Below are 64,376 nucleotides of genomic sequence, written 5' to 3'. Positions count from 1 at the left end.
GTGAGCGGTCTTTTGCTGGGGGGGCAGTGGCGGTGACCTGGGGAGAGATGTCTTCAGCTTGACTTGTTCCGGAATTGACGTCAAACACCAGGGCCGTAACTAGGTGTGTGCTGATGGTGCCTTGCCCACAGCGCAAATGCACTGAAGGCGCACCATCAGCAGCACATCCCCAGTACGGCCGTTGTCAGCAGTCAGTCAGTAGTGAAAGTTCCGCCGCTGGTCTCCCTCCTCTGCAAGCAGTGGGAGCACTGTTGTATTCACAATCAGGCAGCACACACCTTCTGCGTGTTCCAGCGCCGCCATCCCTGAGTACTGCCAGCGCCGTCATAAAGTCCCGCCGCCACTGTCCCTGACTCCCGCTGCCGCCATCTGACAGTAGTTATTAAGTACACTCCGTGTGAGCGTCCCGCTGGTGGCGCCGGATGTCTCCTCTGTGAAGGAGTGCGGAGTGTAGGCGCAGCTTGCAGGTCCCAGACCGGAGGAGAGTGACTGAGCCGTCCGGATGGTGGATCCTGCTGAGGAGGAGAGTGACTGAGCTGTCCGGATGGTGGATCGCGCTGTCCTCCCCAGGCAAGTAACACACACACACATGTAAAAAGGGGGACACTGTCTGCCATAATGTGTAAAAAGGGGGACACTGTCTGCCATAATGTGTAAAAAGGGGGACACTGTCTGCCGTAATGTGTAATAAGGAGACGCTGTCTGCCGTAATGTGTAAAAAGGGGGACTGTCTGCCGTAATGTGTAAAAAGGGGGACACTGTCTGCCGTAATGTGTAATAAGGGGATGCTGTCTGCCGTAATGTGTAAAAAGGGGGACTGGCTGCCTTAATTTGTAAAAAGGGGGATGCTGTCTGCTGTAATGTGTAAAAAGAGAGGCGCTGGCTGCCGTAATGTGTAAAAAGGGGGACGCTGTCTGCCGTAATGTGTAATAAGGGGGACGCTGTCTGCCGTAATGTGTAAAAAGGGGGACTGGCTGCTGTAATGTGTAAAAAGGGGGATGCTATCTGCCGTAATGTGTAAAAAAGGGATGCTGTCTGCCATAATGTGTAAAAAGAGGGACTGCCTGCCGTAACGTGTTAAAGGGGCTCTACCTGGTGTAGTGGCACTACTGTGCAGCATAATTTGAATAATGGAGACTACTGTGCACCGCACAATGAATTGGTATTATTTTGTGGTCACGCCCTTTCCCCGTGAAGCCACGCCCCTATATAGTTTTGGCGCACCTATGGCGCGCACTGCCTCTGTCTTGGGAGGGCGCCAACGCCATTTCTTGCACACAGCGCTAAAATGCCTAGTTACAGCACTGTCAGACACCCGCCCTGCAAACGCATGGACACGCCTGCGTTGGACTCACCACTCACTGAAAACGGTGAGTTCCCGCACCAGAACGCCTTCCTGCTGTCAATCTTCATGCGATCGCTGCTGCGATCGCTTTCTTCTGTGTTCTTGTCGTCGCCTGCACATTGCGTCCGCCACCTATGCGCCTTTCCGACCCGTTCGCACAGCTACGAAAACGAACAGCGTACGAATGGGTCGGAATGACCCCCATAAGGTATAAGAACTAACTGTGGACCTGTACCCCCTCCAGCAGTGTATTTCGACCATAGACACACTCGATACTCACATTGAGCACTTGACCACACCCCCTCACACAATTGGTCACACCCACTGAAACTTGGCCACACCCACTCCACTTCTAACGCCACCCCTTCTTGACACACAACCACTTATGGTGCCCCCCCTGTAATTTTTTTCTGGATCCGCCCCTGCTTCTCTTCATTTGAAGATGTTTCCCTTCTAGACTTTGTTTAAACCCTTGGTATAGTTGAAATTTCTATCAAGTTCCCCCTTTTCCTTCTCCTCTCCAAACTATACATATTGAGACTAGAATAGATATATGTAAATCCCTAGTAATCCTAGCAATACATTTTAACAATAGAGATTACTAACTACAGTATATGTATTGGTGATCCTAGCGCAAATAAGAAAAGCAGGAGCCATCCAAATTTAGTTAAATTACACCAGGTACGACTCTCTGCAGGTCAACTGAGACTATGTGGATTGGGTTAATGGCGTAAAAAAATAATCCTAAATTATGAAGAGCAACACAACAATACATTGTATGTTACTGGAAAAAAATGCAGCCAACAAAAAGAAAACACTAAAGAACTATTTATTCTTATTTATTTTTTACAACAAGTTATTTACATAGAGCACACATATTCCGCAATACTTTACAGAGAATATTTGGCCATTCACATAACTCCATGCACCAGCGGAGGTTACAATTTATGTGTCCTACAAGTCAATTGTTACCACTAAGCCTCCACTCCAATGACTTAAGATCCACTCTCATGGATGTTGCTTACCAATGGTTTCTGGCATTATTCTACTACATAAAGTCTCACATCTTTATTCTCTTCCATACACACAGTGGCGGATCTTGCCACGGGCAAGCAGGACTTTTGCCCGGGGCGCCGCCTTCCGGAGGGCGCTGGCGCCATCCAGAGGGCGCCGCACCGTGGCAAGATCCGCCACTGCTGCCCTTGTCCGCGTCCGCCTCCGCTGCCCGCTGCCGTCCCCGTCCCCATCCCCGTCCCCGTCCGCCTCTTGAAAGGAACTAGACGCTATGCGTCTAGTTTCCCTTCCTGGAGAGTAACTTTGCTGAGCGGTGCGCGATGACGTCATCGTGCACCGCACAGCAAAGGTCCTCTCTACGAAGGGAACTAGACGCATAGCGTCTAGTTTCCCTTCGTGGAGAGGACCTTTTGCTGTGCGGTGTGCGATGACGTCATCGCGCACCGCTCAGCATTCAAGCGGCGCTTTTAATGTACAGGGGGCGTAATTGACCACGCCCCCTGTATTAGACCACGCCCCATTTCCTGCCCGGGGCGCAGAGCGCCCCTGAACCGGCCCTGCATACACAGCACCGTTTGCTCATGGTGACACTGCTCAATAGTTAGGAATCAATTTAGGCTGGATCTCCATACCTAATCCTTTTTGATTCTCAGGTCTTCTTTCGGCTTTCTGTCTTGCATACATGTGCTAAACCATACATGTGCTAAACCAATGTTTTGGACCTTTCATATCTTTCCTATTCTTCACCTTGGCCTGTTTACTGTTTTCTATTTCAAACTACTGCCCACCTTTGACAATAACGAGATTTATGGTAAGAACTTACCATTGTTAAATCTCTTTCTGTGAGGTACACTGGGCTCCACAGGGAATGACATAAGGGGTTGATCCGAGGCACCAACAAGCTAAAAGCTTTGACTGTTCCCAGAGTGCATAGTGCCACCTCCTCTATTACCCTGCCTCCGTGCACAGGAGCTCAGTTTTTTTTAAGCAGTCCAATGCAGTAGCAGGTAAAAGAGATGACAACCATTAGTAGCCACATACACCACATTCTCACGACAGGAGAAAGTGTCAGCGGCTAATGCCATACCAACCCAAAGAAGATTAGTGCATCAGGGTGGGTGCCCTGTGGAGCCCAGTGTACCTCGCAGAAAGAGATTTAACAACGGTAAGTTCTTACCATAAATCTCATTTTCTGCTGCGGGGTACACTGGGCTCCACAGGGAAAGACATTGGGGATGTCTTAAAGCAGTTCCCCATGGGAGGGGATGTACTGTAGCAGGCACAAGAACCCGGTGTCAAAAGGAAGCATCCTGGGAGGCAGAAGTATCGAAGGCATAGAACCTTATGAACGTGTTCACTGAGGACCACGTAGCCACCTTGCACAATTGTTCAAAGGTCGCACCACGGTGGGCAGCCCAAGAAGGTCCAACAGACCAAGTAGAATGGGCTTTGATGGTAGCAGCAGCTGGAAGACAAGCCTGTACATAAGCATGTGCAATCACCATTCTAATCCATCTGGTCAGGGTCTGCTTGTGAGCAGGCCAGCCATGTTTGTGAAAGCCAAACAGTACAAAGAGAGAATCAGACTTCCGAAGGGATGCAGTTCTCCTCAGATAGATACGGAGAGCCCGTACCACATCCAAAGACCGCTCTTTGGAAGATAAGTCAGGAGAGGCAAAGTCCGGAACCACAATCTCCTGATTAAGGTGGAAATAAGACACCACCTTATGTTAGTACCCAAGATGTGTTCTAAAAACCGCCCGGTCACTGTGAAAAATCAGATATGGGGACCTACAAAACAGGGCACCCAGATCTGACACCAATCTAACAGAGGCAATAGCCAGCAGATACAATACCTTAAGATGAAGCCACTTAAGGTCTACAGATTCAAGGGGCTCAAACGGAGACTCTTGCAATGCCTCCCGAACCACCGACAAGTCCCAAGGAGCCACATAAGGAGGTTGAATCCGCAACACACCCTAAGTGAATGTATGAACATCAGGTAAAGTCACAATTTTTCTCTGGAACCAAACCGTCAAGGTAGAAAAATGAAACTTGATGGAGGCCAGATGAAGGCCCAATTCCAGGCGCTGTTGTAGAAAGGCCAGAAGTTTGGCCATACTAAACTTGTAAGCATCATGATTGTTAGTAGCGCACCAAGCAAAGTAAAAATTCCAAACCCTATTATAAATCCGAGCAGAAGACGGTTTCCGGGCCTTCAACATAGTTTGAATGACTGCCTCAGAAAATCCTTTGGTCCTCAAGACGGAAGCTTCAAGAGCCACGCCGCCAAAGCCAGCTGGACCAGATCCTGGTAGACACAAGGGCCCTGGATGAGGAGGTCTGGTCATTGTGGAAGCAGAAGAGGACGCTCTAATGATAGACCCTGAAGGTCTGAGAACCAGTGCCGTCTGGGCCATGCTGTAGTTTTCAGAAGTAGGATTCCTCCTTCTTGCTTGAATTTCCTTATTACTCTGGGCAGGAGTGACACCGGAGGGAACATGTAGGGCAACCAAAAGTTCCATGGAATTGCCAGTGCATCCATGAACACTGCTTGAGGATTCCTTGTCATTGCTCTGAAGACTGGAACCTTGTGATTGTGTTGAGACGCCATCAGGTCCACATCTGGGAGGCCCCACTTGTCCACTAGGAGTTGAAATACTTCTGGGTGGAGGCTCCACTCTCTGGCATGTATGTTCTGATGACTGAGGAAGTCCACTTCCCAGTTTACGCCCCCCGGAATGAACACTGACAATATTGCTGGCAGATGACATTCTGCACACTGAAGAATTCTTGATACTTATCCCATTGCCATGCGGCTGCAAGTGCCACCTTGATCATTTATAAGCAAAAAATGGATTTCCGAAGTGCGCAACAAATGTTACTCTAGGCAGCCGTCACACATCACTGAGGGAACACCACATCCCACCATACAGAATACAAATACAAAAGAGATGGATGTGTGCAAAGGCGCCCTTGTAACAGAGATGCTTGAACACAGGTTTTTTGATAAAAACACAGTACTTTAATACATAAAGTGATAGACCACGGACGCTTTTGATCTGCATTGCCTGACTCCCTACTCTACCTTCAAATGGAATAAGCTTTTTTGCGGTGGTGCTACACAAATTCCACCGGGATCGGATTGCCTTTTTCCAAAAAGGCTCTCTGCCCACCGCAAACCCTATCAAGGGTGAGATACATTGGGATTGGCATTTTATTGTATATATGTGTTATTTTGTGGTCTATCACTTTATGTATTAAAGTACTGTGTTTTTATAAAAAAACCTGTTTTCAAGCATCTCTGTTACAAGGGTGCCTTGATAATTTATGTACGCCACCGTGGTGGCGTTGTCCGATTGTACTTGAACAGGTCTGTTCTGTATTAAATGCTGGGCCAAGTTCAGAGCATTGAACACCGCCCGCAGTTCCAGAATGTTTATCGGGAAGAGAGACTCCTCCTTGGTCCACTGACCTTGAAGGGAGTGTTGCTCCAACACCACGCCCCAACCTCCCAGACTGGCATCTTTCATCAGAAGGACCCAGTTGGAGTACCAGAAGGGACGACCCCTGCTCAATCGTTGGTCCTGAAGCCACCAGCTCAGTGACAGATGGACCTCCGGAGACAAGGTGATCATGTGAGACCTGATCTGGTGAGGCAGGTCATCCCACTTGGCAAGAATCAATTTCTGTAGAGGGCGGGAATGGAATTGAGCGTACTCTGCCATGTTGAAAGCCAACACCATGAGACTTATCACTTGCATTGCCGAATGTATCAACACTTGCAGATGAGATAGAATGCATCGAATCCTGTCCTGCAGTTTCAGGAGCTTCTCCTGAGACAAGAACAACTGCTGGTTGCGAGTGTCTAACAACACCCCCAGGTGCACCATGCTCTGAGCAGGGACCAGGGAAGATTTCTTCCAGTTGATGAGTCACCCATGGGCTTGAAGAAACTGGAGCATCAGACCCAGATGGCGTAGGAGAATCTCTGGGGAATTCGCCAGGATCAACAAGTCGTCCAGATACGGCAGGATCCTGACCCCTTGACGGCGGAGTACAGCCGTCATTACTGCCATGACCTTGGTGAAGACTTGCAGAGCCGTGGTCAAACCAAAAGGTAACGCCCAGAATTGGTAATGGAGGTTGCTAACCGCAAACCTCAGGTACTGCTGATACGACATTGCAATGGGAAAATGCTGGTAAGCATCCTGTATGTCCAGGGAGACTCTATAATGCCCGGGTTCCAAGGCCAGAACAATGGAGCGAAGAGTTTCCATATGAAACTTGGAGACCCTCACAAATTTGTTCAAGGACTTGAGGTTGAGAATGGGCCGAGAGGACCCATTCGGTTTCGGGACTAGGAACAGCGGTCAATAGTACCCCTTGCCTTTCTGAGCCAGAGGCACCTGTGCTACCACTCCTGTGTCCAGGAGGGACTGTACCACCGAATGAAGAGTTTTTGCTTTCACCTGATCCGAAGGGACGTCTGTCAAGCAAAATCTATGAGAGGGACGATTCTTGAAGGATATGGCGTAACCTCAAGTGATGACTTCCCGTACCCAGGAATCGGAAGTGGTCTTCAACCATTCCTGGGTAAACCCTAGAAGTCGGCCCCACACCCAGGGATCCCCCAGAGGGAGGCCCACCCCATCATGCAGCAGGCTTGTCAGTTTTGGAAGCAGGCTGATGGGCAGCCCAGGTCCATTTAGGTTTGGGCTTAGTGGGTTTGGCAGTGTGAGCCTGTTTCGGGTACGCCTGACCCTTTACTTTCCCTGAAGGATGAAAGGAGCGAAAGGTACTCTTAGCCTTCAGTACCAAAGGAGGAGTACTAGGTAGACAAGCTGTTTTAGCAGAGGCTAAGTCAGCCACTATCTTATTGAGGTCTTCTCCAAAAAGAATGTCTCCCTTAAAAGGGAGCACCTCCATGGTTTTCTTAGAGTCCAGATCTACAGACCAGGACCGCAACCAGAGAATCCGGCGAGACAAAATGGACATAGTAGAATCCATCGACACCAGAAATACCTGCATCAGAAGCAGCCTCCTTAATTTAATGAGAAGCTGTGACAATATATGATAGACATTGTCTAGCATGATCAGAAACGTTGGAAGGCAGCTCAGCTTCCAACTCCTTAGACCATGCTTCAATAGCCTCTGCAACCCAAGCTGTTGCAATGGTGGGCCAATGCGCAGCACCTGCTATGGTGTAAATTGCCTTTAAATAACCCTCCACATGCTTTCTTTCAGAGACGTGATGGTAGTAACAGGCAGACCTGAGGATACCACCAGCCGCGCCACATTTGCAAATCCAGTGTCAGGGGTGTCTCCCAATTTTTATTTAGCTCCGCCGCGAGGGGATAGCGAGCTAGCATCTTCTTGTGAGGCGTGATTTTCTTTCCTGGATTTTCCCAGGATTCCTGACGTATGTCAACTAAATGGTCAGAGTGAGGTAAATTTTGTTTAACCACTTTCTGACATTTAAATCTGTCTGGTTTCTTAGGGGCAGTATCAGGCTCTGGGTCATCAGTAATTTGAAGAATTATCCTGATAGCCTCCAACAAGTCAGGAACATCCACCTGTGAAACAGATTCCCCATCAGAAGTATCTGCAACAGTATCTGCGTGATCAGTGTACACGCCATCCTCCTCAGACAAGGTGTCTGCTTAGAGGACCCCTTGGTCTTAGGCAGATGAGGGGGAGATTTCTGTTTAGTCAGTGATTGGTTCAATTGCTGTAACTGAGTGGACAGTTGATCTACCCATGGCGGATTAACCGCAGGGACCATAAGCGGTTGAACCAGCACAGGAGGTCCCATAGGGGGCGTAAGTCTAGTTACCAGCGTATTCAATAACATGGAGAAAGTAGCCCCTGGTGGGTCGTTATGAACCTCCGTTGCTACGGACCGTAGCAACGGAGGTTCATAACGACCCACCAGGGGCTACTTTCTGGGGAAGGGGGTAGGGAACCCCCAGAACCTGAACCCTCTGCTGCTATGTTTTCCTCTAATGTGTCTGCAGCGTCACCACCATGCAATGTAGGATCAGCCCCAGCTCCTTCGCCTCTTGTAGCTGACATGTCTGAAAGCTCAATTCAAGGCAACCCAGTACAATATCAGCCGCACAACACCTCACAAGAACCCCCTGTGCAGTGTATTAGTGTATTAGCACAAACAGAGTTCCAGAGGTATATGATGACTAAAAATCATAGAGAAAAATACACAATAAGTATATCTTGTGAAACACCTATATTAAGTAATAATCCTGACGCACTTAGCCCCCTCAGGTTACAGAATATAGGGATAGCAATCTGAGTGAGATACACGAAATGGAGGTCACACAGCAGCTATATGCACACACACATAGTCACATTGTACAATGCAGAAATTATGACATGCAATAAAACTGCACTGGACTAGCAATACAGAGTAATACTAAGTATAGCTATACACTCAATAGATATAACAATGCACAGTAAAGACTGGATGTATATCACAGGGTACTTGTACTACATAACCCTGACTAAATGCACTTTTTCCTAACTAACACTGTCAACAGACATGTAGAATACTTAAGTGTCCTGTAAAATGCACAGCGCTGACATGCAGGCGGCTTTACAGAGGATGATTTGCCCAAACAGTCCCAGGATCAGCTCAGCTTGTCCTAATGGTGCCCGAATGCTGACAGGGAGTGAGGGAGAGAGAGATATGCAGCTCCAGGGCAGGAACATTTTCTCTAAATGGTGCCCTGGGGCTGGGGGAGGGGCTACAGGTCAGAGCCTTATCCCCTTGCTGGACTTCACCACTGGGTACTGTGGGCCTTAGTAACGTAGTATCTAAGGTTAAAAAAAGAAAATTGTCCGTCAAGTTCACCTATTTGTGGTCTCCTATGCAGGATTATTTGGTCTAAAATTTTGACTGATGCTGATGTCATCCATTGCGTTTTATCCCTCCTTTTATAGTAACTATAGTTTGTGACTATGCACCATAACCCTGGATATCCTTATCCATTAGGAATTTAACTAACCCATTCTTAAAGGTGTTGACTGAGTCTGCCATTACAACTCCCTCAGGCAGGGAATTTCAAACACGTATTGTCCTTACCGTGAAAAAGCCCTTACGCCATATTGTGCGGAATCTCCTCTCCTCTAACCTGAGCGAGTGTCCACGAGTCCTCTGTGTTGATCTAACCAAAAACAGGTCCCACGCAAGCTCTGTGTATTGTCCCCTTATATATTTGTAGATGTTGATCATGACTTTCCTCGTATTCTAGCATCTCCATGCCCTTACTTAGTTTGGTCGCCCACCTCTGAACCTTTTCTAGCTCCAGGATATCATTTTTGTAGTATGGTGTCCAGAATTGCACATAGTATTCAAGGTGTGGCCTCACTAGTGATTTATATAACGGGATTATAACACCCTCGTCCCATGCATCAATTCCCCATTTTATGCATGCTAATATCTTGTTTGCCTGCTTTGCTGCCATCCTACTTTGGGTACTGCTGCTTAGTTTGCTATCTATGAGAACACCTAAGTCCTTTTCCAGTACAGCAAATAGATTTTTGAGAGAAAATGGTGGTCTAGTAGGGTACCTGTAGTGACACAGTGTCCATGCCAGCGCGCGGCCCACCTCCCACCGGTCGCACCAGATCGCAGCTTACAGCGGGTCCCACCTGGGGGACCCACTTACCACCTCCCTGAATGCAGCCACGTGATCCTGGAGAGCTGTGGTGGTGTGTGTGCCTGACTGAAGAAAGCCGAATCCTCTGCTGTAAGTACCCGGCAACCAGGGCATGGGAGTATACTGCGCCGCTGGGGGAGGTGATGAAGCGGCAGCAGGAGATGTCTGACTGACTTCTAACACTCACCGTGTCTCTGCTGCAGCCCTTAAAGTCTTCATTTTTTACTTAAAAAAACTCTTCTGAGGGCTACTGGAGCAGCCCACTTGTTGTATGCCTGCACTGCATGACACCAACTACAAAACTGAGCTCCTGTGCACGGAGGCAGGGTTATAGAGGAGGTGGTGCTATGCATTCTGGGAACAGTCAAAGCTTTTAGCCTGTTGGTGCCTCGGATCAAGATCCTACTCTACACCCCTAATGTCATTCCCTGTGGAGCCAGTGTACCCTGCAGCAGAAAGACAGTTTTCTAAGCCCTTCTTTGTATCCCTGCCTGTCTTTGACCATGGCCATTTTAATTACCATTGTCCTGACCACTGCCTGTCTTTGACCACAACCATTATACTGAACTTTTCTTCTGATCACTGCTTGTGTTGGCCTCAGCAACACTCCCTGTCCATTGATTTTGTACTTAGACTATATCCATCATATTTCAGGAGCTTCCTAACAATCTTTCACGTTCTATCATAATATGTCTATTTGACTACTCCAGAATATCCAGTCATGACAAGCTCCTACTATTCCATGCTTACAATTATGAGAACATCTAAAGACCTTCAGGAGAAAGATGGCTTGCTACAGGTGCAGATGTTGTCATACTCGATTCTAGTGGTCTTAACATCCAAATATGTACTGCTATAACATTATACTGTAATAGTAAATACACTATCATAATTTGACAGCATGATCAATGTTGATATATACAGTATTACATATTTATTGATCTTACTTCCATTTAAAGCTGTTGATCTTATCTTAATCTTTAATTTTCATTATGAGTAGTTGACTGTTTTGATCTGGTCTGAACAATATGATGAAACATTTAGGAAGGAACATACAGATCACCAGAGCCCAACTAGAAGCCAAGATGGCAAATATTTCCATGGCCACTGTGTATTTTCCCTGAGAACTGAGGGATGCCGGGATAAAGGACACCCAGACACTGAGGAAGGCCAGCATGCTGAAGGTAATAAACTGAGCCTCATTAAATCTGTCTGGCAGATTTCGACCCAGGAAGGCAACAATGAAACTAATGGTGGCCAGCAGGAACAGATATCCCAGCATGGTCCAGAAGGCAATGGTGGAGCCCTCATTACACTCAGCAATTATGTTTTCATGTTTAGATTCAGTATTATATTGTGGAAATGGAGAAGCTAGGGACAACCAAGTGATGCACAAGATGAGTTGTAACAGGAAACAGGTAAAAATAATCATGTAGGACACTTGGGGCCGCATCCAGTTCCTCAGATTGCTGCCTGGCTAGGGGCAATAAAAGCAAGCACCACCAGGATAGTCTTAGCCAAAATGCTTGAGACACACAAAGTGAAGGCCAGGCCAAACAGTACCTGACGCAGGAGACACGTCTGATGGTGGGGGTAACCTATAAATACTAAAGAGCACAGGAAGCAGAGACATAGGGACATCAGTAGAAGACAACTTAGAGAGTAATTATTGGCTTTCACTACAGGCGTAAGTCTATGCAGGATGAAAAGCCTCAAAATAAGAACAGGAATAAGTGAGGATATTACGCTGATTGTAGCTAAAGTTCCTCCTAATGCATCTTCATAGGAAAGAAACTCCATTGACTTTTGAAGACATCTGGACTTCTCAAAATTTGGCCACTGATCCCAAGAACACCTGATACAGTTTATTGAATCTGCAAGATAGAAAATACATGGTGTTGTTACACGTCTAAATGTCAATAATGTGCTTCAAGATGTTGAAATGAAACAGGGAGAATTAATTTATCAAATTGTTTTTCTACCCGTTCTGAAACTTAGAAATAAGTCAAATTGCACAATATTTTTATTGCCCATTGTTAATTTATTTTGCTTCAATGCAAAAATATTAATTGATACTTTTAATCAATCTAATTGAGCTACTATAGAGTCTTTTAAATTAAATTATTAAACCTGTGGAGGCTGTGAGTCCTTTTAGGGGTATTGTGAGCTCTTTACCTGCTCATATTTTAACTTTGTCATGCCATACATATCCTTACTTATCAGGATACATACTGTGCAGTATGCAAGCTATTTGAGAAGATGTGCTCACCTTAATATTATTCCAAAAGGAATTGTGAGAGATTAAAATACAGTTAGTGTTTATTTAAGAAGACAAACAATGATATTTCCAAATACAAGTGATCAATCCTACGTACAGTATCTTATTTGAAGCTCTGAGTATATTTTTGGAAATATTCTAAGCCATGTTTCTCTGAGGTCTACCTCACTAATTTTGTCAAACAAGCCATTGTGTCCCACATATCAATTATGGGATCTGGTCTCTAGGTCGACAATGTCTAGGTCGACCACTATTGGTCGACAGTAAGTAGGACAACATGGTTTCTAGGTCTACAGGGACTCTAGGTCGGCATGTACTAGGTTGACTTGACAAAAGGTCGACATGAGTTTGTTTTTTTTATTCCTTTTTTGAACTTTTTCATACTTTATGATCCACGTGGGCTACAATCGGGAATGGTTACGTGTGCTGAGCGCAGTGGTAGCTGAGCGAGGCACCTTGCGTGAAGCATGGTGAGCGAAACGAGCCATGCAAGGGGTCACAGTGCACTAATTGTGGTTCCTGGTCACTCTACGAAGAAAACAACACCATTGTTTAAAAAAAAAAATAATGTCAACCTTTTTTCATGTTGACCTAGAAACTATGTCAACCTACTTACTGTCGACCAATAGTGGTCGACCTAGACACTGTCGAGCTAAGTCTAGTCTATCTAACATACCACACCCATCAATCATTAGCCCTATTAAGTGTTGGATTTTCATTGGCATCTATACAATAATTTGTAATCAGTCAATTGCCCAATGCATTGTCCCAAAATGTTTCTCACTGAGGATCCTGTCCACAGAAATGGTAAGACTAAAGCCCCAAATGATTATCAGCCAACTGCGTTGTTATCATCCAATAACATTTCTTGTAATAAAGTGTTAAGAGAAACTGGTGATGAATCATTTCAGATCTAGTTACAGGTTGAGTCTCCCTTATCCAAAATGCTTGGGACCAGAGGTATTTTGGATATGGGATTTTTCCGTATTTTGGAATGATTGCATACCATAATGAGATATCATGGTGATGGGACCTAAATCTAAGCACAGAATGCATTTATGTTACATATACACCTTATACACACAGCCTGAAGGTCATTTTAGCCAATATTTTTTGTAACTTTGTGCACTGAACAAAGTGTGTCTACATTCACACAATTCATTTATGTTTCATATACACCTTATACTAACAGCCTGAAGGTCATTTAATACAATATTTTTAATAACTTTGTGTATTAAACAAAGTTTGTGTACATTGAGCCATTTAAAAACAAAGGTTTCACTATCTCACTCTCACTCAAAAAAGTCTGTATTTCGGAATATTTGGATATGGGATACTCAACCTGTATCTGCTAATGTTGAACCATTCCAGTTTTATTACAGAGCAAATAGATCTACTGGTGATGATTATACTGTATGTACCATATATTAACCTACGTAGAGATTAAAGATTCCTACAGATGGTATAAAGTTGTAGATTAGCATAATCATGCATCGTCAGATGGTCTCTTGTTTTAGACCTATATTGTGTACTTTTTCCTCAATCTTGCTACTTTTTTTTTTACCTTGCTTCTTATGCAGTTCACAAATAGTGTAGTATTTTTGACAAACAGGTCTCAAGTCTGTTAATAAGGTCATATGACCATAAGCATCCCATCCTCCGGGATATCGTATGTATCCCGGATCAAGTAACTCAAATGCTACTACAGACAGTGTCTCGTGATCTTTATTATTTGCTGGTTGGGAATTTTAATTATTTTAACATGAAAGAATAGAGAAATACAGCAAGAATAAGTAAACATCAGTGCTGAGATGTGGCTAATATATTGAGTTGATGCACCGAGAGGCTACTGAATAATGAGGTTATTCCATTCTGGTCATTGTTTTATAACCTAGAAGCACAACTGACGTATCTTCCTCAGCAAACTTTTGCCCAAAAGTATTAAGTCTTGACAAGAGATAAAGTGGAGACGGATAAAGAGTGATAAAGTACCAGCCAATCAGCTCCTAACTGCCATGTCACAGGCTGTGTATGAAAATGACAGTTAGGAGCTGGTTGGCTGGTACGTTATCACTCATTATCCATCTCCCCTTTATCTCTTGTTAAGGGATCGGTATGAAATACCTACAATCAAAATCCCGATGGTCAAAATCCCGACAGCAATTGATCGACGATCAAAATCCCAACATGGACAAAATACCGACATTTATAATACCGACAAGGTCAAAATACCAACATGTAAAATGTAGACATGTCAACATGCCGACACAAGTTTTTCATTGTGTTTTTGCATGTATGTGGACATGGGGGTCATTCCGAGTTGATCGCTCGTTGTTGTTTTTTCCGCAACGGAGCGATCAATCGCTAACGCGCATGCGCAATGTCCGGACTGCGACTGTGCCAAGTAAATTTGCTATGCAGTTAGGATTTTTACTCACGGCTTTTTCATCGTTCTGGTGATCGTAGTGTGATTGACAGGAAGTGGGTGTTACTGGGCGGAAACAGGCCGTTTTATGGGTGTGTGCGGGAAAACGCTACCGTTTCTGGGAAAAACGCGGGAGTGGCCAGAGAAACGGAGGAGTGTCTGGGCGAACGCTAGGTGTGTTTGTGACGTCAAACCAGGAACGACAAGCACTGAACTGATCGCAGATGCCGAGTAAGTCTGAAGCTACTCTGAAACTGCTAAGAGGTGTGTAATCGCAATATTGAGAATCTTTCGTTTGCAATTTTAAGAAGCTAAGATTCACTCCCAGTAGGCGGCGGCTTAGCGTGAGTAAATCTGCTAAAAGCAGCTTGCGAGCGAACAACTCGGAATGAGGGCCATGGACACCATATAAGTGTACCGCGTTCCCTTGCATGGCTCGCTGCACTTGCCATGCTTCGGGCACGGTGCCTCGTTGCGCTTGGCACACTGTTATATTCCCCTTCCAGGTCCACTGGGATGGTAAAGTATGAACAAGTCGGTTTCAATGAAAAAATCATGAAAAACTTATGTTGACTTTTTGACCTGTCCACATTATAAATGTCGGTATTTTAAATGTCGGTATTTTGACCATGTTGGGATTTTGACCTTGTCTGTATTTTGACCGTCGGTCAATTGCTGTCGGTATTTTGACCGTCTGGATTTTGATTGTCAGTAAATTGACTGCATTTACCATTTAAAACCACTTCAAAGACAGTATTGTGCATAGTACTCAATTCAGATACTTTCATTTATGTTTAAATAATAAAAATAAAAAATAAAAAATAATTCGCTTTTCCAGCTGCTTAGAACAAATGACAGGCTACTTCCATCCCACCTTAGGAATTGCCAATTCTTGCCAAATAATCATGGTAAATACTTTATTTGCTAAAACAGTATGTTATTACATATGCACACTTGGACTTGGGTTATAGAGCACTGCATTGGAAATTATTTAAAGGAACTCTCATACTTATATTACAGAGGGGCAAAAAATTATTCTTTAGGATTGTAGGTATCAAGCCCTCTGTTTCCTAACAAAGCAAGTTATGGGTAGTTTTTATTTATACTGCATATCCAAATGAAACTGGATAACATGGCATGTTAGACACACAGGTCTTTGTAGTATCCTAGATGATGAATTCACTATTGAGGTACAGTATGAACTTCATTTTATAGCAAGCCTTACTAGCAGAAACATATGTTTCAAGTGTGCTAATTTGTGTATTTTTTTAATCTTTTTTATGTAATTAGAAATTATTATTTTTTAAATCCAGATGCTTTGTATGATAATTTGTTACATTTGTTCATTTTATGCAAGCATTTGTGGATATTTTACCATATTAAAAAACATAAAATTGAATAAGTCCTGAGTCTTTGTTCTTCTGCTCACATATCAGATATTTACATTGTTTTTTAATTCTACAATTTAAGGCAATAATAAATACAATTACAAAATTAGATAGAATTATATAGATTACTAGAATCTTCAACAAGCCAGATCCTTAAAGTAGTTAAACAATAAGGCACATTTCTTCTTACACAGAGTATTCAAACTTAAAAGAGAGATGTTTTATTTGACAGAGTATAATTAGTTGGGGGTGTAAGATTTTCATATAAGGTCTCCTATCAGTTGGTATCTAGGAATTGATAATACAAACTAGCAAATGGTCATATACTGTATGTAAATTCTACTTCACACTAATTTAAAAGTTGTACAGGGATTCTAATGTAATGGAACTCATCATAGTAAATCTAACACAATTTTGAATATATTTAACTATTTTTTTAAATAGACTACAGTTTTTCAGTTCCGATGTCTCTGCGGAAATCATAAAGTCATGTACTTGCCTGTCTGGTTAGATATTTCTCCTTGTAGACATTGGACACAATCAAAGCAGCAGACAGGGTGTCCTGATCTAGCAGCCTTCCTGTATCCTGCAGGACAGCTTTCACTGCAGACTGATTGTGGGACCTGGGCATACAGTGATATATAATTGTATTTTACCAATGAGTGTTGATCCAGTGTCCAAACCTATATGAACACCAATTGTTGCTATATTAAAGAATAGTTTATCTGCCCTTCACAAAGGACTGACTGCTCATGACTAAGAAGGTGACCATAAAACTCAACATCTTTGTCATTTGTGCTTGCTTTATATGGATGCTAACAATATTTATTCAATGTGTCTGTTAGCAAAAAAGCTCTTGACCAAGCAATGACCTGTAACCTTTTGAAATGTTGATGTCTGACTCTTTTATATGGAACATAGATGTACAGTATACTTATTTACTGATTAGCTGCTTGATCCACATATATTCAGTTACACACAAGACTAGACGATAAACTTATGAATTACTATACAGCTATACAGAAACCAGAGTTGCGTCGGTAGCATTACCTGCTGATCACCCTTAGACCACAGCAACAGACTTGGGTTGATAATCAGAGATTCATCAGGAATTGCAGCAGTATTATAATTGCCAATCCGAATTTGCTTTATAGTCCCTTCCGGACTCAGTTGCCAGTTCACAATAGTATAGAATGCAGATGAGTCTCCATTCTCATCAAAGTAAATGTTATTACCACCACTAAGTTTGAGTCGGACTTTCTTGATATAGTGTGTGAGCTGAGAAGAATGGGAGAAGAAGGGTGTTTGTTGACACTAGCAAAATAATGAAAGATATCTATTTATTGTTCCACGTTATTGATTTAAATGAAATTGACCAAAATAAGAAGGCAAACTGTATAAATAAAACTACTACAATTATTACTATACTGTTATTATTGTTAGTCAGACATTGCTGTCACCGGCTCCTGACATGCACTTACCAAGCACGAAGTCAGTTTCCTGGTTTACAATAGGACATTCTTTCCAGCGTAATATGATGTTCTTTATAGTGGTACATGCTCATCCTCTGGAAAGGGGGTCGGGTTTGTCTAGAGGTCTTCTGGCAACTGAGATTTATGCTAACAGCCAATAAAAGTTTCCTTCTGAATACAGGTAAACACCAGATCATCAGGCTCACCACCTAGTCTCCATTATTCAATTTACCTGTTCCTGTGTATTGCATGGGTTTGTCCTTTGACCCTCATTTCAGCTTTGCAGGTTTGGTATTGCTCTTGTGATATGATTAATTCCTGGATATTTTCTATGTTAATGCTCCATTTACCAGGCCTTACTGTAGCATACTCAATACTTTCGTTTCTTAGAAAATAAGCCCACCAAGCTGGGAAAATAAGCAGGGGGTCACAAACTGTGCAGCAGTTGCAGTGATTACCAAACGTCCTTATGGAAGACCCTGGCAAAGAGCCACTGAAGAGTTAGACACCTTGTTTCTCTTTCAGGTAATGCCAATCCTCTTATCTTACTGTATTTGCAATACTTTTATTATTATTATTAGAGACAGCTGGGGTGGACTTTTGGCCTTGCTAGGGGGCGAGAAGGAGAAGAAGAAGAAGAAGGAGAAGGAGAAGAAGGGAGATGAGCAGGTGGAGAAGAAGAAGAAGATGATTTTTTTTCCAAAATGTTTTCATTACTAGAAAATTAGTCACCAGGAAAAGATTTGTAAGAACCTTCCTATATGTAGAGTGAAATAATTTCAGTTGTTACTAATTTTAAGACGATACTATTTATACAAAAATGCACCTGCCAAATATAAATAATGCGTTTGGACAATTGGTATTTAAATAAAATAGAATTTGACTCATAAATCTTAAAATTTTATTACCTGCCATGGTTTGAAATTCCAAATGTCTGCACAGGTCCCATGGGAAAATGGCCCGTTACCCACCTTGCAGCTTCTCAGATCATCCATAGCTTTAGCCAAAACCATCACAGATGAATAAGTAAAATGAGCATATTTAAAGCTGGTGATGTAGGTGGAACTGTTCCGGACATCATCTAACTTCTCTTCACCTGTACATTCTTTGACTGGGGTCTCCAAAGAATCAGTAAAGTTTTTCCCATAAAGAAATTTGCAGCTGAAAACTTTCTCCCAATGTAAGTTAACCCAGGTCTCCCCCATAGACTGAGAAGGATGTAACTTATTGAGATACTGATTTAATCCTGGAACCACATAATCAATAGGGGTTAAGCCAAGAGTGCCAGAAAAAATGTTGAAATAATTTCTTGTTAATAGTAAGATAGTCCTGATCCAACCGGCATTACCTATAAATATCCTTCCTGTGATGTTCTGTTTCAACATTTCATTTGCAACAGGAACAAATTCAAAATCAACAGAGAATACAACAATTACCTTAGCCAATGACTCCTTAATAACCCTCACTATATGTGGAGCATTACGATCTGGCTGTCCTAGACGTATATGTTCAGTAAAAGCTACACATGCCCCAGCCTTAATTATCTCTTGTTTTATTGGCTGAATTCCCAGAAGACCATAATCATTGTCAGTTGCCACAAGACCGACCCAGGTCCAACCGAAGCTCAAAACAAGCCGAGCCATTCCCATAGACTGGAGTTTATCACTTAAAACGGTCCTGAAGAAAGACGGAAACATTTCCCGGTTACTCAGCAGAGAAACAGTTGAGTATGGGCTGACCTAAAATCAAAGATAGCAAGTCATAATATGAAATTAATGCTATTACTAGAACATTTACTAAAAAAAACAATTTTATATATATATATATATATATATATATATATATGTGTATATATATATATATATATATATATAATGATATAAGCAGTAGACAAACTTTTGTAGAGCTTATGAAAACATTCCAAGCAAGAAAACCTTCTTGTGACCCTAATGCTGTTATGAAACGTTCACCTAGTCACTGGCTAAATGGTTGCATCGGTCGTCCTACCCACAATATATAGGAATCTTATATAGCCCTGAGCTTCACCCCAGCTCTACCTATTTTCCTAACAACTTTATTGTTCCTTACATATTGTATGGCTGATTATACCAGGTGCTCTAGTTGCTTGCCTGCTAGAGACTCAACCAGGTCCACCCTCATGCCTGCCTCTAGCTGAAGCCTGGGGCTTGGAGGACTATGGTTCAGCTGAGGACTGAACAAAGGCATATACAGGCAATTTGTCCATCCAAGCCAACCGATCTGGACCAGTCTTTAACAATTCCGTAAGAGAAGAAGCTGCGTATATTATTCTATGAATCACCTGTAATACCCTACTAGACTAAAGAAGATTTGTAACTGTGTGACAGTGGGTCTTGGCCACTACTTTGTCCAGCTGTGTCTGTATTTGACTGTGCACTACTATGTACTACAAGTGATTGGTTTCCCTCATAGCTATGGCACACTTCTTTGAGTAGTCCATCAGATCTCAGAGAGGACAGAACTACCTCATTCATTTGCAAATAAGATTCCCAGTCTGGAGAATAGACGATGATGCCAGCAGATACACAGTGATATAGGACCACTGGTCTCAAGATTCGATTCAAAGTCCATTGGAATGTGTCAGGAGCTCTATGCAACCCAAAATATAATATTTTGTAGTGAAAAATACCTTCAGGAGCTTAAAATGCTGTTTTTGGCTGAGATTAGGGAGTGATGGGAATATTTCAGTAATCATTTTTGAGGTCAAGGTGAGTAGCTATTTAATTCCTCCATTCTACATTTTTTACCAAGTTGTCTACCTTCGGTATAGGTTAAACATCAAATTGAGATGCTATTCATCTTGCTAAAGTCATTGCAGAAGCTGATTGTACCATGAAGTTTTGAAACAAGAACAATGGAACTGTTCCACTCACTTTTGGACCATTTTCACCATCTCTTCTTTGATTGCAGCTCATCTTACCATTTCAATGTAGTATGGCCTCTACTTCACCAGTGGACTGAAGATGTCATGTTAATTAAATTGCTGCTCAGAATGTCAGAGAACACACACTGTACCATTTATTTTGCTTGTAGCTTCCGAGCAGTAGTCAGAACTGACTTTATGGGAACTGCGGAGGGTTTTAGGAGGTTGACTCGCTATATTTGCGCCACTTTATGCTTCTGAATTGTTTAAATTTGTAGATCACACATTAACTTGCTTCCAAGACCTCATGGGAACCTTGCCAATGAACAAAAAGCTTAGGGCCTAATTCAGACCTGATCATTGTTGTGCGATTTCGCATGATGGGTGATTATTGAATGACCAGAACAAAAAACTGCAACAAACAAGCGCCTAATCATCAAATGACAATGAAAACCAATACGTGTTTCGTGGGATCAAATGATCACAATTTTATGTTCCTGATAGTCTGCGCTTGCCGGAATACTATGTGTAGTATTGTGGTGATGGCATAGAAAAAGAACAAGCGGCTGCGCTGAATATCAGGAACGGAACACAATGTACAGAGAGCCAACGTAAAAAATAACAATGTTTATTTGTAAAACATATAAAAAGATTAATTATCATATGACCGGTGAATAATATATATATATAAGAACATTCACTAGACGTGAACTGGTGGTCTGTTGTAATAGCTCAGCTTTTTGGGGTGAGAAGTTCCGTGTTCAACTAGTTAAAACATTGATAAGCACCAGGTGTACTAGTGGAATCCTAATAAATTCAAAGTCCCTCAGTTGAATTTGAGATTCAATACCTTTCCAGATGGGCTGGTGAAAGCCGAGCGTCCTCGGCTTCAATGTCCTGCAATGCCCATATACGCTGTGCAGCGGAAAAGAGGAGACCGTCTCTCTCACAACCCGGTCGTGGCGGCGTGCGTGCTGAAGCCGCTGATGTCGGATGCTGTAGACGGAGGGTGCAGCGGGGACCAAGGAGCACCTGGAGGATTTCACCTGAGCTGAGTACGGATAGGGGCGGGTCCTGACGCGTTTCATCACGTTCACGTGACTTTCTCAAAGGTAGATACCTGCCTCCTAGGTCATCCGGTATTTAAAGGCTGAATTGATTGGTGTGGACAGGTGAATGTCATCAGCAATGTTAAAAACAATAAAAATGCAAGAAACGAAGGCTCTCATGTACTAACACATAGCATTATATATAGTTGGCAGAAATGACTAGAAAAAAATACATTTATAATTAACCTATTGGTATCAGAGACAGGCGTGGATTTCATATGGTTATACTTTATATTGTAGTAAATAGTAAGCCATTAAAGATAATGGTTTCAGTTCAGGTGTTATGACAGGTGTATTGATTCACAACACATTTAGTCACCTACTAGCATCACCTGTAATGAGTAGCAGACATTTATTACAAGGTTCACTGGACAAATATTATTAACTGTATATCTACTAGTGGTGTCGTTTTTAGGTTAAGAGATGTTTAATCAAAGAAAAAAATATATCTATTTGTATATACCACCTCTACATAAAAAATCGGACCGAGAGGGAAAACTTTTATATATTAGTATAGACATGATTCGAACTCTGGGATTCAAAACTAATGCTAATCTGTCCTCTAACCTAATGTGCCACTGAGTCTGAGGTTTGTATAGAAGACAGACTAAGAGATAAACACAATAATTTACTTGTTTCAATATATTATAACAAAGATAAGGGTAGTCTAACAGATGAATATCTTATATAGAAGGACATATTCCAAATTCTATGAATGGATCTAATTAATGATTAAAAGATCCTTTATATGCAACATCGTTATCAATATAATAAATATATCTTCTTTGTTGTGCTGTATTTATAATGAATAAATGATAGAACTAAAAAATAAAAGGTAAATAAAAACAAAAAAATGGACAGTCCTACACATAAGAATGATAATATATTGCAGATAGGCTTCCTTCATAAAACTCTGGATATTTCAAGGTATCATAACTAGACAGATGATACCAAAGCGTATATTCATGATACAGATGTTTTATTTCATATAAATATGCACTATAGATGTTAGGTTAACAGAGAAGCATAAAGGTCAGGGGGGGGGGAGGGGAGGGGGGGGTTAGTTTCTATACTTGAAAACATTGGACAATCTTCACAGATATCACTCAAATGTGATATCAGGAGAGTCGAAATAAAGATAGATTTTCATGAAAGATCAAATTCTATACTTTCATTGAGCCCTTCCGGTGTAAGTGTTCTTAGTCTATGTATCCAATAATTTTCCCTAAGACATAGTTTTCTATATCTATCTCCCCCCCCGTATTGTGGGTTTGATGATCTCTATACCCACTAGTTGGATGTCATCCGGATCTTTATGATGCTTTTCTAAAAGTGTCTGGAGACACTATGAAAAATTAGGCCCTTTTGGATGTTACGTCTATGCTCAAGGAACCTCGTCCTGAGTTTACGAGTTGTTCTACCTACATACATTAGGTTGCATTTGCAAACCAATATATAAATAACAAAGGAACTATTGCAGTTGATATGAGAACGTATCTCAAATTCAGATGAGTCTGAGGCACCAAAACTTTTTGTATTATTCTGAATATATGAACATGTGATACATTGTTTAGCACCACATTTGAAACACCCTACTATTTTCGGGAGCCACTGTGTGTTGCCAGCTGATGTTGAACTCTCATTAGTGAGTCTTCTGTCAACAAAGAGGCTTGGAGCTAGTTTTTGCTGTAAATTATTGGATTTTCTAAAGATCACTGAAGGGGTATCTTTGAGTTCAGATCGAAGGATCTGATCTGTGAGAAGAATAGAGTAATTATTGTAGATAATGTTTCTAATCTTAGAAGAAGCACAGTTAAACTGTGACATGAAATGTGGCTGGTCTTGTGCAAATTTACATGTGTGAGTTTTTGTTTTCAGAAGATCCCTTCTATCTAAAGCATCCGTTCTCTCCCGTGCTGTTTCAATCAGTCTTGCTGGATAGCCACGATTGCAGAAGGATTTAGATAATTCATCCGCTTGTAATTGAAAATCCACTCTATTGCTGCAATTACGCTTTATGCGTCTAAATTGTCCATAAGGGACATTGTTCAGCCATGATTTGTGGTGTGAACTACTGTAGTGGATAAAATTTAAAGTGTCAACCTGTTTGCGAAACGTTTTTGTGGATATATTGCCCTCAATTATATCAAGTGAGATATCTAAAAAAGTGATGGATGATTGGTGCGCAGTACCAGTGAAAATTAAATTATAACTATTGTTATTCAAGGAAGTGATGATATCAGAAGATGAGGATATATCACCATCAAAGATAAAGAACATGTCATCTATGTAACGGCCATAGTAGACGAGGTCCGCGCCGTAGCTCCGCCCCCACACATGCTCCTCCTCAAAGGCACCCATGTATAGGTTGGCGAAGCTCGGCGCAAACCTCGTCCCCATGGCCGTCCCAAGTATCTGTAAATAATATTCCTTATTAAATACAAAAAAATTGTGAGATAGTATAAAATTGATTGAATCCAGTATGAATTTTTGTAACTCTGAATCAATCATACTTGTTTTGGAGAGAGATTCTGCTATCGTAGAGAGACCTCTCTTATGCGGAATATTAGAGTATGGTGCCTGCACATCGCAGGTCATAAAAAAATAGGAACTTTTCCAATTAATGTTTGAGATATCATTTAGAAAACATGTAGTGTCCTTGATGTGAGAACGTAAAGAAGAGGCAAGTGGCTGTAAAAAATAATCAACAAAATGTGATAAATTAGAAGTGAGGGACCCAACTCCAGAGATAATTGGCCGACCAGGGGGTGCAGTGAGGGATTTGTGAATTTTGGGTAAATGATAATAAGTAGGGGTGACAGGGTGTGTGGGAATCAGATATCTAAATTCTTCCTTGGATACGATGCCTTTATCTAAGGCATCTTTGACTATAATAGTAAGTGATCTGTGAAAATCATGTGCAGGATTGGAAGATAATTTAACATATGTATTCCTGTCATTAAGTTGTCTGAAAGCCTCTGTCAAATAATCCTCAGTGTTTTGAATGACAATGCCTCCTCCCTTGTCTGCCGACTTAATGACAAGGGAGGGGTCATTGGCAAGTTTTTGTAAAGCCAATCTTTCCTGAACTGTTAGATTGTGTCTATATTTGAATCTTTTTGATTCTTTCTTACATAGACTATTGAAGTCATCCAATGTTTTCTTGTAGAATATATCAATGGCTGGGCTCCTATGATGTAATGGATAGAATTGCGATTTATTTCTAAATTTGAGGTTACGTTCATTGGTACGACTTTGATTATAGATCTGTACCCCAGAATCTACAGTATTGTTTTCAAGAAGTAAGGATTCCAGCATATCTATGCCTACTCTATCTTGATCATCTAGCAGAATCGGTGTACCATCAAGTTTACGTTTGGTCAAATTCTTAGTTGCAAAGTACCTTTTGCGTGCTAAAGTGCTATAGGTATTGAGTTCCACGAATAAATTGAAAAATGTAGGTAGTTTGGAAGGGGCAAATTTAAGGCCCTTGGCCAAAAGTGTGGACTCTGCTGGAGAAATATGGGTGGAAGACAGATTATAGATATTGGTCTGATTTATAGTCTCATGTCTCGCTTTTTTTCTTTGTAGCCTCCTACCTCCTCTGCATCCTCTCTGCCTTCTTCCCTTGGTCTTTTTGGGGAATCTATTCTTAATATGTCGTAATGATTGTGCATATGATATGGGAGTTTTTGTTTTAGAATCCTCTGATCCCTCTCTAAAAAATTACTAGAGTTAGGGAGACTGGTTTCACAAGGGGGATTGATATGTGTGGTATTCTTTGGTCTCACTGAGGGGTCTGTCCCGGACGTATTACTGGAAGGGACCTGTCCAGGATCCTGTCTATCGGTATTTGAAGAATATGAGTATCTATCTGTCTGATACTGCTGAGTTGGGTTTGGCCCTTTCTTGGCATTATTTTTAAAATTATTGTGATAACTCCTGTCTCTTTTCAATCTTTGGTTTGAAAAGCTCCTGGATCTCCCCCTAATGAAAGAATGAGTTCTCTTATTAAAACTCCGGACTTTATCCTGATTGTAGTCCTCAGTGTCTCTAGTGAATTTCCTATTTTTCCCGTCTATCACCTCCTTCTCATATAACTCAATTTTATGGTTTAATTTGGAGTCATTATGTTGAAATTGAGGATGATCGGAATATGAACTTAAACGTTTCCTTGTTTCCTCAATTTCCTGCGATAGTATGAGGGTCTTCTCTCTACGATAGTTAATCAGAAGTTCCATTAATGAATAGGAACAGTTATCTAATAGGGAGTCCCATTTGGTTTTCAATAGGGGATCATCCACAAAGGATAACGTTTTGAATATCCTCAGACCTCTAGGGATTTTTTTATTCTTAACCTTTTTTATTCTTAACCTTTTTTATTCTTAACCTTTATGCTTCTCTGTTAACCTAACATCTATAGTGCATATTTATATGAAATAAAACATCTGTATCATGAATATACGCTTTGGTATCATCTGTCTAGTTATGATACCTTGAAATATCCAGAGTTTTATGAAGGAAGCCTATCTGCAATATATTATCATTCTTATGTGTAGGACTGTCCATTTTTTTGTTTTTATTTACCTTTTATTTTTTAGTTCTATCATTTATTCATTATAAATACAGCACAACAAAGAAGATATATTTATTATATTGATAACGATGTTGCATATAAAGGATCTTTTAATCATTAATTAGATCCATTCACAGAATTTGGAATATGTCCTTCTATATAAGATATTCATCTGTTAGACTACCCTTATCTTTGTTATAATATATTGAAACAAGTAAATTATTGTGTTTATCTCTTAGTCTGTCTTCTATACAAACCTCAGATCCAGTGGCACATTAGGTTAGAGGACAGATTAGCATTAGTTTTGAATCCCAGAGTTCGAATCATGTCTATACTAATTTATAAAAGTTTTTACTCTTGGTCCGATTTTTTATGTAGAGGTGGTATATACAAATAGATATATTTTTTTCTTTGATTAAACATCTCTTAACCTAAAAACGACACCACTAGTAGATATACAGTTAATAATATTTGTCCAGTGAACCTTGTAATAAATGTCTGCTACTCATTACAGGTGATGCTAGTAGGTGACTAAATGTGTTGTGAATCAATACACCTGTCATAACACCTGAACTGAAACCATTATCTTTAATGGCTTACTATTTACTACAATATAAAGTATAACCATATGAAATCCACGCCTGTCTCTGATACCAATAGGTTAATTATAAATGTATTTTTTTCTAGTCATTTCTGCCAACTATATATAATGCTATGTGTTAGTACATGAGAGCCTTTGTTTCTTGCATTTTTATTGTTTTTAACATTGCTGATGACATTCACCTGTCCACACCAATCAATTCAGCCTTTAAATACCGGATGATCTAGGAGGCAGGTATCTACCTTCGAGAAAGTCACGTGAACGTGACGAAACGCGTCAGGACCCGCCCCTATCCGTACTCAGCTCAGGTGAAATCCTCCAGGTGCTCCTTGGTCCCCGCTGCACCCTCCGTCTACAGCATCCGACATCAGCGGCTTCAGAACGCACGCCGCCACGACCGGGTTGTGAGAGAGACGGTCTCCTCCTTTCCGCTGCACAGCGTATATGGGCATTGCAGGACATTGAAGCCGAGGACGCTCGGCTTTCACCAGCCCATCTGGAAAGGTATTGAATCTCAAATTCAACTGAGGGACTTTGAATTTATTAGGATTCCACTAGTACACCTGGTGCTTATCAATGTTTTAACTAGTTGAACACGGAACTTCTCACCCCAAAAAGCTGAGCTATTACAACAGACCACCAGTTCACGTCTAGTTAATGTTCTTATATATATATATTATTCACCGGTCATATGATAATTAATCTTTTTATATGTTTTACAAATAAACATTGTTATTTTTTACGTTGGCTCTCTGTACATTGTGTTCCGTTCCTGATATTCAGCGCAGCCGCTTGTTCTTTTTCTGATTATTGAATGACTACACGTGATATGGTAAACAATGTGCAGGCGCAAGGCCAAACTGCAAAAAATATGTGCCAACATTTTGATTGCTAGGTGTACACAAGTTGATTGACAGGAAGTGGAAGTTTGGGGGTGGTAACTGGCCAGTTTCTGGGAGTGTCAGGGAAAATGCGGCGTTCCTAAGCATTTTCTGGGAGGGTGTGTGATGTCAGCTCCGGCCCCGATCAGCTTGATTCTATCGCACTGTATGAGTAAGTCCTGGGCTATGCACAGGTTGAACAGAATGGAAAAATAATTCGATGGTGAGTGTGATGCAAATGGATTTGCAGATGTCCACTGTCTAGCGAAGTTTTTGCATGGTGTACGCATGCATTCACACACTTGCACGTGCCAGGTTTTTACTCTCTATGGCCGGAGGCTATTTGATCGCAGCACTCTGCAAAATTGCAGAGGAACGATCAGGTCTGAATTAGGCCCTTCGTTTCCTGAGTTGTAACCAAAACTAATGTAATGAGCTATATTCAATTCTTATATTGCGCCTAATCTCCCATCTATAGTGATGGGAGATCGCGGGACAATATTCATTTGATCTATTTCACTGCACATATCACGCCTATAGCAGTCGGGGTTTAGCCACTTTACGCGGCTAAACCCGACTAAACTAATCCACATGAAGTCCTATTTGGTCACCCAAATGTGTCACTTTTTGTGCATTTCTGCTCTCCACCCCTCGGGAGAAGCGAGCTGAAATTATGTTATCGCACCCATCGGCAGAAACAATCGAATAGCTGCTGGCAGGCATGAACGGGTACTGGAGGGGGAATTGATTATCGCCCCTTGTCGCCAGGATTAAAAATCTGGCATATTGTTTTCATATTATAGTTTGTCCTCTAAGGTTCCTCTGCCTCTTTAAAATGTTGTTGGACTATGAGGTCAATCTGTACCAGCCTTTCTTACAAATGACTCTTGAACTGAACCACGCAGTGACGTGCGGTGGGGTGAGGCAGGTGAGGCAGAGCCTTTCCTGTCATATTTACATTTAAACCACAGTTTTGACTGCATAAAGTATATGAAAAATACTAATAATTTGTTTGAAATATCTTCTTTGCATTATTGTAATAATTTTTATAGCCCAAACTCTGGGGTAAAAAGTCTATGGCAGGTGAAGCAGTGTCTCACCTGTCTCTCTTTTCCGTATATCTCTGATCAAAACCCACCAAATTTCCAGGAGTTTATACTGTTGCACCTGTGTATAATGCCCAGATGTACCCTTTGGCTCATATATTGCATGGAATTCTGGCTCTGGGGTTAGCCAGTGCCTCCTGAGCCATTTAGCTCACCGCATGACCCTGGAACCACGTTTGGTATCTTGGGAACCAGATGCTCCCACCACTCTTTTAATATGTTAAGGATCCTTCTTGGCTGCCTTCTGAGAAACAGACTAAAGCCAGTGGTGGCCTGATGTACTTCTCTAATTTCAAACAGTAAATATGAAATATAGATAATAGTGTCCAAGTATTTCCTCTCTTGGGCTTTGGTTTTCCTAACCATATGTTTTAATGTGTAATTAAGCCGCTCCACTAAGCCTTCTATCTGTGGATGGTACAAATTGATATGGAGTGTTTTCTCTCCCAGCAGCCCGTGACACCCCATTAACCTCAGTCTCTAGTTAGAAGACATGTTCTAATAGCTCATCATTGATCTGATACCAGTATGGGCAGTGTGGACAAGTTTATACCCTTATCTGGAGACAAGGTTGCCATGTCCACAATGTCCCCCACCACTGCTATCAGGACTGAGTAAGGTAGCGTCATATGAAGAGATTTGTCTGCCATCATTCCATAACGGCTGTTCTAATAGAACTGAGTTCATGTTTCTTAAACGTTCAATTGGTTCATTGAAGAGTCAGGCCTCAATGAGGGCATTTAGTCTAGACATGTCCTGGCTTAATGCATTCAAAACACTTGGGAGTGGAGGGTTTCAAGCTGGACTTCTGTCACTGCAGCTGACGTGGAACTATCGCTGGAGTTATGGACATTTGTTGAAGTGCCGCAAACCCGTTGCTCATGGTATGCACATTATAATGGGTCTTGGGATCAAAATGCGTGACCAACATCTACAAATTCTGGTTCACAGATTGTACATAGTGGTCTATTAACAAGATCTCCATCATTCATCCTAGAGAGTTTACCTCAGATGGAACCATTTTTTAAAGATTTTTACTATGTCTAAAAAATGTGAATGATTATTTTTTTCTTAGCAAACCACGTCAAAGAACCACATTGCCATGCCTGGACCAGTAATATTGAGGTGGGCCAAAAGTTAATTCTTTACAGTAACTGCTGGTAAGTGGTGGCCTGCTCATACTCCAGGTCTACATAGATTCTATCAGTCAAAATACTTTTCCCGGCAATTTGTTCAGAAGCCAGAAAGTACGCGTCAACATACTGTAAATGGCAGTTGACTTTTTATGATGGTCCAGAATGATGGATTTGTCCAGGTTGCTTCTCACATGAGCTAGCTCTTTTAGAATACATAACTGCAACAGTTTGTTTTCCCTTTCCTAATTCGATCATCAATGGTGACAACTAATGACACTCTGAACTCGCTCTCTAGTCACTAACCAATGTGATACATTTCACCAAATATTAAAAGTGACCTTTTAGTTGTTGTAGACTTTAATATATTGACTTGACTATAAAAATAGCAAGTTTTGTGCACAGTATAAATCTCTTTATCTTAGGGAATTAATTTTCTAACCAACAAAGAATATTCTCAATTGCTTCAATGAATGAATGAATCAATCAATCAATCAATCAATCAATCAGTTAAACAGTTGCTTAAGACTGGAGCCTATTATCATGGCATAACCAAACTCATGGTGAAGTATTTAAAGGTAGGTAACCAATGTAACAAGGCAATGAGGAAGGCTAGTCAGATGCTTGGCTGCATTGGGAGAGGAATCAGCAGCAGAAAGAAAGAAGTAATAATGCCACTGTTTAGGTCATTGGTACGGCCTCATCTAGAATACTGTGTTAAATTCTGGAGGTCATATCTTCAGAAGGATATTAATACATTAGAGACTGTACAAAGAAGGGCAACTAAAATGGTGCATGGCCTACATCACAAAACATACCCAGAAAGACTAAGAAATCTCATTATGTATAGAATGGAGCAGAGAAGGGAAAGGGGGGACATGATAGAAACTTTCATATATATCAAGGGTTTTAACAAGGTCCAGGAGGGAAACATTCTACAAATGAAGAGAAGCAATAGGACACGAGGACACACACTAAGACTGAAGGGGGGAGGTTCAGGGGGAATTTAAGGAAAAATTACTTCACAGAAAGGGTAGTGGACAAGTGGAATAGCCTCCCATTAGATGTGGTAGAGGCTAAGACAGCAGAGCTATTTAAACATGCATGGGATAGACATAAGGATATCCTTACAAAGAAATAAGGATCAAATAAAGTACAGGTATGAGGTAAAAATTTAGTAAAAAAGTGGCACACAAGATGGGCCAAGTGGTTCTTATCTGCCGTCAAATTTTATGTTTCTATGTATTCAGTTTTTAGTGAATGAGCAATTGTTTATTGTGTATGTAAGATTAAACTTCTAAAACCAAAACTCTAGATTTTTGTACACCAGATCAGTCATACAATCTTGCCTTGAGCACTTCCTTGGTAAGTTAAGTAATTGCCCTTTATTAAGGATCAATTGATGCCATACCCCCATGTTGGGTTTGAGAATTAAAAAAAATGTATAATTCTCTCGGTCCAAATTAGAGAGCCCGACAAAGTGGGTCTAAACTTCACAGTTAATATAGATCATTTTAAATTATACCACATTCTAGAAGCTTCAAATCCCTCATGACCTTTATATTTTAAATCCTTCAAGGCAAATTATATTTGAGCCTTTTTGCTCGCAGAAACTGTGTCTTCAAGAATGATGTAATACTGTCTGACAAAACTTCAACTGACAATGCATTCAATGAATTAATTGTGAGGAGTCCTATTGTCCTATTGCCCTATTGGTGAGGGATATTTTTTACTTTTTCCTTCCTTGACTATCCATTTTACAAATCATAACCTTTAGTGACCTTGTGGTGAGCAAAGTGAGACACCACACCCAAAGCGTGGCAAGCGAAGCCAGCCCACAAGGGGCCGAGGTTTCAACAAGTGGTTGTCCCAGATGCCAAAACTATACACAGTAACCACAAAAATGAAAAAAAAGGTGTGTTGACCAGTTTTGTGTAAACAATTGTCATGTCGACCTTTTGGCCATGTCAACCTTATCCACTGTTGACTTTTCGTGTTTTGACACTTTGTCCATGTTGACCTAGTGCCTGTCGACCATATGGGGTCAACCTAATGCCTGTAGACCTAATGCATGTAGATCTTCTATACCACCCCAAAAACATCCTTTGGTATATGGGTTATTCAAAGAGGCATGTTGCACTTTTCACAGTCATGCCAGTGTAAATTCGCACGATGATGTATGGCAGGACACTTGGCATGGCTCAGTCATATGGGCCTCCGGTCTCTTGTCTATTTACTCAGATTAGCATATTTTTCGCTCTGCCATAGTGTGAAAACCCGCTAGGGGTATACAGGCTGCACCTACAGTACCTTGTGCCTTTATTGCATTAGCAGCGAGATCAAGATGAAAATGTAGTTAAAACATTTATTTAGTACATGTTTTAGTCTAAAAGACACATGGCAAGGCTTAACACATTCTATTAACAGGACTATTTGCCAAGCTTTGAAGATATGAAGATAGGTATAGTCTGACACATCTGTAGATCTTGTACCAATCTGTGAATAATAAATAATTCACTTTAAGATGGAGTATCCTAAGTATAACCTGGTCCCAAAGTGTCACTTATCTAAGCGTATAAGCAGAGCCGGCCCTAGCCAATTTGAAGCCCTAGGCAAGATTATGTCTGGTGGGTGACAGGGAGATAGTGGGTGACTGGGGAGGCAGGGATGACAGGGGGAGGGTAACAGGGAGATAGTGAGTGACTGGGGAGGCAGGGATGACAGGGGGAGGGTAAGAGGGAGATAGTGGGTGACTAGGGAGGCAGGGATGACAGGGTGAGGGTAATGGAGATAGTGGGGGACTGGGATGGCAGAGGATGATAGGGAGATAGTGGATGACTGGGGAGGCAGGGATGACAGGGGGAGGGTAACAGGTAGATTGTGGATGACTGGGGAGGCAGGGATAACAGGGGGACGGTAACAGGGAGATAGTGGGTGACTGGGAGGCAGAGGATGACTGGGAGATACTGGGTTATGGAGACAGTGGTGTACAAGGTGACATTGGGTGACATGGAGAGGGTGACAAGGAGATGGGTAGGACAGAGGGAAGAGTGACCAGACAGAGTAGAGGGGTCAGGAGAAAGGGGTGGCAAGGACATGACAGTGGGAAAAGTACCAGGACAGAGGTGACAGGACAGGATAGAGGTGACAGGACAGTGATGGCAGAATAAAAAGCAGGATAGAGGTGAAAGGGACAGTACAGAAGTGACAGGGCCATCATAGAGATTAAAAGGACAGTGCTAGAACAGAGATGTCAGGACCAGGTTAGATGGAGCAAGGGCAAGACAGAACGGAGGGGACAGGAGAAAGGAGTGACAGAAACAGGACAGAGGTGACAGGGCAAGGATAATAAGGATAAGGAAAGAACAGAGGTGACAGGAGAAAAGGAGCGATAGTGTTGTGACAGAGAGGACAGGGGCAACGACAGTGGGGATAGGGACAGGTCAGAGGTCATTGGACCAGGACAGGGTGGGCAGAGGAGAGACGGGTGACAGACAGGACAGAGGGGACAGCAACATGAAAGTGGGGACAGGATCAGGGTCAGAATAGAGGGGACAGGACAGGACACAGGGATCAGGAGACAGGAGTGACAGGGACATGATTGAAACATAGGCAGGATGTACTAATAGACACCGTTGCCCTTCGCCGGCGATCGTCACGATGCTAACCAGTGCCACAGAGAGAAGCCCATAGGTTTCTATAGGGCATCACCAGCTAAAAGTTGTCGATCCCCTCCGCGGCGCTGTCCTTGGGGCCGGGGCTTTGTACATTAGGAAAATGCAATAAATGGGGGTTTACTGCATTTTCCGCTTAGTACATACCGCTCATACAGAGAAAATGTGGAGAGATAAAGCCGTGTATAATCACTTGAAGGTGGAATATCCTTTTTAAATATTTTAACTAATTCAGAATGTTTACTAGTAATTATTATGTCTGTCCTTGGAAATCCACACAGTATGAACTGTTGGGTAGATAAGGCGATAGGTTTGACTCACTTATGAAAGACAGACAGAAGATGACAGAGGACGGCAGAAAAGAGACACACAGAGGAAAGAGACAGACAGTCAGACAGAAGATGACAGAGGATGGCAGAAAAAGAGACACACAGAGGAAAGAGACAGACAGTCAGACAGAGGATGTGAGAGGATGGTGGGAAGAGAGACACAGAGGAAAGAGACAGACAGGCTGACAGGATGTGAGAAGATATTGGGAAGAGAGACACAGAGTAAAGAGACAGACAGTCAGACAGAGGATGTGAGAGGATGGTGGGAAGAGACACACATAGTAAAGAGACAGACAGGCAGGCAGAGGATGTGAGAGGATAGTGGGAAGAGAGACACAGAGGAAAGAGACAGACAGTCAGACAGGAGGTGAGAGGATAGTGGGAAGAGACACACAGAGGAAAGAGACAGACAGGAAGACAGAGGATGTGAGAGGATGGTGGGTAGAGAGACACAGAGGAAAAAGACAGAGAGGCAGACAGACACAGGACGTGAGAGGACAGTGGAAAGAGACACACAGAGGAAAGAGACAGAGAGGCAGACAGACACAGGATGTGAGAGGATGGTGGGACGAGAGACACACAGAGGAAAGAGACAGACAGGAAGACAGAGGATGTGAGAGGATGGTGGAAAGAGACACACAGAGGAAAGAGACAGAGAGGCAGACAGAGGATGTGAGAGGATGGTGGAAAGAGACACACAGAGGAAAGAGACAGAGAGGCAGACAGACACAGGATGTGAGAGGATGGTGGGAAGAGAGACACAGAGGAAAGAGACAGAGAGGCACACAGAGGATGTGAGAGGATGGTGGGAAGAGAGACACACAGAGGAAAGAGACAGAGAGGCAGACAGACACAGGATGTGAGAGGATGGTGGGAAGAGAGACACACAGAGGAAAGAGACAGACAGGAAGACAGAGGATGTGAGAGGATGGTGGAAAGAGACACACAGAGGAAAGAGACAGAGAGGCAGACAGAGGATGTGAGAGGATGGTGGGAAGAGAGACACAGAGGAAAGAGACAGACAGACAGGCAGGCAGAGCATGTGAGAAGATGGTGGGAAGAGAGACACAGAGGAAAGAGACAGACAGGCAGGCAGAGGATGTGAGAGGATGGTGGAAAGAGACACACAGAGGAAAGAGACAGAGAGGCAGACAGAGGATGTGAGAGGATGGTGGAAAGAGACAGACAGGCAGACAGACACAGGATGTGAGAGGATGGTGGGAAGAGAGACACGAAGGAAAGAGACAGACAGACAGACAGGCAGAGGATGTGAGAGGATAGTGGGAAGAGAGACACAGAGGAAAGAGACAGACAGGCAGGCAGAGGATGTGAGAGGATGGTGGAAAGAGACACACAGAGGAAAGAGACAGACAGGAAGACAGAGGATGTGAGAGGATGGTGGAAAGAGACACACAGAGGAAAGAGACAGAGAGGCAGACAGAGGATGTGAGAGGATGGTGGGAAGAGAGACACAGAGGAAAGAGACAGACAGACAGGCAGACAGAGGATGTGAGAGGATGGTGGGAAGAGAGACACAGAGGAAAGAGACAGACAGGCAGGCAGAGGATGTGAGAGAATGGTGGAAAGAGACACACAGAGGAAAGAGACAGAGAGGCAGACAGAGGATGTGAGAGGATGGTGGAAAGAGACAGACAGGCAGACAGACACAGAATGTGAGAGGATAGTGGGAAGAGAGACACAGAGCAAAGAGACAGACCAGCGGACAGAAGATGTGAGAGGATGGTGGGAAGAGAGACACAGAGGAAAGAGACAGACAGGAAGACAGAGGATGTGAGAGGATGGTGGGAAGAGAGACACAGAGGAAAGAGACAGAGAGGCAGACAGAGGATGTGAGAGGATGGTGGAAAGAGACACACAGAGGAAAGAGACAGAGAGGCAGACAGACAAAGGATGTGAGAGGATGGTGGGAAGAGAGACACAGATGAAAGAGACAGACAGGCAGGCAGAGGATGTGATAGGATAGTGGGAAGAGAGACACAGAGGAAAGAGACAGGCAGACAGACAAAGGATGTGAGAGGATGGTGGGAAGAGAGACACAGAAGAAAGAGACAGACAGGCAGGCAGAGGATGTTATAGGATAGTGGGAAGAGAGACACAGAGGAAAGAGACAGGCAAACAGACAAAGGATGTGAGAGGATGGTGGGAAGAGAGACACAGAAGAAAGAAACAGACAGGCAGGCAGAGGATGTGATAGGATAGTGGGAAGAGAGACACAGAGGAAAGAGACAGGCAGACAGACACAGGATGTGAGAGGATGGTGGGAAGAGAGACACAGAGGAAAGAGACAGACAGGAAAACAGAGGATATGAGAGCATGGTGGAAAGAGACACACAGAGGAAAGAGACAGACAAGCAGGAAGAGGATGTGAGAGGATAGTGGGAAGAGAGACACAGAGGAAAGAGTCTGACAGGCAGACAGAAGGTGAGAGGATGGTGGAAAGAGACACAGAGGAAAAAGACAGACAGGAAGACAGAGGATGTGAGAGGATGGTGGGAAGAGAGACACAGAGGAAAAAGACAGAGAGGCAGACAGACACAGGATGTGAGAGGACAGTGGAAAGAGACACACAGAGGAAAGAGACAGACCAGCAGACAGAGGATGTGAGAGGATGGTGGAAAGAGACACAGAGGAAAGAGACAGACAGGCAGACAGAGGATGTGAGAGGATGGTGGAAAGAGACACAGAGGAAAGAGACAGACAGGCAGTTATAGTTGGAGTCACACTGTAATAATATTATTAACATGGAGTAGCCTACTGTTTATATGCCCTAATGCTAAGAGAGAATGCTTCACCTTACCACCTGTCCATAATATCACTGACTACCAATCAAAATTGCCACCATCAGGAAGCCCGGAAATGTGTTACAATACAGAGGGCCTGATTCAAAAGTGCAGGTAGTGCAGATGGAGCACGCAAGCAGCCGATGTTTGCAGTCTACACATGCATCAGAGTTGCACTGCACATGCGTTCCGATGGCAATAGATCCGAGACACAGATTGAAATTGCATGCAGAGAGACTGACATTCTTCTGGCATTCCTGGGAAGTAACTGGGGGCAGCTAGCCAGGCGCGGGTGAGTCGCGGTGAGCTACTGCGTCCAAAAATGCAGTTGCGGCGACACAGGCTGCCATGTGCAGCTGATGAAATAGCAGCTGCCGTAGTTTGGGTGCAATCTTCAATGTTGCAACCATTCGTGCAACTGTGGTGCATCTTAGTACGTGCCGCAGTGATCCTATCCCACATTCTGACAATCTTGTTAACATGTTTATATAGTGATTCAGTTACAATATGTATGCGCTATATAAAATAACTGGTAATAACTGGTAATAATAGTAAGTTTGTGGTTATTAAAAAACAGGTTCTTCAAAACGTCTTACCTGTGGGTATCTGAATGTCCCCAGAACATGAGCCAAGATGACTGAATTTGAAGAAATCATGGATCCAACAACGGCAGGGAAAGATGGCCGAGAACTACACTGGCTGTTGGATGTAAGTGTGGTGAACTCAGTCAGAAATTGTAACGCTCCTTGTAATTCATTATGTGGTATATTACAGGTGTCATACATCTGGAAGCCTAATGTAACATTTGGGAGAATATTGGGATCCCTGTTGATCTCTTCAATGGTGTGTATCATGGTCTGAGTCAGATGGTAGAAGTCCAAGCTGAACCTTTAGGATAAATAACAGATTATAAAATATTTTCCTTTCTGTCTTAACCTTAATTATCAGCTAGGGGAGGGGGAAGTAAGGAGAAGGAGAAGGGGTTCACAAATACAGGTTCAAATTGGGATGGGCGATCAAGTGAGTTCACTTGAAAAATTGCCAGCTTCACCAATGGGGTTGAAGCTTACAAGGAGGCCATAGTGCCACAAGTCAGAGACAATACTCATCACCTGACTACCTGGGTGTGGGCTAGTTGTCAGGGCCAGTCCGGGTTTTGCAGGGTGCTGAGGTTCACAACCAAGCAATCAGCCCACCTGTGAGTGGGATAAAACTTTGCTACAATCAGAGTACAGGGCTCCTGATGCTGGGTAAGCTGGCCAGGCGATAGGCTGGGGGTGGTAACTAGCGTTACGGTGCCAGGATGGTCCCCAATCTTACGCACGCTGTCTGTGAGCGAGAGTAGCAAACCTGGTACTGTGTCTGCTTCATCTTGGGCGGGATGTATTAACATACATCGCCGCCCCTCGCCGGTTACCGCAGCGATGTTGATCGCTTATGTACTAACATATGCGATCAACATCGCGATGCGGTGACGGAGGCCCCCCGCGATACCTGTTAGGTGGTCTGCGGGGGGTCTCCGTCACCTCCCCGGGTTCCCCACACTGGCTAGATGCCGGGAAGCAGCAGCAGGCTGCCCCCGGCACCTCCTCCTCCCCCCTGCAGCCGGAAGGACGTCCGGCTGCGTTGCTAGGGGGAGGAGGACACTACCTTCCGGGTCCAGGGCAGCCTGGAGGAAGGTAAGCAAGGGGGAAGGGGGGTCGGCGTCTGCGGCGGGGGTCGACAGTGTCGGCGGGTTGCGGCGGTCGGCGAAAAGAAGCCCATAGGCTTCTATAGGGTTTCGCCATCCAGAGATGGCGAAACCCTGGACGCCGAAAACGCTGCGGTAGGGTCTTAGTAAATATGAAAATGCGGTAAAACCCCCGTTTTCAGGGGTTTTACCGCATTTTTGCTTTAGTACATCCCGCCCCTTGTATGGTGTTTGTGACCTGCGGTAATACCAGACTTGATACTGATAAGCTAATGTGAAAAAACAATCCACAGTTTTACCATACTGCTGGACGTGATTCTTCCCACCATGTGACTATATATATTGCACATTTTGTGACTACAGTACTATTACTGTATGTTTTGTTGTGAGGTCATTTTATCTGGTCTTCTAATCAGTTATGAGTTTGGACCATCTAAAGCTTATTGCTAGTGATAATAAGATCTCATAGACAGTGATAGTGATATTGGGGGTGATTCCGAGTTGTTCGCTCGTTATTTTTTTCCGCTACGGAGCGATTAGTCACAAACTGCGCATGCGCAATGTACGCAGCGCACCTGCGCCAAGTAAATCAGCACAAAAGTTTGGTATTTTACTCACGGCGTAACAAAGTTTTTTTCATCGTTCTGGTGATCGTAGTGTGATTGACAGGAAATGGGTGTTTCTGGGCGGAAACTGCCCGTTTTATGGGAGTGTGCGGAAAAACGTAGCTGTGTCAGGGAAAAACGCGTGAGTGTCTGAAGAAACGGGGGAGTGTCTGGGCGAACGCTGGGCGTGTGTGTGACGTCAAACGTGTAGGAGTAAGTCTCGAGCTACTCAGAAACTGCTAAGAAATTTCTATTCGCAATTCTGCTAATCTTTCGTTCGCAATTCTGCTATGCTAAGATACACTCCCAGTGGGCGGCGGCTTAGCGTGCGCAATGCTGCTAAAAGCAGCTAGCGAGCGAACAACTTGGAATCACCCCCATTATGCGATATTATTATGTTTTATGTGCTATACTCTAAACCAGGGCTGGCCAAACCGGTCCTCGAGATCTACCAACAGTTCATGTTTTCCAGGCCTCCTGGAGATCTGTAGAATTGTCAGTTAGGAATGAATGCAGCACATCTTAATTAGTAATGACTACACCTGTGCACCACCTAGGTGGTCTGGAAAATGTGAACTGTTGGTAGATCTCGAGGACTGGTTTGGCCAGCTCTGCTCTAAACTGATGGAAAGGTTTATACTGTAACTAAGGATATTGGAATCTGTACAACACTAATTTATTACAACGGACACTTACCTCTATCTGGTAAGTACAGTGTATCTTTGGTAATATTTATCTCCTATCTATATGCTGGGCTTATTATATGGATGCAGGTGTATTCCCAGATCTTAGTAACCAGTATGTAAACTGAAGACAGGTAAAATACCTACTGATACTCTGATAGATGACACTTTATTTTTTGGAACTGCGCAGTAATACCCAACAGAACAGAAGCATTGTCAGAAAACATTAGAACAGGAGTTATACAGGACTTACTTACACTGTGCACAAAGTCTTGGACGGTTTAACATTGAATGTAAGTTTTTGGTAATTTCTGTCGATATGAACACTTATCAAGACTCCGATCATGATGTCGCCGGGTTGTGATATCCCCTCCAGCACCGACATAGGTGGAAGTCTGCATCTCTGATCCATGGAACAGAACATTAAAGTGAGTAAGAGGGTGATATTTATATATATGGTATATGTATGGTCCATGATGTGTGAATTAGTAATCACCTATAAATAGGAAATAAGCATCAAACTTCATATTCTACACCACGATCATCAAATGGATGAAAATACCTCTAATCACCTCTCCTAACCCCAACTACCTCTAACCACCTCACTGTACTATCACAATGGGGGTTAATTAGATGTGGAAGCAAATAAAAAAAAATTGAAAATAAAAAAAAGCAAGCAACTGGGCAAAAACATGTGCACTGCAGGTGGGGCAGATGTAACATGTGCAGAGAGAGTTAGATTTGGGTGAAGTGTGTCCAAACTGTGCAAAACTAAAACAGTCTAACATTTGTGGGCCACATGCAAAAGCAGTTAGTATTTACCCTGCACAGAAACAATATAAATGTATTTCCTCCCCTTGCATTGCAAAATGGCTTGTTCCAGATACAAACTTGCGTGCTTTTTCGGCCAAATCTGTCAAGACTTGTGTGGGGTGTGTTCAAACTGAAATCTAAATTGCAGTGTAAAAATAAAGCAGCCAGTATTTACCCTGCACAGAAACAATATACCCCACCCAAATCTAACTCTCTCTGCACATGTTATATCTGCCCCACCTGCAGTGCACATAGTTTTGCCCATTAATGTGCTTTTTTTTGTTTGCTAACAAACCTGAATAACCCCCTATATATGGTCTGTTTTGCTGGGTTTCAATGGAAATGTCAAAAACCGATGACAAATCTGACTGACAGCGTTGCTGGTTTTCAATTGCCGCTGCAAATTGACAGGTAGTAAATACAGTTTTTTTTACACATAAACAAGCTGTCAATTTTGAAATATAACTGAAATCGATTTGCAATAACATACATGTAACAGGTGTCTTATGCTAGGTACACACTGGCCGATATATCGCAGGTCCGTCGGCCAGTGTGTACCAACAATATGTCTGTGAACGCAGTCGCCGTCAATTGATCTGCAGATATATCTATCAGCGTGCACCCAGCATTATATATACTTACGTCACTGTGTTTCCTATTCTTCCGTCCTCACTGTTATCTCCCCGGCGTTATAGAGATAACTGGTATTCCATGCAATAATGTGATTTAATAAATACTGTATGTGGCTTCTATTCATAGTTACATTACTTTTGGGACGGTCTCAGCGGTGTATTTGTAAATTGGATCTGTGCGTATTTTAATTTAGGGAAAATTATTACACATAATTGCACAGATGTGATTTCCCAGGGGTGAGCAGTGATACAATGTATCCAAATAACCAAGACTCCATAACTGACAGTCAGCAGATGTTACTTATACAGTGAAATAAATATATGAGAAGATTTATTATATAATGATTATGGACATTTTAATTATTACAAATGTTTGGCCCTTCAAGGCGCATTGCCATACGGCACACAGCCCTGCGCAGACTGTTACACATCTTTCCCTTGGATCCAGTTAGGATCCCAGCATCGGGAACCTGGCATGGGAAATCCCGACGCTGGAATCCCAACACTTCACGGAATGCTGGGGCCGGCATACCGACTAGGGATACAATCAAGGCACCGGAATCCAGACCTCGGGGGGGATCACGAACGAGTGTTTGCCGGGATGCCGGTCAGGTAAGCCGCGAGGAGGGGAATTAGATTTAGGCTGTGGGGGGAGGGTTAGGGTTAGGCTGCAAGGAGGGGTGGGTAGGTTTAGGCTGTGGGGAGGGGGGGTTAGGGTTAGGCACACCGGAGAGCGATAGGCAGCGGAGGGGAAGGGGAGGTTAGGTTTGGGCTGCAGGAAGGGGGGGGGGATAGGTTAAGGCTGTAGGCACCACCGGGTAGGGTTAGGGTAAGCTAAAGGGAGAGTGGTTGGGTTTAGGAAGCAGAAAGAGAGGGTTAGGGTTAAGGGGGCATTGGGGAAAGGTAAGTATACTTACCTTGCCCCTGTTGGAATTCTCACCATGGGAATGCTTTAGATGGTATTTTGACCACTGACATCCCAACCCCTTCCACTAGTGATTCCTAATGCTTAGAGAAGTGCAACAGGGGAGGGCAAGTATAGTAATGGCATAGTACTGTAATTGTGTCACATTCAGAGGGAGGAGCCCCCACGTGTTTACCTGCTGGGGGGAAAGGGGGTATCTATTAAGGAAACATAGGGGTAAATTTACTAAGGTGGGAGATTTTTAGAACTGGTGATGTTGCCCATGGCAACCAATAAGATTCTACTTACCATTTATCTAGCTGCTTCTAGCAGATAATAGATATAATCTGATTGGTTGCTATGGGCAACATCACTAGTTCTAAAAAATCTCCCACCTTAGTAAATTTCCCCCATACAGCGTACCCAGGGCCGGATTAAGGGACACATCGGCCTGGAGCTAAAAATTTTCAAGGGCCTATACTGAGTATGGGGTGACCTGTGACAAGTGCTGTGTGAGTGTGTCCTTAGCTATAATGGTCTGTACTCATTTTACACTCACAGCCTCACTGTCTCCTCAAATGCATAAAAACAGAAAATATGCAGAATTTTGTGAGAAAATTAGAAATACACGTGTTTTTTTTTTTATTTATATATTTTTTTATTGAGACATCATGGATACTCACAACACAGATTATGATGTACAGAAATCATGTAGTAATAATACACAAGGATTAAACAAGATAATATGAAACCGCACATCGATCTTTCTTTTGTTTCCAATAATAAAGACTTTAGCTTTACAAGAGTGCAACATTCATTACGCTGACGCTATTATACATAGTATGGGCAACCCAGGGGGAAGCCGCCACCACCGCCCAGTCCTAGATCAATGATATAGGTTGGTCCTGTGCAGCCAATCTCGTCAGGTACCATGTTGTGTTCTTGAGGCTGTTGTGAATGTGTAAGCGTGTATTAAGGGGTAAAGTGGAGATATAGGATTCCCAAAGCTTAAAGAATCGTTCCACAAATTTACCTTTATCTACAATAGCCTCCACCCAGTCCATCCTAAAAATGTGGTTTAGCTTATTTAAAAATAGTGGTATCTGTGGTGGTGTGCTGTTTATCCATCCCTGTAGTATCGTCTTTTTCCCTGCCGCACTTAAGGCTATCAGTATTTTTTTACATTCCAATGGCATGCGGAGAGCAGGATCAATGATACCCAAAACTGCCCATTCAAGGGTAAAGGGCACATAGGTTATTAGGTTAGCCTCCGCATATCTCCTAATTAAATGCCAGAAATATTGCACAATCGGGCATGCCCACAGACAGTGAAAGGTATCAGCCTCACTCTGGTGACATTTTGGGCAAGAGTGCGATTCAGTCGCTCCCATGTGGAAGCGCCGTAATGGGGACAGGTAGGTATTGTGATATACATTAAGGAACAATTCAGTGTATATGCTTGCAGGGAGGACTTTTCGGGAGTAAAGTAATGTTTTTTCCATAGTTGGTATGGTCAGGGCAGGAAAGTGAGCCAACCAGGAGGACATACCACCTGTCACAGTAGCATGATCCAATATTTTTCTAAAAAAAGTATAGTGAATGGAAATGGCCTTGTGACTCGGTACAGGGTGTATTAGGAGGCTATCCAAGGGGTTGGTCCAATCCCCATCCGCAAAGTGTGCTAGAACATGCCTGACATAGAATTGTGTTTGTAGAAATGGAAGGGGAGACGAGGCAATCACAGCATGCCTCGTTGAAACCTCTGAAAGGGTGAGCAGACGGTGGTCTTCCACTGATACCAATGAGTGAATTGACGTTATACCATCCTCCCTCCACAATTTGAAGGGATGGGCAGCCATGCCGTCCAAAAAGTTAGGGTTTTTAATTAGGGGTAAGTGTAGGGATTGATAGGGGTTCAATTTCGCGTCATGTCGTAGTATGTGCCACATCTTCCTAGTAGACCATAAAAGGGGGTTAGACCGAATATGATCAGGTATTTCCCAGTCGTGTTGGTGGAGGAAACTTGTCAAAGCTACAGTCGGTAGGAAGCACTGCTCCAAAGACGTGTTCGTGTAAGTAGAGCTGTCTTGCAGCCAGTCCCTTAAATGTCTCAAAAGAGCGGCATGATTATAAACCACTACGTCTGGAAAATTGATACCTCCGTTGGATTTAGGTTGAGCAAGTTTTCGCAAAGCAATACGTGCTCGGCCACCCTTCCATATGAAAGTTCTAATAAGTCTATTAATTTGTTATGAGTCCTGTTTAGTCAACAGAATGGGTAGCGTTTGTAGGGGGTATAGTATGCGGGGTATAGCCACCATTACCAAGATATGACAAGGTGAGCCGCTCCCACCTCTTAATGTCATAAGTAAGGGTATTTATGGCCTTGTGTACATTGAGTTTGTATAGTTCTGAGATATAACGAGGCACCATGACACCCAAGTATATAATATATGTGGACACCCAGTGTAAGGGGAAGCGTGTGGCCCAAGTCGGGCACATCACAGTGCCACTCAACAGTAGAGCTTTAGATTTGTCCATATTAATACTGAAACCCGAAATACGGCCAAATAATTGAATCTTGTTTAAGATCTGAGCTAGGGAATGTTCGGGGTCTGATACATAAAGAAGATGTCATCAGCGAAAGCTGAAAGTTTAATTTCCTGACCGCCCACTTTTATACCTCTAAAGACAGACCAGTCCTGTAGTGTCCTAAGCAACGGGTCGAGGGCCAAATTAAATAGCAGGGGCGATAAAGGGCATTCCTGACGGGTTCCTCGTTCCAAAAAAAATCGTTGACCTCTAATCCCATTAATTAAAAGAGAGGCAGATGGAGCAGTATAGAGGTATCGTATATAGTTAATAAAGCTCCCGTCAAACCCTTTTCTCTCCAATATGGTAAACAGATGTGGCCATAATACCATATCAAAGGCCTTGTTAGCGTCGAGGCTAAGAAGCATATTTGAATCTGTGCATGGAGACTGGGACGCCGCCACCGCCGCCAGAGCTGTGCGGATAGCCTTAACCGCATGTCTACCTGTTACAAAACCCATTTGTGTCGTGGTGAGGATATCAGGGAGAATAGATTGGAGCCGCGTCGCCATTATCTTGGCTAGAAGTTTGTAATCCACATTTAGGAGACTAATTGGTCTGTAGGAGGAAAGGAAGTTAGTGTCCCTACCCGGTTTAGGGATAAGTGTAATAAAGGCTTCATTAAAAAGCGGGGATGGAGAGCTCCTCTCATGTATTGCATGAAACAGTTCCAATAATGAGGGGACAATGTGGGTCTGCAACATGCGGTAATAATCACCCGAAAAGCCATCCGGGCCTGGAGATTTGCCGTGGGGCAAGTTGGAGATAGCAGTGTTAATTTCCTCAACCGTTATTTGACCCACAAGATCTTCTCTCTGGTATGTGGTCAGGGGGGGCGGGGGCAATACTGCATCCGTGAGCAACTGTGTTTGTATATCTGTGTCTATGTGAGTTGACTAAAACAGGGATTGAAAATAAGATTGAAATTGTTCTACTATGTCCTGAGATTTAGTGATTACCCGTCCAGTTCTGGGGTGGTGTATAGTGGTTATAACATGTAGTTTCTGAGGAGGTCTAGAAATGACCGCCAATAATCTACCCGCCTTATTGCCCCATCTGTAAAATTTATTTTTGGTGAAATCTAAGGAATGCCTCGCCTGGGTAGCTAAATAGGTTTCAACAGAGACCTGTGTTTGGAATTAATTAAATTGCAAAGCTGACTATGATTTCTTAATTAATGGGGTATATATACTCGGGCTAGCCACCATTTGTTCATTCATTCCCTTCTGATGAAACGGCCAGTGCTGCAGGCCGAGAAATGCGTTAAGGTATTCCATTGAAGGATTCCACTTGACTGCCATATTCTCCTGATACCCTTTGAGTTGTGTATACCGATTGGAGTCTAGCCGCAACCAAATGGACACTTCACCAGTGGCGTGACAAGCTGCCTTCCCACTACATCGTGCCGTTGCACACCCGAATCGGTGCAGCGCTCACAGCGGAGAAGTCTAGCCACAACCAAATGGATATTTCACCAGCGGCGTGACCATCTGTACTTCCACTGCATCGAGCCGTTGCATACCCGGCTTAGTACAGTGCTGTCAACGGAGGAGTTTCTCCATCGGATGACACACTACAGGAATAATTGATCCTTTTATACCATCACCATCTATTTATTATACATCAATACAGAGCCGGTGTCCGCATTTCTAACACTGGGACACTGCCCGCTTGGCTCATTTGAGCCGTCTCCGACACTAATGAGGCTTGTATGTGCATAAGGAGAGGAGAGACCGCACATTTCAACAGTGATCCCTAACAGAGGTACCTCCTAACAGTCTCCCACTTACATTTATTTCAGTTCGTGGACGCATGGCTGAAAATTATGAAGCATATTTGCAATTTTTAATTAAGGTCCAAAAGACTTTATTTACATATACTGGTTCAGGTGATATACTGCAGTCATATTTATTAATATACACTTATGTGACTTTTCATTATTATTTTATATTATTGTTTCAATTTTTTATTAGGCTATTTCATGAATTTCATTTTTATCAATGTGTTTAATGAAACACTATTTTACTAATAAATCTATATATTAGACTCATTCAGCGCTCCCATTTCTTTTTTCTATAACAAATAGGTTTCAAGCAGGCGTCTAGCCTGCCTGTATTCGTCAAGAGTAGTCTCTGTTGGGTTAGAAGTATACTGTCGGAAGTCCCTGGTCATGGTTGTTTTTAACGTAGTATATTCCAATTTGGAATCTCTTTTTTTCCGGGCGATATAACTGATAATGTGACCCCTCATCACGGCCTTTGAGGCATTCCAAAAGATTTCGGGTTTGTCCCATGATAATGTCAAATATTACCTTAAAACATAAAGCTATACACTATTACCGTGGAGCTGCTATGGCCGCTAGACTTATTACACACACTACGGACTAAGTACGCTATTTGCGTAGTTAGTACCGTATGGGTACGCACTTAGCGTAACAGACGCTGAGCCGTGGGCGCGACGCACGGGCGGCACGGACGCTCACAGAATGATATACAGTAAACCTTTAAGTAATGAAACAGTGTAAGGATGTGCTTATACTTTAAACCTTAGCAGTCTAGTACTGCAACGATGTAATATCTCAAACACCTTAACAATGCCTATACACCTTATAGCGATTGAGACGCTAAGAAAGCCCTTTGCAGAAAAGTGAAAACACAACACCGGTTTGTGTAAACCACTGGGCTCTAACACCACAGTGGATTATTCAGAGAAAAGGGGTAAACAGATACAAGTTATACACTACAGGCTAACAAGGAAATGTAACAGAATAACAGAGAATAATGGCTACAGAGAATATACATACATGGAGAATCGTTCGCAAGCACGTCCTGGACCAGTCCTCAGCTATCAGGGTGAAAGCCTTCAGAGTCTTGTGTCCGGCCAGGCAACAGTGGTCTTTTTATACACAACATACATTCACAATACAATGGTCACTGTAATCTCATTGTTCATTGGACACAGGGATGTGTCTCTACATTACAGCAAAGGTCATAGGTGGATTTGAACAGGTAGGCGATGTCCTTTCCCAACTGCTCTGGTGGGAGGTATCCTCAGGATTCCCGCCGCATGTGTAATTTACAGCAAATACAGTTAATGTGGATAATCTACTTTTGTACATAACTATACGCAGGAGCAAGCGATCTTTTCCTAACTAACACCGGAATGTTACCCTTAAAATACCCTACAGCTGGATACTAGACATCACCTACCAACCTTTGTCTGACCCTTCCTATTATGCATAGACGAATCTCTCAGTCCTGGAACTGTTTAAACTAACATTACTCGCTGACATGATCTAATGAAACTATGTCTACAAAATGCACTATTTGGGTTAAATATGCTACGTTCGAGTCGCACGCTACACGCTCACAAACTCCGCCGTAAATACACATATCATGCGCACGAGTCGCCGGAGCGTCTCCTACGCAACTTGCGGACATGTGTACGCACGGGGGACCGGGTGCACGAGCAGCGTGAACGTGCATGAGGGGTTAGTACAATGGACATGTATTAGAATATTTTTCAACTTTGACACCCAGTAGTCTATATTGTCATCTATGTAATTGGTCCAATGATTAGTTAGGTATAGTTTGAAGTCTTCCGAGTCTGCCAGGTATTGTGTGAATCGCCAAATGCAATCCGTTGAATGCATGTGGGGATGGGTCAATGCTAACGTGACGGGGGCATGATCGGAGATCAATATATCAAGTATATCCACCCCAGCGATCTGAGGCATTAGGTCATCAGCAATGAAGAACCTGTCAATACGAGACAGAGTTCCGTGTGCCAACGATAAATGGGTATGCGTCCTGTCAGTTGGGTGCAGCAATCTCCAAGGGTCAGAGAGGTCTAGGGAATCTCGGAATGTCAGCAGGTGTCTGCTCTGAGAATCAGTGGTTCTCGACATAGTCGGTGATCTGTCAACTGTAGGATCGTCCACCATGTTATAATCTCCACCCACTATTAGGGAGTAGTTAGTTCTGCTAAGAAGAATGTGTGCAAAGTCCTGAATAAATGTGTGGGTATTAACATTTAGGGCGTATAAGTTGACAAGGGTATATTCTCTACGTCCATAATGATATATCTGCCTTCGGGATCAATGATTTCTGTCAAAATAGTAACAGGGAGGTTTTTTTGAAAAAGTATGGCTACCCCTCTGGCTTTTGTGAGAAAAGGGGCAGTGACACAAGAGCCAAGCCATGGTGCTTTTAATAAATTTTCCTCACCCGCCCGCCAGTGCGTTTCCTGTAAGAAAATCACATCTGGTTGGAGGCGTTTAAGGTGCGTGACCACATGTCGTCTCTTGACTGGGGAATTAAGTCCCCCTACATTCCAAGACACGTACTGTATCGGTTTCGGGGGTATCACCTCAGAAGAGGTAGAAACTATCGACGGCATGGCTACCCAATCCCCACAGGGGGGCGAGAAACTTGACAGGTAGGCAATAGATTCAGGCGGACATCGGCGACCCCCCCCCCCTCCAACCCAAGGTCGCTTAGCAAGCAGTGACTTCAACAGCGCCAACATCAGCGCAATATGAGAAATATAGCACAGTCTTAAGATTTGAAATAACATTAGTGATCCATAATGGCTCATAACTCTATTTTCTAACATTTTCCTAACAACCAAAAACATGGTGAGCACCAGCTAGGTCTAGTGGTGCGCACACAAAATATTAACAAAACAGTTACTAAGGTAGTAAAAATGGATGCTTATAGTGAATTACAGTAAAAACTATAAGATAAGAGAGAAGAGAAAAAACAAAAATAAAGAGAAATACGTAATAGGCAAATACACATCCGCGAGAGTACCTTAAACAGTTAACCCATGATTTTAAGTGACGGATACTTTAAATAGCAGGCGACTTCGAAGGGGATCTGCGAGTCAAGAAGTGAGTTCTCGCCACTTCCGGGTCTGTGTAAAACAGTTGAGTACCATTTTCTGAGACCCGCAATTTGGCTGGGTATAACAAGGCAAATCTGATATTGTTACTATGTAAATGAGAGCAGACGGCAGAGAATTCCTTTAGTTTCTGAGCCACTGCAGCCGAGAAATCCTGGAATATCAGGATCTTGTGACCCTTGACCAACAATTCTCTAGTTTTACGATAAGCTGTAAGGACCTGTTCTTTAGCCCTATAGTCTAGGTAGCGAGCTATGACCGGGCGGGAGCGCTGCCGCGTCCCATCTTGCAGCGTCCCCAGTCTATGAACTCTTTCGAGATGGGGGATTTCCATATCCTCCATGATCCCAAATGAGTTTGGGAGGTCAATAGATAGATAGGAGGAGAGGGCCTGGCCCGTTAAGGACTCCGGAATGCCTATAAATCGAAGGTTATTCCTATGAGATCTATTCTCCAGTTCCTCAACCTTATCCTGCAGTTGTTGTATATGTTTATGTTGGGATGATATCCCCTCCTGACAGGATTGGACCGAGTCCTCAGTGTCCCCCAATCTCGTTTCCAATGCAGTAAGACGCGTCGCATGAGAGTCTAAGCGAGCCAAACCCGTTTCTAATCGGGCCTGTAGATCGTCAAATCGCTTATCAAGCAAGGGCATAAGAAAATCAGAAATCTCTTTTGCCGTCAGAGGGGGAGTTTTATCACTGGGTAAGTTGGGTGATTCCGACCCATGTCCAACCGGGGATGGTGGACCTGATTTGGGGGGGGGCTTCTTTTCCCTTCCCTGTTTTGTTTGAGGCGCCGGATTGTTTCGGAGGCATGGTTTTTTTCGAGGTATTTGTCCATACCCCGGAGAGTAAAATGCGGAACAATCAGCGTCTCCCACAAACAACGTTCCCCCAGTTAAAGACAGCAACGAAAAAACAGGTGATTACATATAAAGCTCGGGCGGATGTGTTAAACCATCTCTTATTGTCTAAAGCATATCACAACCTACAAGAAGGCCCATACAACAGCCCCGGCAATAAACTATGGTAATGCTCGGCTGTGGTAGAAACATATATCTAGAAACAATATATTATGTCAAGCAATACAGATTAGAGATTCTGAGCAAAAATAACAAACGTCACATAATGATTTATAAGAAAAATAACAAACGGTACATAATGGTTGTCTCAAGAGCCAGCAGAGCAGGTTATATATCTGAAGCGATCAAATAAACATAGAAAAAGAATACAATCTCTCTAGAATTTCCCAACAGAAAATCACTCAGTGGCACTATTCCCTCAGTTGCAGCAGTATGCAAGCTGCATGACCCCTAACATAGACGTGGCACAGGCGGCTAATAGGGTCTGAGCCCGATAAGCAGACACACAGTGGAGAAGATCCGAACCTCGCAGCCAAACAGCGGGCAATCGGAGCTCCCCTCCGATTGTGGGGCGTCCATGAGTAGCACCAGCCGGTGCAATGCGTTGCCCCCTAATATTACAGCCGTCTCACGGTAGTCGCAGCAGTACAATCCATAAGGAGTGTAAACACACCCATATGAGGTCCTGTTAATGTCCCAAGCAGCGGCCAACAGTCCCACGCATTAGAAGGAGGTACCCCAGCACACTCGCAGTGCGGCAATTGCTTTCACAACAAGAGAAAAGAGAAGGGGATCAAGTAAGGGTAACTGTGTTCGGGAAAGGGGGGTGTATCGCAAGAGAGGGAAGAGGAGCACACAAGAGGGGGGACGGTATCAAGTAAGGGGTAATAAAAGAGAGAGAAATGGGGGTTGTTAGTAAAAAGTGGAGGGGGGGACAAACAGGGTTAGTACCTGGAGTGATTAAGGGGCTGCAGATCGCCCGGCAAAGTCAGCCCCCGCAGCAGCTTTCATACACCAAAGGTCCCAGAAGATCAGCCTTTAGACTCCCTGGATGCCAGCAGCAGGGACAGGCACACAGTCAGACTTGACGGTCACTCTTCAGCGGCACAGGTGAGGACGAGCCTCGGCGGACTTAGCAGGGTCAACGGGGGAGAGGTCAGCAGAGGCAGGTCGTCCCAGGCGTCTCGAGCCGGCCAGCCATCCACACAGGCAGCGGGGGACAGTGTACGTCTCGCCCCTGCCGCCGCCGGGGAGAGACGGGATAGCAGCTCCGCGTCAGTATCTCCCACCCGGCAAGCTGCGGCACCGCTGGTCTCAGTAAACTCCGCTGCGGTGTCACGGCCGAGAGGTCCTCCGTCCGGCGGATCAGGCCTCCAGATCACAGCGCCAGGAATCCTTCTACGGCGATCTGTGCTCCCGCGGCAGGGACGTCACCACCCGAAGCACACGGACGGGCGTCCAGAGCTCCGGCAACCCGGAGAGAGTAAGTCTATAGACGGGGGAGGGGGGGGGGGGGGCGGAAGGGGACGCTGGAGACCAAGCAGTAAAAGCTCTGTGGCATCAGTCCCGTCCCTCCCGAGTTTCGCGCCAAGTGTAGGCGGCCATCCACGCCATTAATATAAACGGCCAGACTTCGGTGGAAAAGAGGTCTAGAGGGGCAAGTGTGGTATCAAATTGTTCCTCTACTCACAAGGGACACACTCCCACAAGGCAGGTATCCCCAAGGTGACAATAGGAGGAGGATTCGGACAGATTGCTGTAGCCCCTACACAGACAGGAATTAAAAAGCGGCCATGCTAGATGCCCCGCCCACCGGAAGTCTAAAAATACACTTTTAATACTTCTGATGGTAGGCCTATTTCTAAGAGGAGGCCTGGAGCCTGAGCTCCATCCACCTCATTGATAATCTGTTCCTGAGCGTACCCAAGCAGTGTTTCTCTGCCGTGGCTTGCTGGAACTGGCTGGAAATACAATAAAAAGAGCCAATTCTTTTCATCTTTCAATAATATATTATTCAAACACCCACAGGGGAAGAGGCCCAAATATTTTTGCTATCCGGATTTTTTAAAAAGGGGCACTACTCCAGTGATTTTCCAGAAAGGCCAGATAAAATGTGGTCACCAAAAACACCTCATAATGAGACTCACATGTGTGAGGAAATGAAAGGTCTGTGACAATTAATACATCTATAAATAATTTCCCATGTCAACAAAACCTGTTGAATATGTACTTCTTATCCCCATGTCCCCCTATATAATTATCTACATTCAGTACATGTCCCTGGTCATCCCCCAAGTGTGTATGAATCAGCCTTAATATTAGTAATATTATTTATTTATTATTTATTTATTAGCAGTTTCTTATATAGCTCAGCATATTCCGTTGCGCTTTACAATTAGAACAACAGTTATAGAACAAAACTGGGCAAAGACAGACATAGCGGTAGGAAGGCCCTGCTCGCAAGCTTACAATTTATAGGGAAATAGGCATTGACACACAAGGATAGATGCAACCTGTTACATAATGGTCCCCCAGATTGCTAGGTTCTTAGTGGGTTGTATGATATGATCATCCAGCACTGTTGGAAGACAAAATGTGAGGTTATGGGGACTGTGCAGAGGGAATGTAACTGGATAGGGAAGCATTGAAGGTTATGTGTGTGGGTCAGGAATTTGGTAGGCTTGTCTGAAGAGATGAGTTTTCAGGGAACATTTAAAGGTTTGGAGACTAGTGGAGAGTCTTATTGTGTGTGGGAGGACATTCCACAGAGTGGGTGAAGCCCGGGTAAAGTCCTGTAATTTTGAGTGGGAACAGGTAATACATCTGGATGAGAGACGCAGATCTTGTGCAGAGCGGAGGGGTCTGGTAGGGAGATATTTTGAGATGAGTGAGGAGATGTATGATGGTGCAGTTTGGTTAATAGCCTTGTATGTAAGTAAAAGTATTTTATATTTGACACGGTAGAATACCGGTAACCAATGGAGGGACTGACAGAGCGGATCAGCAGACGAAGAACGTCTGGCGAGGAAGATTAGTAATATATGAGACTGTGTTATCTTATGTGTTACTGTAGGTGGGTTATTTGGATTCCTGTTTCAGGTCAGGTAGACCAGACTATTGTTCAACAGAAGTTATCATTGTTTACTCCTATTGTCTTACAGACTTACAGTGAGCTATTTCAGACAGACAGGAGTCTGACCCGGCTGGGTATCACATGAGAGATAACACTTGGGGAAGGTAGTAGGGGCTGGATATTGCAAAGACCCCACCAATTAAAACCTTTGGTAACTCCCCCAGGCAGGACACTCCTAGGAGGGATTAGGAGGGTAATACAGGAGGGCTACCATGACGGCATGGACCCTAGGTGATACTCCACCAGGGGTTCATGGTGGGAATTGTCATATTGGATTGTATTACTGAAGTGTGCTGTGCTATTTATCACCCATCCTGTTCAATAAACTACCGCCGGGTTTTTATCTACTGCTGTGCCTGAGTAATCTGGAACTACAGATGTGTCCACTATTACCTTTCTGAAAAAAGTATCATGGCCTGCCGTTCATGGCACGAGATAAGATTTCCTCTTAAGATATACACGGCAAGCCATGTGTATCTCCTCTGAAATATAGTGCAGTACCACTTTTCAGACAGCAGGTGGCATTTTCAGAAACTGAGCAAGCAGAAAGTCTGATAAAGAGATTCTAGAGGGAGTAGTTCAGACCTGATTCTAGCAGCATTTTATTTGCAAATGGGCAAAACCATGGGGGTCATTCCGAAATGATCGCACGCTAGGTTGTTTTGCAGCGGTGCGATCAGGTCGAAACTGCACATGCGTATGCACCTCAATGCGCATGTGCGTCGTACGGGTACAAAGCGGATCATTGCTGAGCAATGGATTTAACGAAGAATCGATTCGCACAGCAGATCGCAAGGAGATTGACAGGAAGAGGGCATTTGTGGGTGGCAACTGAACGCTTTCTGGGAGTGTTTGGAAAAACGCAGGCGTGTCCAAGCGTTTGCAGGGCAGGTGTCTGACGTCAATTCCGGACACGAACAGGCTAAAGTGTTTGCCCCGAATTTACATCAGACACCCACCCTGCAAACGCATTGGCACACCTGCGTTTTTCCAAACACTCCCAGAAAATGGTCAGTTGACATCCACAAATGTTTTCTTCCAGTCAATCTCCTTGCGATTGTCTGTGCGAATGGATTATTCATTAAATCCATTGCTCAGCAACGATCCACTTTGTACCTGTGCGACGCGCCTGCGTATTGCGGGGCACACACATGCGCAGTTATGTCCTGATCGCAGCTCAGCAAAACAACCTAGCGTGCAATCAGGCCTGCATGACCCCCATGGTTTTGCCCATCTGCTAACAAAATTGCAGCTATGGGGTGTCATTCCGAGTTGATCGTAGCCCTGCAAAATTTTGCAGGGCTACAATCAGGAACAGAGACATGCGGGGAATGTCCAGCACAGGGCCAGTCCGCCCCGCAGGTCAGTTACGCCCCCCCCCCTACAGAAGTGCAAAAGTATTGCACAGCGGCGATGCTTTTGTACTTCAGGAGTAGCTCCCGGCCAGCGCAGCTTTAGCGTGCTGGCCGGGAGCTACTCATTACTACACGGCCCGCAGCGGCTGGTCAGCAGCAGCGATCGGGTCAGAATGACCCCCATGAGCCATATGTGCAGGGCAATTTATCCATCATGCACACGGGAATATCAGCTGCAGCAGCTAATTGTGAAGTATTAATATTTTTCAAATACATCTCTCATACTAACTTCCAACATGTACCTGGCTCAATGTTGCCTATATGTTTAAAAAAATCTTTTTCCTTGTGATTGATAATGTGCTGATGAAGAGTTCATACAAACTCCACACAGAGATTCAATATAGAAATTATGATACTAACTAAAAGGCACTATTAATACTTGTCATTTTTTGCAATTGTTTGGTGGTTAAGGTGTGAGTAGAGAGAATTTTTGGTATTTCAATACCACATATATTTCATTGGGATCCGGTCTGAAGATCGACAGTGTCTGCCATACAAGTGGGTGCTGCGTCTGTCTGCCACAAATCGGTCCAGCGCTGAGGCTGTGTTGCCATAATAAGGAACCGGGTGCTCTGTGTGCCATACACGTGGGTGCTGCACCTGTCTGCCACAAATCAGTCCTGTGCTTGGGCTGTGCTGCCATAATAAGGAACCGGGTGCTCTGTCTGCCATACAGGTGGGTGCTGCACCTGTCTGCCACAAATCAGTCCTGTGCTTGGGCTGTGCTCCATAATAAATCACTGGGTGCTCTGTCTGCCATACAAGTGGGTGCTGTGCCTGTCTGCCACAAATCAGTCCTGTGCTTGGGCTGTGCTCCATAATAAATCACTGGGTGCTCTGTCTGCCATACAAGTGGGTGAAGAAACATGAGACCCAGGGCCTGATCAGCCATAAGGCTGCAGCCTGGATAGCTGAGTCCTGGGGGGCGCAGCACTGGCACAATAGATGCTTAGGCTCTACCTACTACTGGAAGCTGCAGATTCCATGCAGATCGCATTGGAAGATGGCCCTTATAGGAGACAGATGCCAGGGGTATTACTAGACCATTACCCAGCGCTACCCAGAATGAGCATGTAACCCCCTGGCTCTAAGCATATAACCCCTATGGCAAAAAGCATATGTAACCCCTGGCAACGAGCATGTAACCCCTGGCCACGAGCATGTGACCGGGTCAGACTTCCGGTCAGCAGAGTCAAGGATGCCGGTGGCTTCTCCTCCCACCTCTAGCCACCAACAGCACCATGGGCAGCTACATGGACATCTGTATGTGCAGGGCAATTTATCCATCAGGCACACGGGAATATCAGCAGTGGCAGCTAATTGTGAAGTATTAATATATCTCCAATACATGTGGGAGTGCCAGTAGTGTCCTCGGTGCAGAGGTGCAGGTGGTGTAATCAGTGCAGGAGGTCTGGCAGTATCCCCAGTGCAGGAGTGTCAGTAGTGCGGGAGATGTCCTCCTTGCACTTGGTTGATGGTACAGTGGACACTTCTGGCACTCCCGCACTGCCAGCACCCCACTGCCCTCTTTTTTGGAGGCACAAGTATTATTTATATATTTTTAAAAAGATTATTATTATATATATATATATTTTTTTTTTTTTTAATGGGATGGGAAAAACCCCCCCAAAAATTGCGTGGGGTCCCCCCTCCAAAGCATAACCAGCCTCGGGCTCTTCGAGCCAGTCCTGGTTCTAAAAATCCGGGGGGAAAATGGACAGGGCATCCCCTGTATTTGTAAAACCAGCACCGGGCTCTGTGCCTGGTGTTGGTGCAAAAAATGCGGGGGACAAAAAGAGTAGGGGTCCCCCGTATTTTTTACACCAGCATCGGGCTCCACTAGCTGGACAGATAATGCCACAGCCAGGGGTCACTTTTATACAGTGCCCTGCGGCCATGGCATTAAATATCCAACTAGTCACCCCTGGCCAGGGTACCCTGGGGGAGTGGGGACCCCTTCAATCAAGGGGTCCACCCCCCAGCCACCCAAGGGCCAGGGGTGAAGCCCAAGGCTGTCCCCCCATCCAAAGGCTGCGGATGGGGGGCTGATAGCCTTGAGAAAATTGAAAGAATATTGTTTTTTCCAGTAGTACTACAAGTCCCAGCAAGCCTCCCCCGCAAGCTGGTACTTGGAGAACCACAAGTACCAGCATGCGGGAGAAAAACGTGCCCGCTGGTACCTGTAGTTCTAATGGAAAAAAAATACCCAAATAAAAACAGGAGACACACACCGTGACAGTAAAACTTTATTTCACACATGTCGACACACACATACTTACCTATGTTGACAGTGGCGTAACTAGAAATTTTTCTCCCCCAAGCCAAAAAATTCTTCGGCGCCCCCCCCCCCCATCCCCCATAATTGGGAGGAATAAAGGGGTAAATATGCACGTGCCAGCAAAAAAGGGGGCGTGGATTCGTTGGGATGGGCGTGGTTTCGTTGGAATGGGCGTGGCATTGCAGGAAAAGACTACCTTATACCCCAGTTTTGCAACCTGCACGCCCAGACGTTGGCCACCACAGGAAAGAAAAATAATCCTGATTCATGCCCCTTACATTATTTGTAATTTTTCCTCCTTATAGTAATGCCCAGTATACATTATGCCACATACTGCAATGGCCCTTAGACAGTATGCCACACACAATAATGCACATGACACAGTATGTACACACCATAATGCCCCCGACACATTATGCCACACACCGTAATGTCTGTGACACATTATGCCACACACCGTAATGCCTGTGACACATTATGACAGGAATCGCAATGCCCGTTATACATTATGCTACACACTGCACTGCCCCTGATACATTATAGCACATACAATGTCTGTGACACATTATGACACACACTGCAATGTCCGTGATACATTATACCACACACTGCAATGCCCGATACATTATAGCACATACAATGCCTGTGACACATTATGCCACACACTGCAATGACCTTGAGACATTATACCACAATGCCCGTGATATAGTATACCATACACCGTAATGCCTGTGACACATACCGCAATGCCCGTTATACCCTATGCCACACACCGCAATGTCCGTTATATATTATGCCACACTGCAATGACCCTGAGACATTATACCACATACCACAATGCCCGTGATATAGTATACCACACACCGTAATGCCTGACACATTATGACACACACCGCAATGTCCGTGATAGATTATGCCACACACTGCAATGACCCTGAGACATTATACCACATATCACAATGCCCGCGATATAGTATACCATACACCGTAATGCCTGTGACACATTATGACACACACCGCAATGTCCGTGATACATTATGCCACACACCGTAATGCCCATTACACATTAAGTCCTACAGTAAGGCTTCTAATTACTTTTCAATTACCTGCTCGTTGTCAGGGGTTTCATGCACTGGGTGTCATGCTCATTGCAAGGGGTTTCATGCTCTTGGTTCCATGCACGGTGCCAGGGGTTTTCATGCTCAGGGTGTCATGCTCGTTGCCAGGGGTTTCATGCACTGGGTGTCATGCTCGTTGCCAGGGGTTTCATGCACTGGGTGTCATGCTTGTTGCCAGGGGTTTCATGCACTGGGTGTCATGCTCGTTGCTAGGAGGTAGTCCTTGTTGCTAGGGCTGTGCTCCCAGTGCCACATATGTCTCCAGTGCCAGATATTCCCCCACGGTGCCAGGTACTCACATGCCCCCAGTGCCAAATATAGCCCCCCCCATGTGCCAGGTACACATATACCTCCCCAGTGCCACATTATCCCCAGTGCCAAATATTCCCCCACAGTGCCACATATGCCCCCAGTGCCAAAATATGCCCCAGTGCCAGATATTCCCCCCCAGTGCCACATATGCCCCGTGCCAGATATTCCCCCCCCAGTGCCACATATTGCCCCCCCCAGTGCCACATATGCCCCAGTGCCAGATATCCCCCCCGTGCCACATATGCCCCAGTGCCAGATATTCCCCCCCAGTGCCACATATGCCCCGTGCCAGATATTCCCCCCCAGTGCCACATATTGCCCCCCCCCCAGTGCCACATATGCCCCAGTGCCAGATATCCCCCCCCGTGCCACATATGCCCCAGTGCCAGATATTCCCCCCAGTGCCATAAATGTCCCCAGTGCCAGATATTCTCCCCCCCCCCTCCCTGCCAAATATGCCCCCAGTGCCAGATATTCCCCCCAGTGCCATAAATGTCCCCAGTGCCAGATATTCCCCCCAGTGCCATAAATGTCCCCAGTGCCAGATATTCCCCCATTGCCAGATATGCCCCATCAGTGCCAGATATGCCCCCTCAGTGCGTCGTTCCCCCCCCCTTCCTCCTCCGCCGCCGCAGCCGCCACCGCTCCCCTGCTGTTAGGAGGGACACGGAGGGCACAGTGCGCGCCTCTCCTGTGTCCCTCCTGTGTCTCCGGCGGCCGCGGGTCATTGTAATAAAGGAAGTGCTCACGAACGGCACTTCCTTTATGAGACCCGCGGCCGCCGGAGACCCAGGAGGGACACAGGAGAGGCGCGCACTGTGCCCTCTGTGTCCCTCCTAACAGCAGGGAGGAAACGAGACCGCAGACTGACATGCGGACGCTCGTCCGCATGTCAGTCTGCACTAAATCAGTGGCGCCCCCGCAGCCCCTCGCCCCCAAGCCACCGCGAGGGCTGCGGGGGCAGTAGTTACGCCACTGTATGTTCACTGTTTTCTGCCCAGCGATATCGGTGATCACACGGGCTCAGCAAGATCACTCAGCACACAGAGCTGCACCAGCGATGTGTGCTGAGCGATCTGTCACTGCCCGTGTTTGCAATAGAGAAAACATGGGTGATGACTAGATCTTTCAAGCATGCAGGGACGCACATCACTATCGCTATAGTCCATACACACATAGAGATTTGTGCTGTATTTCTAAGTGACTCAGCAAATCAATTAGAAAAGCAAATGCTATATGTAACAGAAAAGTACCTCAGCGCCAAAAAGAGAGATAAGCTGCACACAGATAGGTCAAGCGGTATCCCCAATACCGAAGTAATTAACGTGACAAAATAAAGGTTAGACCAAATGTAGTGCGCTAATCAGAATATAATTAGAATATAATTAGAATATAATTAGAATGATACTTCCCTCACAATTCCTTTCACATGTGGTATCCCATGTATTTCAGACAAATGGAATCCATATATAGGGAAGAACAAAATTCCAAATTTCCCTCACAATTCCTTTCACATGTGGTATCCCATGTATTTCAGACAAATGGAATCCATATATATGGAAGAACAAAATTCCAAATATAGTGTAGTATGTTAAAAGACAATAACAAAATTTTTAATACAATCAAATGCAAAATCTCCAAAAAACCATTGTAACAATTGATATGGCGATCAAATGATGATGAATGGCAAATTACCAGAATATGGTGCAAAATAAGCCTTAAATGATGCCTATAGCAATGTGGTTTGCTGCTGAATTATCCACAAATAACTTGAAAACAGAAAAGTGAAGATGGAGGTTTACCAGAATTCAACAGGGTATGTGCCTTAAAGATGTCAATTTATGGAGGCGTTTCAGTCCTGAGGAAGGGAGATTTCCCGAAACGCGTTGGCTCTGTTTGACAGGAGAACTACTGCTGAAGGGAGATTCACCAGACTGACGGAGTAGCGTGATCTTTGGAGACAGGTTCCGGAGCCATTGCCTCCATAAATTGACATCTTTAAGGCACATACCCTGTTGAATTCTGGTAAACCTCCATCTTCACTTTTCTGTTTTCAAGTTATTTGTGGATAATTCAGCAGCAAACCACATTGCTATAGGCATCATTTAAGGCTTATTTTGCACCATATTCTGGTAATTTGCCATTCATCATCATTTGATCGCCATATCAATTGTTACAATGTTTTTTTGGAGATTTTGCATTTGATTGTATTAAAAATTTTGTTATTGTCTTTTAACATACTACACTATATTTGGAATTTTGTTCTTCCCTATATATGGATTCCATTTGTCTGAAATACATGGGATACCACATGTGAAAGGAATTGTGAGGGAAATTTGGAATTTTGTTCTTCCCTATATATGGATTCCATTTGTCTGAAATACATGGGATACCACATGTGAAAGGAATTGTGAGGCAATTAGAAAAGCAGCCCAAATCGCTATGTGTGTGTGATCGTATTCAGGTCATTCTGATGTACAGTATTACCAGCTTTAGAGTCCAGTTCTTAATTGTGTAGGTGTGAAAATCTCAGTGTGAGAGGCCTTTGAAGTAGATTCCTTGGGGAATAGAGTTACAGCACAGTAACGTGTATTCTGGGTGGGGGAAGGGCTGCTGTCCTGGAATTTGAAATAAACAGTGAACTTTTAGCAATTCAGAGCCTCAGTTTATTAATGCAAAAATTGGGGTTATTTGTTACTCAGAGCACAGAGGTGAATGAAGTCTAAAGTGACATTAAAGAATAAGTTAATTAAAACCTAATAGTGCTACAAGGTAACGGAACATATTATAAGACTTTGCAATGATAAAATAATTCCAACTAAATAGTATAAATATACTGTAAGTTAGACAAAACTGAATGCAATCACTTGGATGCTTTGTACAATCCATACACAATTACAGAATACAGTGTTGCAGAGGTGACTACTTTTTTTTTTTAAACAATTTTCAAGATTTCATAACAAATGTAATACTAGGGTGAAGTACATGTTACAGATAAAATATAATAAATTAATTAATTTAAGCAGGTAGTCTAATTTTGATATTTCAAGCATTTGCAGAAAGGATGAGTACGATAGGTAAAGGGCCCTTTATGCAAATTATATGCATTATTCGTTTGCGTACTGTCTTTTTTGATGTGTCGACATATGGCCTGTCGACCAATATTGGTCGACCTAATGACTGTTGACCTTCTTTTTGTCGACAATATGATCCATTCCAATTACATGCAGCTGGCTTGTCCATTTCTTTCTATAATCACTGGCAGCACAGAAAATAAATGGTCTACATAATTATTACAGGTCTCCAATGTAAGTACGTTTTTCCAAAATGTATTGATGCCATCAATCAGTTGCTCTTTTGTCCTTGGCTTACATTGAGAACGAATATAACTTTTCATTTGAGACCACACTAGCTCGATAGGATTCATGTCCGGTGATCTGTGAAAAGTCAATAAAGGGAGAGAATTTAAATATGGAATATTTGGCATTTCATGCTTTACAGGAAGCATCAGTCTACAGGGCAAAACTGTACTTACTCTGGTGGTGTGCGTTGCCAAATGATGCCTTTTTCCTCTATGAATTTGGCCGAAGCACTATGTTTTGGATCATTGTCCTGGAACATTCGATGTCCAGATGACCAATACTTTCTTACATACGGCACTAAAGTATCATTAATGATCATGGACTGGAAGAATGTTTTATCCATGATACCTGACGTAGAACAATAAAAAAAACAGGATTTTATATACCTACCAGTAAATCCTTTTCTCGTAGTCCATAGACTTACAGTAGTCACTGGACAGTAGTTCTAAATAGAAAATATTGAAAAACAACATAGTAATGTACATTACTACTGTACTTTATATGTACCTTCAAAAATTAAAATTGGTCCTGGGCCTCTGCGGGAGATACCACCCCAAACATGTACTTTTAATGGGTGCTTTGGAGATGGCTTAAATGATAAATGGCCACGTTTGCGGAAGGACCTCCTTGCAAACCTCTCAAGTGCTACAGAAGTTTCATCTGTAAATATGACATTGTCAAAATTTTCTCCAATAGCAATCCATTGACGAGCCTGTTGAACTCTCTTTTCCTTGTTAACATCTCTAATCATGTGAGTCATCCTGTGAAAGGAATGTAAAATGGGATACATTTTACAGTGGAAATAGGATAATTGAGCGTCCAAACTAAGATAATGTTAAAGAAAAATCAGATGCTGATTTCAGAGATGTAATTAGTTTACCGCACTGTATACAAACTGTATAGAAATTGTATTATAATTGTAATTGAAATTTCAATTTACTGTACAGTACCTAGCACCGGCATAAGTCCAACCAAGTTGCCTCCGCATTCTTTTTATGCTACTACAGGAGATGTCAAGGCCATACTCAGCTTGCAGAATACGACGGAGTTCTATGGCAGTAAGCTCATCATTATCAGCAGTCAGCTCATCTACTATTTTCTTGACTCTCCTAAAGTACAGTCGATGAAAAATTAGAGATTATAATCAAAATGTAAAGTACTATCTATAGTATATCTATGCCAATTCAGCAAGAATACAGTATTGTCAAAGAGTTTAAATAAACACAAATGACAAGGGTGTATCGTACTGTATGTGTATCGGCAGAGCCGGATTAAGACCATGGGGGGCCTGTGGCTCTTAATACTGTGGAGCCTCTAATAAAAAGAAGGCAGCTCCCCAAGCAGCACACGGCGGACCTGCTGACCTGCCCTGCACTACCGTCCCCACTGCAGCAGTGGCCACACAGACAGGACAGCAGAGCTGAGCGACGGCTCAGCTGTCCAATAATGTATGAATGAAGTAGCCAGTCATTGGATGGGCACGCAGGCTGCAGGGACTGGCTGCTTCATTCATATATTATTGGACAGCTGAGCTGTCGCTCAGCTCAGCTGTCCTACCTGTGCGGCCGCCTATGCAGCGAGGACGTGAGCCGGGAGCCCAGCACCGCAGATTGGATCGGAAGAGAGATCCGATCTGTGGTGTGGCAGGGGGCCCTTTGGAAAGGGGGGCCCGGGGTACGTACTCCCCCCCCCCCCCCTTTAATCTAGCTCTGTGTATCGGTGTTCTCTCCTCCAGCGATTTTGATCTGAAAGCAGCTCCCTTTTGGTTGTTTGAGCTGCTTTTGTGAATAATGTTGAAAAGCATACCATATAGATGCCTCTGTTGAAGTCACAGTATTTGCGGTCATCCTCCTGGCTAATGCTCCTACCGGTAGCCTTTTAGTTGGAGTGGACATCTTATTCGCTTTAACCGCAATGTGACCGCTTGTCCTCCCGGCCGGTACTTTCACTCCTGGCCTTATCCGGAGTCAATGGGCAGATGGTTACACAGCCATTTCCCTGCTTTGGGGATGTGATTCAGCCAGCCAGCTGATGGATAATGATCCGCTGCAGTCTGTGTATGGAGATGGTGACAGACGCGTTTCCCAGCCTACTCAATAGCATCGGCCGCTTCCTCAATTTTTTTATTTTTTATGTGATGCCGGCCGGCACTAAGTATAATTGTGAAAAGGAATATTGATAGAAATAAAAATATTTTTTAAATATCCACAACAGATGTGAATAGCGCTCTCTCGATTGTTTTTTTTTCTCTAATTCAGATCTATTCACTTGCTAGCTATTTTTTGCAGCGCTGCGAACAGATAGACGCCACCTATAGGGGAGTGTACTTTAGCTTTGCAAGTGTGCGAACGCGTGTGCATCC

At 43.7% G+C, this 64,376-nt stretch overlaps 1 protein-coding gene across 1 annotated transcript; it reads right to left on the bottom strand.

The window, feature by feature from the left end:
• Positions 1-11,008: 11,008 nt before the first annotated feature.
• LOC134934205 (vomeronasal type-2 receptor 1-like) lies at positions 11,009-46,443 on the bottom strand. The gene is given in 9 exon segments (XM_063929694.1): positions 11,009-11,514; positions 11,517-11,909; positions 16,626-16,749; positions 17,177-17,404; positions 18,507-19,337; positions 37,307-37,598; positions 39,946-40,184; positions 44,959-45,525; positions 46,420-46,443. Coding segments are annotated over 9 exon segments (3,204 nt in total).
• Between the last annotated feature and the right edge of the window lie 17,933 nt (positions 46,444-64,376).

The sequence above is a fragment of the Pseudophryne corroboree genome, chromosome 6 (assembly GCF_028390025.1).
Source record: "Pseudophryne corroboree isolate aPseCor3 chromosome 6, aPseCor3.hap2, whole genome shotgun sequence".
Classification (NCBI taxonomy): Eukaryota; Metazoa; Chordata; class Amphibia; order Anura; family Myobatrachidae; genus Pseudophryne; species Pseudophryne corroboree.
Note: the sequence above shows the minus strand (reverse complement) of the source record. Positions and strands in the feature narration are given on the sequence as shown.